General features: G+C 41.1%; 3 protein-coding genes and 1 long non-coding RNA gene across 4 annotated transcripts; 1 reads left to right on the top strand and 3 right to left on the bottom strand.

Moving 5' to 3' along the window:
- Nucleotides 1-2,301: 2,301 nt before the first annotated feature.
- On the bottom strand, nt 2,302-10,724 carry LOC138633712 (interferon-induced protein 44-like). The gene is made up of 8 exons (XM_069720097.1): nt 10,691-10,724; nt 10,258-10,284; nt 10,113-10,146; nt 9,075-9,276; nt 7,333-7,485; nt 6,855-7,023; nt 4,508-4,608; nt 2,302-4,417 (listed from the first exon to the last, which is right to left on the bottom strand). The coding sequence occupies exons 1-8, from the start codon at nt 10,722-10,724 to the stop codon at nt 4,256-4,258; spliced, it is 882 nt and encodes a 293-aa protein (XP_069576198.1). The 3' UTR covers nt 2,302-4,255.
- Nucleotides 10,725-15,076: 4,352 nt separating this feature from the next.
- Nucleotides 15,077-18,578, top strand: LOC138633713 (uncharacterized). Its single transcript, XR_011311906.1, has 5 exons — nt 15,077-15,575; nt 15,761-15,811; nt 16,299-16,328; nt 16,420-16,608; nt 18,375-18,578. It is a non-coding gene; the product is annotated as an uncharacterized lncRNA (long non-coding RNA).
- Nucleotides 18,579-39,405: 20,827 nt separating this feature from the next.
- Nucleotides 39,406-62,184, bottom strand: sucla2 (succinate-CoA ligase ADP-forming subunit beta). The gene is made up of 11 exons (XM_069720101.1): nt 62,094-62,184; nt 59,400-59,595; nt 57,972-58,071; nt 56,493-56,655; nt 52,638-52,766; nt 49,910-50,048; nt 47,978-48,139; nt 46,763-46,905; nt 45,753-45,873; nt 42,234-42,322; nt 39,406-41,344 (listed from the first exon to the last, which is right to left on the bottom strand). Exons 1-11 carry the CDS (start codon nt 62,175-62,177, stop codon nt 41,270-41,272), a joined length of 1,401 nt encoding a protein of 466 aa, XP_069576202.1. The 5' UTR covers nt 62,178-62,184; the 3' UTR covers nt 39,406-41,269.
- A 2,162-nt stretch (nt 62,185-64,346) lies between these two features.
- On the bottom strand, nt 64,347-70,697 carry med4 (mediator complex subunit 4). The gene is made up of 7 exons (XM_069720102.1): nt 70,594-70,697; nt 69,346-69,412; nt 68,556-68,726; nt 66,923-66,980; nt 66,737-66,823; nt 66,525-66,656; nt 64,347-64,584 (listed from the first exon to the last, which is right to left on the bottom strand). The coding sequence occupies exons 1-7, from the start codon at nt 70,665-70,667 to the stop codon at nt 64,412-64,414; spliced, it is 762 nt and encodes a 253-aa protein (XP_069576203.1). The 5' UTR covers nt 70,668-70,697; the 3' UTR covers nt 64,347-64,411.
- Between the last annotated feature and the right edge of the window lie 1,392 nt (nt 70,698-72,089).

Raw genomic sequence — 72,089 nt, 5'->3', positions numbered from 1 at the left:
GGAAGAGGAAACAGGCAGAGGTGAGATGTTGCCATATTTAAACTAACTTTTATCTTCAGCTTGGCAATATATATTAGTGATGGTGAGATGAAGCCTCATGAGGCATCGAACCACTTCAGCCAATTGGTTCGAGAAAGGGTTCATTTCTCGAAGCTTCATGTGAACACGGAACCACCTACTGGCCAAGTGTATAATGACAGGCAGCTGGATCTGAACCACATCATGTGATGCATTGAATGTTTGTATCTGTTATGGCTGTTGGGAATGACTATGAATTACAAAAATGTATGACCAAATAATTTCTTTACATAAATTATCACATATGTGCATAATAAAATATCTTTTGAATGTATTCTGTGTGTGTACATTTTCCCAAAATGGTAGTATCATATGATATGGCAGGTTGTGTAATCATGTTTTTCTGTCACTTTAGGAAAATGTCATGAACTTAAGCAGGCAGAGGACAGTGGAAGTGCTTGTGTAACTAGGAAGAGGGGACTGAATATGCTTGTGTAACTTGGACAATGATGTACAGGACAGGGGACATTTTATTCATTTTTATTCAGAAATAACAGTTTCTCAACAGTTTTTGGTTTTGTGGATGTCCACATGTCCGAAGTAAGGCTAACAGCAGCCACCTTTTCCACTTTAGCCTTCTCCTTCTCCTTAGCTGACTCATACTTGGCCTCCACCAGGGCCTTCAGAGCCTCAAGGAAAACATATATAGTGCTGAACTGTGAGACACAATAAAGTACTCATTTGTTTCATGCATGCACCCATACATACCTGCCCTGTAGGGAGGACATAATTAGGATCCAGTTTGGACACAAATGCCCTGAATCCAACATCATCCACAATACTGAAGGGCTGTGTGTCCTTCACTATCATGGAGACAAGGGCTTCATCCAGCTCTGGTTTTCTGGTGGCTGGTTAAAAGAGAATAAACACAGTGTCTGTTACCTGTCTTTATTTACACAATAAACAAAAGTGAACAGGGAAAAATTGTGATGGTGCATTTGTAATATTGTAATGACTTCCCTTGGCTGGGTGAAGCTCCAGTTTCCTCCTTATTGTCATGCAAGGCACGGTAACGCCTCAGCATGGATGAGGTGTTGTTATTGTACCCCAACTCCTTGGAGCACAATAAACACCTCACCTTTGAATTAAATAAGAAACTGTGAAAAATACAGTTCTTGATAAGCAAACCTAATGTGTCTGAAATAGAGTTAGATTTACCTTATTAGGAGTTATTAAATCAAAGTGTTCCCACAGGGGAAATCCTCCTCTTCCTGGCTGGCTCCATCTTATCACCTCCTTCTCTCCTCACTCTCCTAAATCTCCAAACTATCTCTCTCTCTCTAACTCTCTCTCTCTCTCTCTCTCTCTCTCTCTAAACTCTCCAAACTATCCAAACTCTCAACTGACCTCAACTCTCCACCAACAACCCACATTTTGAATGGAGCCTGAGAGGTTTATATTGCCGTCAAACCTCCCGGCAAAATCTGAACCACTTCCCGAAGCAGTCACGTGGTACAGCCGGCAGCGAGGCTTCGGACGTCATCATTTTTGGCTCCTCCCCTAAATGAAGCAAGCCTCGACACGCACTTCGAGGAAACGCCCCCTCCGTTACTGGACACACGCTTCGAAGCGTCGGCACATCTCGTAACATCACTAATATATATACTCTGTTGTTCTGCCACATAACTAATTAGACATTATCACAATCTATCTGTTCAATCAGTCACTAACTGCACTTGTCCATCTGTTTGTTCCCAGGGAGACCAAAAGGAACAACCTAGTGTCTCAGCCGTGCACGTCTCCCAGCATCCACAGTCGAACAATAAATACATTTCATAAAATTGTGTTCTCTCTTTGGCAGCTTTATCACACCACATCTCATAAATACTGTCTGCAGCACAGTTAACAGCGTTGCGTCGTTACATGAACTCGGCACTAAATCAGATAAAAAGTCAGAGAATTCTGTTAGAAAGTCTGAATAAGGACCAGGTGGGCGATAAACAACAACAAATAGAATTGTTTTTTAGGTTTTCCAGTTTGGGCGTGAGAGACTTAGTCATAACTCATTTGAAAGTCTGACTCTAAGTTTAGGTCTCGGGTTAATTGATAAGCTTGAGTGGAAGATTGCTGCCACTCTTCCTCCTCCTCCTCCTCCTCCTGAATCTCTAGGAATATGATATGATATGACTGGGAGGAGTTGTTTCATTAATACTAACATATTCTTCCTGTTGCAGCCAGGTCTCTCTGAGACAGAATAAATCAAGTTGATTGTTGGTTGTCAAATCATTTATTAACATAGATTCATATGACAGATCTGATATTTAATAGTGCACATTTAATTGTCATATTTGTTTGATCCATTAAATTAGTGGGATCAATTTGTAGTGATAGATCTTTTGTTGAATTGTGTGTATTTGTTAAATGTAGCTGGTCGGGTAACAGACACGACCTCTATGGGATGTTGAAAGTTTTGGGTGAACATGTCACCCAGTCTGTTACAATACATTTATATTCAGTTCATCAACCACACATGACAACAGAGGAGCCCAAACTTTTTACACCATGTACTATTTTACACTGCGGACACGAACAATTTTCATTTACAGAAAAACATCCCTGATTTAACCAATAACATAAGACCCCTGTTTCAAAATGAAGAATACATTTCAATCTCTTGATAGAAGAGGTGCTCCTCGGTGGCTCGACTGTCGACCCTCCTCTGCATGGAAAGGTTTGCCTGATCTGGTCAGGTTAAGTACTGTCAACAGTCTCTCGGCTGTTTTTGAACTTTGTAGCATTCATCATTTAATTTATTCTGTTTATCTTGAAATTATCCAGTGAGTCTGAGCACGACTGCCAGAATAGCGTTATGTCGGATGTGATGTGTAGGTCGGCACAGCAATACTTTATTTGTAAAAGATTCAACTTTGTTGTAACCTACCGGGTTCTTAGAGTATCGGGACTAAACGACAGAAATGTGCGAAGCGGAGAAAGAGAAGCAGACGAGACGAAGGGAAAGTGGGTGGAGATAGAGATGTAGCGCTAGTTGTAAGTTCTAGAAAATGTGTTTTATTGTTGTTAGTTGTTCAAGTTCGAACCGGAGTATTTTGTGGCTGTGTACGGTCCGATAATATAAGAAAGTGAGCCGTGTTGGGAGCCATGTGGGTCGGTAAAACTCTGAAGTTGCGCTGAGGCCATTGCTGCGTCTGGACTTTTCTGCTAACAAGATAGCGGTTTCCCTCGCTGGGAGAAGAGAGCTGGAGTACGTGGAGGAAAACCGAGTTTCTGAGTGAGGATGGTCGATAAACGTGTAATGACACGGACCTTTGGGGGGGCAACTTAGGAAACTCTGGTGTTTGTGAATTTCTGGCCTGTGTGTGTCGAGTGCTGCCACAAGCTGCTGCAGTAGATGTGTTCAGGACGGCTCTGCAGGCCGAGGGACGGAGACACAGGACGGATCTCCTCTCATCGCAGCCGACCGCTGGACACAAGGTTTGTAAAGATTGTTATCTACCGCTCTGAGTAACCGAGGAACAGTGAGTACCGACCACAACTTTTCTTTGAGGATTTCAATGAGCTCCGACAAGCAGGCCAACGTTATGGTACCGTCACACTGACTATCAAATCCAGGGTATTGTTATTGTGTTCTTTTATTATCTGTGGGTTACTATTTTGTTTTGTAACAAATGTTGACTGTTTCATTCAATGTGTGGTTTAACTATTCATGTGTTAAAGAAATGTTCTTTCAATTTAGGAAGTAAGGGCTAAAAGTGGGCTACATATGAATGCATGGGAGTTTAAACTCACAGTGACAGTATAGCTGTATCTTAAGCCAACCAGGCCTCTCTGCACCTTAGTCAGAGTCCAACTCTTAAATTGGGCTGTTGTAGACACATTCCTCAAATCTATATTTTCATAGACCCTCTCCAATTCACCTCCCATGCAACAGGGGTATGGTATGAAGAGGCTGAATTATAATTTGAATTGAGAAGGTGGGCTACATATATAATAATAGTCCAGAATAAAATGTTAATTTCGTGACAGTGAAAATGTGGAACTTTTAAAGCTCTTGCATACCAGTTTAGGGATCACTACGTTATGACAATGAACAAATCAACAAAAATGAACACCACCGTAAGGACTGTTTTATCTGATGATGATTATGTTTCAATAAACTGAACAAAGATATTTGTTAGACCATTGTAAAAAATGGATCTCAGCTGCATGTTCTGTAGGTTTACAGTTTGTCAATGAAGTCGTCTCCAAAGTCAATGATCATCCTCAGTGCGCTCAGGATCAGAGTGTTAACATCCTCTTTAAGGGCAATTTCTTTACTGTAGTTCTTCACAGGAAAGATGCCGTTCAATGGAATCCCCAGTCTTGAACTCAATTCTGACATCTACATTTTAAAGAAACAATAATTCAGTATAAGTTCAGAATTGACCTCTGAGGTTTTTGAGCTCAAATTCCAAAGAAAGCTGAAACTCACCTTTTTCTTCACATATTTGCTCTTGTAGACGTTCTTCAGATCATTTTCAGTTTCACTGCAGGCCTCATCAACTTTGGTGACAATAGCCAGTTGGGGAATATCTGCCAATACACAGATTTAGGTTGTATTATTTGTGTGTTAAGTTTAGTTGACATTTATCGAGCAGATCAGTTGGATATAAAAATTAAAACCAGCAACTTAACACGTGGGGTATTCCTGGAAAACACATGATCAACAGCAATAAGAAATGCACGATCAAGAGTGTGAATCATAAACATGAGGTATGCAGGGACAAACACTATTATTGACAATGATGAAGGCACATAAATACAGATGTTCACAAAGCCCAAAATCAGAGTAGCTCTAGATCAGCATCTGCAACACGTCGCTTGCGAGTTATCAGTATCTCGTTTCCCATTCCTGAGTGTCTCGCTAAAGGTTTGAACAACATGCTGTGTTTCCCAAACATAGACTTACTTAGGCGGGCCGTCAAGGTGTACTTACGGCCGCCAAGTATATTTAGCAATTTATTTCAGCATTATGTATTTATTAACCTGTCAGAAAAAGATGTTATCAACGCGATCAATTCACGGGAGGACAATCTCCCCTCACTCTCCTTCACCAGGGTCTGATCTGCTCCTTGTCAGTGCAGCAGAGGTTGAGCTCTGCCCTGAGTGAGACACACAGAGATCAGAGGACAGAAACTAACATGAATACTAGGGATGAGACGAGTACTCGGCTAAAACGAGTATCCGGCACGGATAACCTACTTTTGAGGAATACGAGTACGAGTATCATCAGAGCAGTTGGTGTCAATATCCGTGCTGGCTCAAGCTTCGAACAAACACTAGCTGTGTGCACACACCGAGGCCAGATACACACCGAGCCCCGCCTCCTCCTATTGCTGCAGCTCTGCTGAGACTCTGTCAGCCTGTTCAGTCATTAGAGGAAATAACAACCCGCCACTCTTCTGGTTCATTTCTGGCATCAGCTCATTTCAATCAGGTTTGTATAAAATATCTTCAGCCGAATTACTCAGAGAACTTTTCCTCGACTCCAGGAGTTGCAAGTCACAGCTCGTGACTCTGCTTCTGCCGGTTATGTTTACTTCCATCGGCTCGCTCCTTCCTTGTTAAGATATCTTCACTCAGCTGACTGCTTTCAGTGAGAATATAGTGTGAGGCTGAATGCATGTTTTGATGTGGACTGTCTGCATAAATCAGCCAGCTTCCCACCGTTAGTTTATTTAATAAAATAATAAAAGCAGGCGATCTACACCCTCACCCTCCCTCCCCCCCTACACACACACAAACACACATTACAACAAGTACATCATTTTTTTTATTTTCTGTTTTATATGAATAGCCTGACATTTTTCTCACTATAGTTCAACAATAACAAAAACATTGCTCTGAAGATCAATTCTGGGTCTGTTCTGGAAATAGTTTTCTAATAAAAAATAAATTGAGCAATTGTTGATCAACCCATATCAATTTCAAGTTAAATGAACAACTTCAGGTTAGTTCCTATCGATATCCAGTCTAAGCCCTGCCCACTTCCGGTTCAAGCCCCGCCCCGTCCGAGTACAGATACAGATGCAGATCATTTAGTTGGTTTAACAGATACAGATAATGCTGTACTCGCTCAACCCTATTAAATACTATATTTTTGTCTGAACCGCAACAGCGATCAAAGAAGCTGTTGTGATACAAAATGTGTGTTAAGTGTCAATTTGTTATTGTTTCCATAAAAGAAGCTTATTCAGCAGGTTTATGTGAATAAATGTTCCTAAACATGAGTAGCTCTCAGAGACTTTAATTTTCTCAAAGTAGCTCTTAGAATAAAAAAGGTTGGAGACCCCTGCTGTATATTATGACAGCGTTACCTTATTGCTGGGGTCTGTGTCCAACAATTTCTCTATTTAAAAAAAAAGAGATTCCAGCTTTCACACCCACTGTTGGGGAGATTACAGAATTATTTCAGTATAACGTGGCCACTAAGTCAGAGGCTACAACTTTAGACACATTTTTTTCACCTACATTGTAAAAGTAAAGTCATAAAAGTCCATTTAAAATGTAGGATTTTCCTGAATTGTATTATAAAAGACCTGGTTCAGTGACTCAATGTCTTCTAGGGACCCACTTCCCCCCCCCCACCCCACACACACACACACACACACACACACACACACACACACACACACACACACACACACACACACACACACACACACACACACACACACACACACACACACACACACACACACACACACACACACACACACACACACACACACACACACACACACACACCTCACCACCATAACAAAAAGTTCTGCTCTTACCCAAGTCACTGGCAGCCTCCCTGATGTCCCTCATCTTCTGTAAAACTGAGTCCTTAATTTCTGATGCGTTACCAGAGCAGACACAAACCAGAACGTGAACTCTGTCATCTGGAGAAGGTGACGGGTTGTAGCCAGCATCACCAGCAGACAATGAAGACAGAGGATTGAACTGCAAAAGATTGGAAATACAAATAAATGATGACTTATGAGCCTAAACAGAGTGTATGTAGTTATATTGTTCTTTTGTAAACAAAACTAATTGGAGGTGAGAGGCGTACACAAATCTCTTATTTTTTTAACAAAACATAACCCATTACAAAAAGCTGATTATAAATGAACTCCACTACCAGTAAAATCATGGATTTAATCAAAAACAATAAAAATGTTGAGTAATAGTTATTTAGTTACAGCTTACCTCTGAAAGGACTCGCACAAAAACAGACTAACTTAATGACATGAACAAAGTAAACAGTTGTACCTTATAATTATCCATCACGTGTCCCTTCATGGCCAGTTTGATGTCGTCCACCTTGACTCCTCTTCCAGTTCCATCCTCCACACCCATGATGTCATTGAAGACCAGAGGGTAAAAGTTCCCTCGGCTTTCTTTCTGGAATTTATGGGTTTTATACTGAAAGAAATGGATAAAAATGTTCATACAGCATTTTTCTAAGTAACTTATTATTAGAAGTAAACACATTTCATTTAATTTTGCTCAGAATCTATTTTTTTAGAAATGATAAAATGTCCCTAAACTACATGTTGACCTCAGTTGTTCTTGTACTGAGCCATGATCCCTTCAGTCATCTGGACAAACTCAAAGCATCGGTCGCCATGTTTAGCTCAAATGTGAAAACTCCTCAAATTTGCATCAATGATTAATATTATGATGAAACAAACTGAGACTTTGTTTCACGTCAACAAATATTATACTCAATCATTTATTTATTGAGGAAAATGCTCCAATATTACATATCTGTGAGTGGTAAAAGCATGTGAACCTGTTCATTTGAAGCTGAGTGTTTTCAGACTGTGGGATCAGCGGGGCACCCTGTTTTATTTAAACAACATGAATCTATCAAGGTCTGATCTTCGTTTGTGGAAGTGTATTGTGGCACAAACAGGAGATTTCTGACCAGCTCAAAAAAAGACTTGTTGACGCTCATTAGGCTGGAAAAGATTACAAAACCATCTCCAACAAGGACTCCACCAATCTACAGTCAGATGGGTTCTGTCCAAATGGAGGATAATCAAGAACTTTGTGACCCTGGTCGACCCACAAATGTCACTGTGTGTAATAGTCCGAGATGCTCACAATGCACCTACACTAAAGGCCTGCAGTTTGCTAAAGATGCAGAGGGCTGTTGGAAAAATGTTTTGTTGACAGATGAAAAATCAAAACTAGAAAATTTCTGGTTTAAAGGAGAATTATGTTTAAACAAAGGAAAACACTGCATTCCAGCACAAGAACCTCAACCCATCTGTCAAACATGGTGGTGGTAGTATCATGGTTTAGCCATGTCTGTCTGTCTGTCTGTCTGTCTGTCTGTCTGTCTGTCTGTCTGTCTGTCTGTCTGTCTGTCTGTCTGTCTGCATGTTGGCCAGGTCAGCTTGCCATGACTGATGGAACAATGAATCCTGGATTGCATCAACAAATTGGAAAGGAAAATGTCAGGACATCTGTTGACGAACTAAATCTCAAGAGAAAGTAGAAATATACTGTTGACTATTCTAAAGGCGGTACAATCTTTCCAGCACCATTGTGTAACCCAGTTGAACAGCCCCACAATTTACAGTCTCCAAAATGACCATGAAAATAAATCAACAAGTCTCTCAATCAGACTGACTAACAACTGAACATTATAATCTATTGCTGGGCTGTTGTATTATATTTATGTTCTCATCTCTCAGCAGGTTTAATGCCGTGTTCACATTGTGTTTTATGTTCACATTGAAAAGGGTGAAGTGAACCACAACGTGGACTTGAAACAAATCAAACTGAGACCATCTTCTGACATGCTCTCAGTTTGGTTCATTTTGCAGGGGTCGGAGTTTGTTTGGAGTGTTCACATATGTGCAAGAAAGGCTGACTAATCCCTTTGAGTTCATTTTCAGAGTGGAAAGTGTGAAAATAATATATATTTAATAATAAATATTAGTGCCAAGAAACCTGAAACTGTCAAACACCAAATCACTGCGAACAAAGGAGACTTTACGTACCATCTTGGTGTGACTTTGGTTGGAGATGGTTGCACTGGCTTCAGCTGGCACGGTCATTCTCCCTTTCAAGATACTGCTGACAGAATTGATGAAGCTTGACTTTCCTGCACCAACTGGCCCATAGAGCAGAACTCGGACATGTTTGACATCTTCATTTTGAGGTTGATAATCCTTCACGTACTGCAGATCTCTCCCATTGTCTCTGTTTAAGACAATGGTTTATAGGTTTAAAGGTGATGAACAGTCGGCAGCCATTATAGAAGCTCTGTGTGGCTGCTTTTATACACAGCTGTGCTGCCAACTAAATAGTTTTGGTATAGTAGCACACTGTGCACAGGGATATGCTAACATTTGATCATTATTATTGGCAACATTTGCTGACAACACTAACTTCAGAAAACCACCAAAGTTACTACAATTCATGTAGTAAATCATGAATTGAGGAAATGCATTGCTTCTTGTGGCTGTGGCTCAGATTAACAGTTTAACAGAAAGGATAGTAGGAGGCATGAATGTCCTCTCTCCTTAAAAGAGTGCCTTCTCTGTTGCAGCTCTTAAGCTTTAGAACAACTTCCCATCATATCAGGTCATCTACCTCCATAGCAGTGTTCAAAATCCATTTAAATAACTATATGTTTTCACTAGCTTTTGATAAACCACTATTTAAGTTTTTATTTACTGCTCCCACATATTTGTGATCTTTGTGTTGGCTTAATCCTGGTTTTGATCTTAATTGTTGTTCATGATCAGGTCTTATTGACTGTTTCAATTAAATTTCTACAACTTTGGGATTAATAAAGTCAAAGTCTAAAAAGTCTAAGTCTTTAATTCTTTTCTTTAATGTGCAGAAATGTAATACACTTTTGTTGTGTTTTAAAAGTGCCATTTAAATAAATTTGACTTGACCTGACTTTCAACCAATAATCCTGTTATGTCCTTCTGCAATGACACGTGAATTACAAAAAGACTGATTCATCAGACCAACTTTTAAAAAGATTGTCAATGTCAACTGTAACCACACAGACACTGTTTACTCACGTCCAAGATACTTCTCTCCATGGCTGTTTAAAAGCTGACAAGAAAATCATATAACAAGGCATTTTAGTATCAAACAACTGTTGTTGAAAGATTGAATTAATGTGCATGTGTCCACCTGTGAACAATAAAACATGTTTGAACTTACTTGGGGAGGGTGGTGGGGTCGGAGTTTCTAGAAAGTAAAAAAAGATGCAACACTGAGTCAGTAAACTGTTTGTAAATAATTAAAAGATATAATGTTCATGTACTGAGTGGGAGGAGGTGATGGGGTCGGAGGTGGTGGGGGCACATATGCTACAAAGTAAAACATATGAATCAGAAATAGTTTATATTTCACAGGTAACATAAAAGTGTTGATGATGAAAAAAAAGTTGAATGTAGTAATATTAGGACACGTGAATTATGTAATATTAGACAAAAGAATTATATTTAAAAAGTACACAAAATACAACTGCATGCAACATGCATATTTCAGTGGTTTCTGGAAAACATCATACATACTGCATTATCTAATCGAGAAAATATATTATGAAGTTGGAGTTTGATCTGTGTTATGCGGGTGGTTTCATGTTACTTACTTGGAGGTGATGGTTTACTTTCATCCGATCCCATGTCTAGAACAGGATGTAAATTATATTATAAATACCATGAAATTCATAAATATTAAAGTGTATTTGGTGGAGTGAAAAAATTATTCATACAGGAAAGGAAAATGACAAAAACAGTGAAAGGGCAGTAAAAATCCCACTCCTGCAATGAAAAAAAATACTATCTCATATGTATATATACTTTTGTGTAGATCCACTTGATGTAAATTTCTTACTCTGACAAACTGTGCGAAGGTTCCAGTGACTGCTTGTATGTATTGTGTGTGTGGATCCACAGCATGCCTGCTGACTACATGCACATGTGCCATGAAAACAAAATACAATGAGCAAATTTGACAATTCTTTGGAGACTTTGTAAAAAAGATTTTAGAGAGGGGTTTACAATTTCAAAGATGACAATTACTTATATAATGTATTATAATGCACTGAGCAGAGTATCGCAGCATGTTACAGATATCTGTCACCCAACGGTCTAAAATAACCACATTCATGGTGTTTTTGTTGTCTAGTAAAACTGACTGCTTCTTGCCACAGAACACGTACCACAGGTGGTTGAAATGAAAGTGTGATGAAGTTGAGTGTTTAAGTGCAGTCCAAGTTGCTCTTGGTGCAGAGAGCTTCCTTGCATTCAGAAGATGACCTTCCTATTGTGCAGGCATGCAACGTGTCTATGTAGCAGATCAACACCAATGGACACAATCAGACATGGAAAACATGAATTGGCTTCAATCACGATAATCTCCAGAGCTTTGTGATTCCCACGTCACAACTACTGAAAGTTAAACTCACATTGAAACCAATAAACATCAATTAAAGAAATCTGTCAAATCTATTATCAGTGATGCTGAGAACAAAACATTTAGGAAATACATGTAAAACCTCATTTAAAACGTAAAATGTCGTAGTTTTCAGTTTCATTATTTTGAAATATATTACATTTAATTGTACTTCAATCACTAAAGCTCTTTTCTAAAGTGATAATGCAGATGTGAAGGACATCTCACCTGGCCTGTGATGCTGCTGCTGATGCTGCTGCTGTGGACTGCCGAGGATAGAAGGCTGAAAGAGAGCAAACCCCTCTTTTATAGAGCAACCCTCCACTTTCACTTTCTTCTTCATATTGTGAGAAACCATGTGATTTTTTAGAAATCCAGCATCCATCTAAACAGTCTGTCAGTGGGTGTGTCATAATGTACAGTTATGGCGCTGATAAGAAAAGTAATCAAATTTCATGAATTGCATTAGGTTGATAAAGCAAATTAAATACATTATTTGTAAAATTTTCAACAGAGTAACTAGTATTCTGTAACTTATTACAATCCAAAAGTAATTTTCCCGACACTGAAAATAAATTATTCAAACCAATGTAATTTATCCATTTATAATAGAATCTGACAGTTTGAGTTTCAGACCTGGTTAAGTCATTATGGCCAGACTGATTAGAGAAGGAATGGATGCTGGATTTCTAAAGAGTCACATGGTTTCTCACAATATGAAAAGAAAGTGAAAGTGGCTTGTTGCCCTATAAAAAGGGTTCCTTGCTCTCTTTCAGCAGCATCACTTGATCTTCCTCTCTGCAGCAGCAGCAGCACAGTAAAGGTAGGAACCCAGATTATAAAAAGTCAAATGCTATTATAGTGCAGGTTTAAACTGAAAAGGAATCTCTGTTTACATTGTATAGCTTATATTTATGTATTAATGTTCTTTGTATTTTTATTCGATCAATTTTTTTTTTTTATCAAAATCTGTTCTGTTGTATGTGAGCATGCATTTATTAACAACAGAGCAGATACAGTTTGTTGGATGGAGGCAGGCTTTGCTTTCCTTGTTCCACAATGAAGCACATTTTTACTGACTTTCATTTTTATTTAACAAATACTTTTTTTCTCCGCTGCCTCTTATTGTTCTGTCTTCTTCTTGTTCTTCAGATTAAATCATGTCAAATCCATCTGAGGGTAAGTGGCATTCAATACAGACAACCACTGAAAGAATGTTGTTGTTCTTGATATAATTATACTTCTACTGTACATGAATGTTAACTACATTATAGGGATGGGAATTTCAAGCAAAACTACTATTCGAATATTCACCCCAAATATTTCACACATTAAATTTCTACGCAGTACTAACATAGTTAAAGAAAAATTTGTTAATGTGGAGTCATGGACACCTCACTACTGTAGGACATGTGAATTATCTTCTTACTTGGACAGAAAGACGTTTTAACGTTTAGCTTTGTTGGAATTTATAATAATAAAATACAAGAATGGAGGACTAAATACATTTCTCCTCCCTATCTTCATACAAACATTACAAAGGTCCTCCACACAAAAATTCTGCTCGGGAAACTGTTGTAAAAGTGTGAAGTAGAACTTTTAAACTACGTCAAATTAATTATTAACCTCCCCTTTGATCCATCACGGGTCAAAATAAAGTCATATTTGAACTCAAATCTCTTCCTGTGCCTGTCTAACACCACACAAATGTCCTCAGGTTTCAACACTTCCTCTGGACCATCATCAACACCCACACAGGTTAGTTAATCTGCTGTGATACACCTACAACAGTGCTGCAACTGCACTGAATTAAAAGATAAAGTGCAAAATATGAGACCTTTTAGATCAGATTAAAATATAAAAAAGTGCTCTGAAATATAAATATTGAGAGTACAACACAGACAATTACAGTGGTCAACACACTGTAACTTAAGAAAGCATGTGCAACTAGACAAAACACAAGCAATAGAAGCAAACACCGTCTGTAGCACAACACATGTACAACATTTAGGAATTTAGAAAAGCTGCAAGTGAGAGAAACACAACCAAATACAAGCTGCAAATTACAAAGAACACAAAGGTAAAGAATTGTGGAACAGTATATTTCTACTTGAATTGGTTTCCAGTAATGTACAAAAGATGTCTGAATAGCAGAGTCTGAATGTTAAACACACATCTTCTCATAATTTCCCTAAACCACTGATGTGTGTTCAACTTCATGAGTCACAAGCTGCAGCCTTCACAGTTCTTATAGTTGCTACTTACTGATCATGCAACTGTACTTTACACCCTCAAGAATATGTGTCCTACATACAGTATATGTACATGAACTCACTGTCAAACTAAAGTCAGAAAGATTTTATGATGCAGAAAATGTTCTTGGTCCATATTTTGGTCTTGTTTTAATTTTCAGAGCCAGGAGACAGAAAATGTCCTCAATGAACTGAGGAACGGTATGTACCAACTTATTACTAGTTGTTTCTAATTTGACGTGTTAATAATACAACCTCGTTTCCTAAAAAGTTGGGACGCTGTGTAAAATCTAAATAAAACAGAATGCAATGATTTACAAATCACATAAACACATATTTAACTGCAACTAGAACATAACATCAAATGCTGAAAGTGAATAATTCGGTTGTTTTATGAAAAATATAAAGTTATTTCTAATTTGATGCCAGGAACATGTCTCAAAAAGGTTGGGACAGTTGTCTTCACCACTGTTTTGCGTCACTTGCGAACTGAGGAGACATGTAAGGTGAAATGTTGTCCTATTTTTGACTGAGATTTCAGCAGTTTTACAGTTCGGGGTCTCATTGGTTTTAATTTTCATTTCACGATACGTAACATTTTTTAAATTGTTGACAGGTCCAGACTGAAGGCAGGTGTTTAGAACCCATACTCTTCTACTAGAGAGCCATATAGTTGAAATAGGTGAAAAATGCGGTTTGGAATAGTTTGCTGAATTAAGCAAGGCTTTCCCTAAAAGGGAAACATAAATATTGTTCAGCATTAATATCTACCTTCCCAGATGTGCAAGCTCTCCATGCTAGCTTTTTAATTGAGGGCTGACAACAAGCTGGGTGGTCCCTCTCCTCTTTAACACGGAGGATGTAGCGTCCATGATTTCCAAAAAGAATCTCAAATTTGAATTTACCAGACCACAGGACGGTTTTCCACTTCGCCTCGGTCCATCTAAATGAGCTCGGGCCCAAAGAGGGTAGATGGTTTTCATGGTGGAGTTTTAACCTGCATTTGTGGATGCAGCGATGAACCGTGTTCACAGACAATGATTTTCAGAAGTGTTTCTTAGCCCAGACTATGATTTCCACTAAAGAATTGTGTAATTTTTTTAATGCAGTGCTGCCTGAGGGCCCGAACATCACGGCCATTCAGTTTGGGTTTTCAGCCTTGTCCCTTGTGTTCAGAGATTTCTCCAGATTCTCTGAATGTTTTAATTATATTATGTTCCGTCGATGATGAAATCCCCAAATTATTTTAAATGAAATGAATCTTAAATTGTTGCACTCTTTTCCCACACAGTCTTTCACTGTCATGAATCTTTACTGCTAACTGTCACGCTTTCTTTTACTTCCTCACACCTTGTTTTGGTTTGTGTTTGAGTGTTCTTGCCGCTAGACTTTATTCAGAAATGCACATGAACCATGTCATGCCAGCCATTATTTTCTGTTACATCAGAATCAGGTTGTTTTTTAGAGAAGGACACAGCAGCCGTCACACAGTGAGAATTAGCTTCTAAATTATTGGCACTATGAAGATTACCGCTGGCTGTCTTTGGTCATCAAAGCTCCAAATTGTCCATCAGTGAACCAGCGATCAATGTCCCCTTTGGTCTATTTTGGACTGGATTCAAGTTTTGGTCCAAACATCTCATTGTGTGTCTTGCATGATTGTCAACTTTTGTACAAGAGAGTTGAACATCGCACAATGTAAAGCGTTGTTAACACTAGTATGTTCTTTCTCTGCAGCTGCTGAAACTTTCCAGAAGTACCTTCCTCTAATAACACACAACAACGAGATCAAAGAATTCTTCAATAATTTCATGGAAGAATATAAAGGTTTGTTGTACAGTGAAGAAATGACTTGTGGTTTTCAAAAGCCGTTAGTTAAGGCAATTCAAGCTGTATTTTAGTTCATTCTTCTGTATATATATATATATATATATATATATATATATATATATATATATATATATATGAGAGAGTACCATATACTTATCTACTTATAACCCTTCTGCTCTCAGTGGTTCAAAACGAGATGGGCTCAGCAGAAAAGAGGAGCAGAGGAGAGACAGGTGAAGTGACGATAATGTTATTACTCAAATGGATCACAACTACATTCTTTACATTACTGCAATAAAAGTGCAAAACAAGCAAGTAAGATTCAATTATTGAAATACAGGCATCAACTCAAAACGTCTGAAAATGTCAGTTTATTGTTTAAACACACCCAAATAGAAACTGGTGACTGGCGAGGGTGCTAAAGCTAGAAGCTCTTGTGCTCATCACGCTGATACAGCGACAAACACAGGAGGACAGGCTTTACTTTATTTTATGGTCAGAGAGGAAATGCTGCTGACTCTACAAGACAAGGTATTGGTAAAGTTAGGTGCAAATGTAAACACAAATCTACACTTTAACTCAACACAATCTTGTATATTACATGTGTGTGTGTGTGTGTGTGTGTGTGTGTGTGTGTGTGTGTGTGTGTGTGTGTGTGTGTAGTTTCTGGCAACAGATGTTGAATCCTTCTTTAAGTTTCTGTTCTATTGCTACTCATAGGAAGCTACAAGCAGTCGTCCAAGCATGGAGGTGAGTGTCTCAGCTGAAATTAACTTGCAATGATTCCATCTTTGTATTCCGTTAATTCTTTTTCCACTTTATTTTGTTTGCCGGGGCAAAGTTCAGATCCACACAGTCACCACAGGAGAAACCTTTGGGGCTGATGAAGCTCTGCTGTCCCAAGTGAAAAACTGTAAGCAGCTGCTGGTGGAGAACACAGACCAGCGTGGATGCCGAGTCATCATTCTTTTCTGTCCAATCACCAGCCGTGTTGGGTCAGACGTGGACTCAGCCATGAGTAGGATGTCAGGTAATACAAAGAGGCAACAAGAGACTGGAAAAGTTGTACAACGCAACAAAAAAAAAAGCACCTGGTGGAACATCTCAACTAATTAGGTTAATGAATTAATAATAACATTCAGTTTAAAAGGAGCATTCAGAGAGAAAGAGTTTCAGCAGTGAAGATGGTTTATATATATATATATATAAGCATGATCCAGAAACACTGACGCCTTCTCTGGACCGGAACTCATTTAAGATGGACTGAGGCGAAGTGGAAAACTGTCCTGTGGTCTGAGGAATCAAAATTTGAGATTATTTCTGGTAATCATGGAAACTGCATCCTAAAGAGCAGAAGCACCATCCAGCTTGTTATCAGTGCACAGTTCAAAAGACAACATCTATGATGATCCAGCCTGCACATCTGGCAAGGCACAAATACTGCTGAATGACAGATACAGGTTTTGGAGCAACATATGCTGCCAGTCAGCCTTTTTGTTTTTAGGGAAGATCTTTCTTTTTTCAGCAAAACGATGCCCAACCACATTCTGCACGTATTACAACAGCATGGCTTCCTAGTAGAAGAGTCCGGGTGCTAAACTGAACTGCCTGCAGTCCAGACCTCCATCAAATTCAAAAGGAGAAATTATTTTCCAAAAAACAATACAAAATATCTCAGACATGCATCTTCGCCATCACTGTGGGTTCTATTGGCACGAACGAACCACGAAGAGTCAAAGTCCAGTTTCGACGAGTTTATCACCAAGAAAAATAACTCGGATGATTGTGTGCTCGCCTGCCCAGCCTCCGAGCACACGTCCAACGTCCAACGTCCTTTCTACAGCCAACCTGCGGCCCAGTGTCCTCCAGGAGTCCTTTTCACTCTGGTGTCCTCCCAGGTGCTTCTATGTGGAGAGAGATGATCAGTGATTCCCTGCAGCTGTGTTCATTAAGCCTCTTCCAGGCACCGTTCCCTGAGCCACTCCCCCAATCAGTCCTTCCTGCAGCTGAGCCAAACCACGCCCCACTACCACAATCTCAGTTTCAACATTTGATTTGTCTCTGATCTTTGTTCAATGAAATATGGAATTACATGATTTGCAAATCAGCACATTCTGTTTTTATTTACATTTTAAAAAGCATTGCACGTTTTTTTAGGTCGTTTCCAGAGTATGTCCACATTAAACCAGATTAATTTGTAATCAGGCATTTAAAATACTGCAGTTGCTGTTGTTATCTGATTTGTGTTCATATTGATTTCTTGAAATAATAATGTTATCAGCTGAGGGTTACAATATGCTAATTCCTCTTCCTCTAATGTTGGACTGAGGGTCGACTTGATGCTACAGTGATTCACTGTTGCCTGTTGACATGCTGGGTGGTATGACAAGACGGGACAGGATGGCTATCTGGTTAGCATGCTAATTTCAGCAGACATCTGCGTAACACAAATCCTAGACATCTTTAACGTAACGTCAAAACTGCTATTTGTTCAGATTCTATAGATCATTGTCTTTAATTTCTGAACTTCTAAAACTAAAAACCTAACTTTCTGCACCTTTAAGGGGTTTCATGTTGTTCTGGTGTTGATGTTGTTTTTAGTTTTTTGTCCATGTATAAGCAGGTCATTTTAACATAAAAACTGCATTTTAAAATTCAGACAGCTTGATGACATTGTAGTAGTTAAACTGCGTTTCATAGAATAAAAAAAGTTCAAGTTTAGGATGATCACCTGTTCATCTTGTCAGGAAGTCCATCTCCATGTCTCATTCCTCTCATTTCTTCTGGTGTCAGCAGGTCCTAAAAAGATCATTCTGGTTCTGATGCATCACACACGGAACCACGACTATTCAACCTCTGGGATAAAGTGGTCTGACAAGTTTCTGAATGTTGTCTTGGATGTTGACGTTCTCTTCCACGAAACTGTGCCAGGACTATTGACATGTCCAAAAAACATGGAGGCAGTCCATCTAATACAAAACATGTTACTACAATACAGTCAGACACGGTTTCCATCCTGGTCACCATCCTGGTTTCCATCCTGGTTTCCATCCATGTCTTCCTCCAAGTGATGTTGACAATGACACAAGTGGTCTCTGGCTGTGAGGGGCGTCATTAAAGATGAAATGATAGAAACAAAAGAAAAGTATATACAAACAATCTAAACAGTCTGAATAATAACCATATTCATGTATATAATGTGTAGTTGAATGTCACCACAACACACCTGAATTAAAATGTGTTATTATAACACAGAACTTGACTTGAAATAAAAGTCTCATTGGGATTAATAATGAAATATATTATGAAATAAAAATAAAACTTCTAATTGCTGTAAAGTGTTCTTATTAATATGTATGATGAAATAACATTTCAAAATAACAACATGAGTCTTCAGTCTTATTTTCCTTTGTCCCCATCAAACCCATCAAATTTACACAAATAATAAATGGATTACAGTAAAATGCTGCGTGGTGCGGTTGTTTGGACATTTAGAGTGTTTGAGGTCTTTGTTAACAACTATAACTCCTGCTTGATAACACTGTATAACAGTTGTACGTATGGACACATGGACCTACAGTAAAAGTAAGACAACCACAGAATAATCTACTCTATTAAGGAAGTATGTGCTCAATTACAATAAAACAATAACAATAAAAACAGGATCAGCTTCATGCTGAAAGTAGCTGGCCAATAAAAATGTGAATTTGAAAACAGCCAAGGTGAGAGTATCAGTTAAACTAATTTGATGAGACGGGTAATGTGAAGGTGAAGAGCTGAAGGTGAACCGTAAATTCAATGAAAACGCAAGATCAAAATCAGAAAATCAAAAACTGTCTTTACTGAGAATCCATTAAAGGTATGAAAGAAAATGAATAATAAAGTACCGAGGGTGGGTTTAAGTTTGAATAAAGTTTTGGCAGTTTTCTTTCTTTTATTAAGTGATGATTGTACCATTAGATTGTATGTAAGTATGGATCCAATAGTGGACCGACAAAAACGTGTCGATCGGTTAGGCCTATAGTTATAGAAGTTATAGCTTGCTGATCTCTGTTCATAGCAGCAAGGAAACATCCAGAGCAAAACCATGAATCAAAACCATTTGGAACATGTTTGGTGCAGTTTGTGTTGTTGTTAGCCACACTGAAGATCCGTTTTGAATTTTCTGAATAAGGTCAGTACGCCTGGTTCGTTTGCTACATAAAATAGGCTCATGTTTGACATGTAATAAGAAGCTTTTTAAGCTTGTCACATACAGGTATTCAAGCTACTTTAGTTTGGATCACCTCATTGGACATCTAACAAGTGATTGCAGTCACCTGAACACCCTTCAGGCAGGAAACAGAGTTCACCCCACCCCAACCTTTATTTTAGTTTATTTTTTACACGTCAGATTTGTTGAGGCAATTACGTGTTTTAATCTGCTAAATTAGTGGTAACTACAGCTGTTGAGGAACATGTTGCAGTCTGTGACGTAGAGAGAAAATGTGAAGAAAAGTCTGGGTAGGAGAAACTTGTCAGTTGTGTTGCGCTGCAGACCTGAGTCAAACTCCAGATTTCTCATTTATAAAGTTGTGCATCAGATCTAAACAGGTTTACATCCACATAAAAATAGCAAAGTGTACACGTGCACATCTTCACACAAATGTCCCTTAAAAAAAATCAACTTAAGTGTGCACTTTCGAGAGCATCATACCCCATCCACTACCTTACCACCATCAATCCAACATTGTTGATGCATATCTTTCACAAATATCAATGTATCTGCTGTTTTTATGGAGAAATGTATCAATGCTTAAGATTAAAGGTGTCACAATACAGTAGTACCAATGATAACCGTTATACTAAAGAAAGAAAATATTGACATCATGTTAATAAAGACACATAGGTTAATAGCATAAATATTCTAGTAGCTAGAAAAGAAGAGAAAAGCCGACATGGCGAGTGCATGTTAGGCTGAAGCAACACAATATAGTTGGACAACTTCATGGCATGTGACTTTATTTTGAGTGTAATTTGCCAAAATGAAAGGAGACCAAAAACACAAACTAATGTAAAAAGGAGCTTGTCAGCTCCCAAACACAAACTCCACCCTCGTTTGGATAGTCTGAGACTTACACCACCAAGCTACACCACACAAACCCCCCAGCAGCCATGTTTTTTCTCCTAACACCAACCATGTTTTTTTTGTCACTAACACCAACCATGTGCTTTTTTAGTGATTCCAGCCACATGTTTTATCTATAAGTTTCATTTTGTTGTAAATCACATGGCTCTTGGAGTAGGTTTAATTTCCGTCCACTACAGGGAAAACGTGTAACTGTCACGCATAGACAGTCCAAAGCGTGTCTATTTCACGTTTTGTCGTCGTGGAGCGGCGTGTCTATTCCACGTTTTGCTGTGACACCGGGTTGTTTTTTCTCACCGCCAAGTGTCAAAGACAAGCTTTCATTTAGTGGACGGGCTTGTGTACTTCACACGTCCCTCACTGCTGTGATACTGGGCTGCAGAGCTAAGACACATTTAGTGACTGTAAGGGCATGTGTTTATATTGTAAGTCGAGAACTGCAAATACCTCCATCGGCATCTGAAACACAGACTGCCTGAAAAAACACAAACATGTACTCAAGAATCAGGTGTTTATTATTGTTTTTTTTATTTCAAACAGGTCTGTGACAAATCCCCTGTTATATTCATTCCCCTGCGTGTCAGGGCTCTACAGAAATGACTTTCTGGTGAGTCATTGAACTGAGCTGGGGGTGTAATAACTTCTGAAAGAAGAGCTGCTGGGTGCCGCTGAGCTCATTTTAACTCTAACCCAAATGGCAAAAATGTAAAATGGCCGTGTGCTGCGCTGCCCTGCATGCTGAACAGCTGTGACAGAGAGCCAGCGAGGAGGGAAGCAATTGCGACCACTAACTCACAAACTTCACAGCCATGTGCATGATAGGTACTGATATAGAAAGACTATTTCTGGAACCCCTGGCCTGAGGCACGCCTTAGAAAAGATTTCTTTTCTTTCTCTATTTTTCCTCCTAAAAGTCACCGGTAGGAATAACAGAGATGTTGAAATATGGACTCCCTCAACTTTTCTGCTGTTGTTTAAACCCACCACATCATTATGACAAATGACCCCGAGAGCAGACATGGAACTGTGGAGTGAAAGAAGATTTATTCAACAGTTGAATCGGTCATTATGTTGTAGATGCAGAGTTGATTTGAGTCCAGGAGTTCGGATGCAGAGTAAAAGTGAGTCGGAGAGTGGGCCGGCTGGCTGGATTTACTATGGTTAGTATGCGGCGGTGCAAGTAAGTGTGTATGAGTGTAGGTGTGTGTGTGTGAATGTGTGTGTCTGTATATTGGCTAATACAGAGTCCAGGGGTGAAAGCTGTGAGTGTGGGGAGGCAGACAGCTCGGGGCCCAACTCCAAATTCAACCCTGAATCCTAAACAATCACTGATTTAACTGAGGTCACTGCTGTAGTGTTTTAGTGTTTGAGTTAATGAGGGCTGAAATGGTATTAAAGGCAAAACAGGACACTCCATCACAACATCACATGCTGCTCACATCGCTATTGGAAACAAAAGAAAACACCACACCTCCAAATATGTGTGTGTTCAATGTTTATATGTATTAGCAAATTACCAAAACTCAGTAAAGCCATTGAGTAAACCCAATGGAGATGTTTGATATAGAATTCAAACAACTTTACAAACATGCATTAATAACCACAGCAGCAGCAGGTTCTGTCACTTCCAGATAACATCATCAATGCTTGGTTTGTTAGCATTTTGTGCACGGCGGGACAACCACGTTTAATGCATCACCAATTTTACAATGAACTGTGGGTAACACCATCCAACCACTGCTGCTGAGTGAGAAGCTGCGGGTGGTGGGGGTGGACACGTCCACCGTCTCCTGGATCAATGACTACCTGACAGGCAGACCACAGTTTGTCCGTCTGGGCAGTGTGCTGTCTGATACGGTGGTCAGTGGTACTGGAGCTCCTCAGGGAACTGTTCTGTCTCCTTCCTGTTCACCTTATACACAACTGACTTCCAGTACAACTCAGAGTCAAGACATCTGCAGAAGTTCTGTGATGACTCTGCAGTGGTCGGGTGTATAAGGGATGGACGGGAGGAGGAGTACAGGGCAGTAGTGGAGGACTTTGTGGAGTGGGCAGGAAGAAATCAGCTGCTCCTGAACGTGGCCAAGACCAGAGAGATGGTGGTCGACTTCAGGAGGAAGACGATGGCTCCACAACCGCTGAGAGTTCCGGGAGAGGAGGTGGACATGGTGGAGGAGTACAAGTACCTGGTGTCTCCATGACAACAGACTGAACTGGAAGACCAACATCAACGCTGTCTACAAGAAGGGGATGAGTCGACTCTTTTTCTTGAGGAAACTTCGATCCTTCAATGTGTGCAGCATGATGCTGGAGATGTTCTACCAGTCTGTTGTGGCCAGTGCTTTGTACTTCACTGTGGTCTGCTGGGGGAGCAGCATTGGAGCCGGAGACACCAACAGACTTAACAAGCTGGTTAAGAAGGCCGGCTCCATCATCGGCTACAAACTAGATAGTCTGGAAAAGGTGGTGGAGAGGAGGACGCTGATCAAACTATTGTCCATCTTGGATAATCCTGTCCACCCTCTCAACCACCTGCTGCAGGGACAGCGGAGCACTTTCTCTAAAAGATTCCTCCAGCTCCGCTGTCACAAGGACAGATACAGGAGATCATTCCTGCCCACTGCCATAAGACTTTACAATAACTCACCTCTGGCAAAATCCATCACAGTACAAAAACACTGTTGACTGTGTTTCTTGGTTGCTTGTATATTGTATGTATATTATATATATAGATATATACTGTACCGTATGTATATATATATATATATATATGTTGACTGTGTTTATTGGTTTGTTGTATATAATATATATAGATATTTAATGTACTGTATATATACTGTATGTACTGTGCATTTTATATTTATATTTTTTATTTTATTGCTTTTCTATTATATTATTCTATTCTATTATTATTTTATTCTATTGTTTCTATTATTGCTCCTGTATGTATGCTGCTGTGGCGAAAAAAATTTCCCCTCGGGGATTAATAAAGTATATACCTACCTACCTACCTAATTCCTGAAGTCAAACTCTGCAGAAATGCAGATTTACAGAAAGGGTACTTTAAACCCTCACGGACTTACCGGGAATGTGACTCTAAGTCTGTGAAGGTGGACACTGGGATTGGGTCCACGTTGAGCTAAAGAGGGGGAGTGTGTGTGTGTGTGTGTGTGTGTGTGTGTGTGTGTGTGTGTGTGTGTGTGTGTGTGTGTGTGTGTGTGTGTGTGTGTGTGTGTGTGTGTGTGTGTGTGTGTGTGTGTGTGTGTGTGTGTGTGTGTGTGTGTGTGTGAGTGTGAGTGTGTGTAGGTTGAGCAGCAAGCTAGAGCTCCAGAGCAGAAGAGGGAGATGAGTGCACGGGCAGTGTGCAGCCACGTGACAGAGGAAGAAGCCGAAGAGCAGGTGAGTTTGTGGGTTTGAGGTGCAGAGTGCGGCTGAAGTGCCGGTCAGGACGAGAGCCGAGTCAAGCGCTGATGAAGTGGAGCAACTGAAGAGTTTCCCTGGAGGTTAGAAACAGTGGAGGTCAAAGGCTGAAAGCCGTAGACAACCACCGCTCCTGTGGGCTCAGGTTTGATGGAGCAGGGGTTCAGGACTCGCTGACGAGGAACGGGGAACAGGTGGCTGACAGGGGACTGGCACGACGGACACCAACTGGAAACGAGCCGAGAACACGGGGATCAAAATTGACATTGATATGATTTGGCAGGAATCAGAACGTCCAACTTCAGGAGTTCCGGGCCTTAGTACCACTGATGGAACGACCTGATGGAGATGAAGCAGGAGACCGGGGTCGATATGCTGTTAGCACGTGATTAGTGGAACGATGTTCAGCTGCACCGGCCGCCTGGAAGATTGAGCCAAGGAGGAGCCTGCAAGAGGGCACGGCACACTCACGGCCCACAACAACAACAACAGACCCACAGAGCACAGACACGGCGAGGAGACAAAACACAAATGGGGAAAGGAACTGGAAAAACAGCAAGAAAAACAGGAATCCTCACACATGTGTACAAGCCTCCCCAACAGGTCACAGGAGAAGAAAACATGTTGATGTCCAAATCTGTTCCTTAATAAAAAGAATAGTTCTGGTTTATTTCAACCTTGCTTACTTCCTATTAATATTTCCTCAGAGCCCCAAAATTAAAGACCCATCAGTTTATAAAATTCAGATTATAACATACTTGCCAAAATATTAGCTATCAGATAAAAAAACCATCATCTCAACCATCATTGTCTCTCTCAAGCTCATGGTTTACCGGACAGGGACATTATCTTTCAGTGAGATACACAGGCAACAACATGTGTAGCACAAGAGGATTTTTACTTTGGATTTCAACAAAGCATTTGACTGGCTAGATAGTTTCTTATAAGCAACATGGGAAAAATTTGGTTTTGGAAACAAATTCATCCGATGGATCAAACTGCTTTATAATATTTCAATAATTCAGGTGAAATGCAACAGCTCACTTAACGATCTCATCACTGTCAGCAGGTCCTTTAAGCAATGTTGCTTAATTAGCCCCCGCCGCCGTGATTCAGAACAACCGGAGCATCAGAGTCGTCGGAGCACCTAATGGTAGAGCTTTAAAGATGTTTTAATACACTGACAACACCAATCGGTGCGCTGAGTATCTACACTATGCTAAAGGATGTGGAGTTGTACTGCAGTGTGTGTCCTGAAGGACTGGAGGGTCAGGTGTTGCTCAGCCCCCACCTGAACTCGGACACCCCCCAAGACTCACCTCAAATCAACACACAGAGACGTGTAAAGCAAAATAAGGATGGACAGGGACGTGGCTTCGAGTCAAAACATACAAATAGTTTATTTAAAAAGCCGTTAATATTAAAAACAGCATCAACAATCAGATAAGATACAAATCAAATTAAAACTGCAAGCAGTGATGTACAGGCCCTCGCACTCCAGCACGCCGCCTCCCCGAAGCCGCCTCCCCGACGTGCATGGCGCAAGGGACCTCATATCCCCACTTAAAGTTGCTATTTTTTAGTGATGTTACGAGGTGTGCCGACGCTTCGAAGCGTGTGTCCAGTAACGGAGGGGGCGTTTCCTCGAAGTGCGTGTCGAGGCTTGCTTCATTTAGGGGAGGAGCCAAAAATGATGACGTCCGAAGCCTCGCTGCCGGCTGTACCACGTGACTGCTTCGGGAAGTGGTTCAGATTTTGCCGGGAGGTTTGACAGCAATATAAACCTCTCAGGCTCCATTCAAAATGTGGGTTGTTGGTGGAGAGTTGAGGTCAGTTGAGAGTTTGGATAGTTTGGAGAGTTTAGAGAGAGAGAGAGAGAGAGAGAGAGAGAGAGAGAGAGAGAGAGAGAGAGAGAGAGAGAGAGAGAGAGAGTTAGAGAGAGAGAGATAGTTTGGAGATTTAGGAGAGTGAGGAGAGAAGGAGGTGATAAGATGGAGCCAGCTGGGAAGAGGAGGATTTCCCCTGTATGGGAACACTTTGATTTGATAACTCCTAATAAGCTAAATCTAACTCTATTTCAGACACATTAGGTTTGCTTATCAAGAACTGTATTTTTCACAGTTTCTTATTTAATTCAAAGGTGAGGTGTTTATTGTGCTCCAAGGAGTTGGGGTACAATAACAACACCTGATCCATGCTGAGGCGTTACCGTGCCTTGCATGAGAATAAGGAGGAAACTGGAGCTTCACCCAGCCAAGGTAAGTCATTACAATATTACAAATGCACCATCACAATTTTTCCCTGTTCACTTTTGTTTATTGTGCAAATAAAGACAGGTAACAGACTCTGTGTTTATTCTCTTTGAACCAGCCACCAGAAAACCAGAGCTGGATGAAGCCCTCGTCTCCATGATAGTGAAGGACACACAGCCCTTCAGTATTGTGGATGATGTTGGATTCAGGGCATTTGTGTCCAAACTGGATCCTAATTATGTTCTCCCTACAAGGCAGGTATGTATGGGTGCATGCATGAAACAAATGAGTACTTTATTGTGTCTCACAGTTCAGCACTATATATTTTTTCCTTTAGGCTCTGAAGGCCATGGTGGAGGCCAAGTATGAGTCAGCTAAGGAGAAGGAGAAGGCTAAAGTGGAAAGGTGGCTGCTGTTAGCCTTACTTCTGACATGTGGACATCCACAAAACCAAAAACTGTTGAGAAACTCTTATTTCTGAATAAAAATGAATAAAATGTCCCCTGTCCTGTACATCATTGTCCAAGTTCCACAAGCATATTCAGTCCCCTCTTCCTAGTTCCACAAGCACTTCCACTGTCCTCTGCCTGCTTAAGCCCATGACATTTTCCTAAAGTGACAGAAAAACATGATTACACAACCTGCCATATCATATGATACTACCATTTTGGGAAAATTTACACACAGAATACATTCAAAAAATATTTTATTATGCACATATGTGATAATTTATGTACAGAAATTATTTGGTCATACATTTTTGTAATTCATAGTCATTCCCAACAGCCATAACAGACACAAACATTCAATGCATCACATTATGTGGTTCAGATCCAGCTGCCTGTCATTATACACTTGGCCAGTAGGTGGTTTCGTGTGCACATGAAGCTTCGAGAAATGAACCCTTTCTGGAACCAATTGGCTGAAGTGGTTCGATGCCTCATGAGGCTTCATCTCACCATCACTACTATTTTTGTCTCGTCTCCTGTCTCCAGCAGGAGGCGCTGGCGAGCCGTTTGGCCACGCCCACTCGCAAAACACATCAGATGTATCGTCTCACCACGCCAGAAGTATGTCACACGTTTCATGAGGTTTCAAGCGTCCATTGACCTCAAACATCAACTTCCTGTGTTACGGCAAGATTCTTTGAGGGAAGCTGAGAGAAGGAGGAGGTGAAAGAGGAAGGTTTGTTTCACACACACACATTTCCTTTTTAACAGCATCGTGTCAGTGTGATCAGTGTGTGTAGCAGCAGCACCTCCTCCTCATCATCATCATCATCATCATCATCATCACCACCACCTGCAGCATCTCCGGCCGCCTTGCAACACCGAGTTTTATTTTAAATATTCTGACTAACACTTCTGATGTTTTTACTTTCATCTCCAAGTATTTGTTTCTCTCTGTGACTGTTTTTTTTAAAATTATTATTATAAATGTTTGGATTCTCCGGTTTTCAGCAGTAGTTTGTGTTTTTCAGTCGTAGACGGAGTCTGTGGAAACTCGTCCGATTCATCAGATAAGATAAGGTGCATTCCTTTAAACACGTTCCCTTCGATCTATTTTTAAATCTCAAAATGTTTTACTTCATTACTTAAACATCACTCGCGACTCCACTAGAATTAGAAATTTTTCTCTGGGAGACATATGTGTATCCACTTTCATGAGTTTTTGAATATGATAAAGCCTCCAAAAAGGAAAATCACTTTATGTAAGAATAACAAGAAAAGGAAGAATTAAAACTGTAAGCAGTGATGTACGGGCCCTCGCACTCCGGCGCACCGCCTCCTCCCCAAAGCCGTCTCCCCGACATGCAGCGCGCGAGGGACCGCGTATCCCCGCTTAAAGTTGCTATTTTTGTCTCGTTTCCTGTCTCCAGCAGGGGGCGCTGGCGAGCCGTTTGGCCACGCCGACTCACAAAAGACATCAAATGTATCGTCTCACCACACCGGATGTATGTCACACGTTTCGTGAGGTTTCAAGCATCCTTTGACCTTAAACATTGTTTGGCCGCGCCAACTCGCGACTCCACTAGAATTAGAAATTTTTCGCTGGGAGACAAATGTGTATCCACTTTCATGAGTTTTTGAATATGATAAAGCCTCCAAAAAGAAAAATCACTTTACACAAGGAGAAGAAGAAAAAGGAAGAACAGTTTTATGAAATACAACAAGGCTTTCGCACCGATTCTCGGTGCTCGGGCCCGAATAATTACTGAGCCTGGAACCGACCAGAGCTGCACCAATAAAACAGGAGTGCATCTGAACAAGATGCACAATGTTTATCGCTTGAAGGAGTTAATGTCTGTCTGTTTGTGTGTGGGGCGGCGGGGGGGGGGGTGTTCTGTGTAGGTGAATGGTGCATGAAGAGTCTTTGAACTTTTATATCAAAGTCAAGCTCACGTTTGATCTCAGTACAAAAAAGCACACATGTGAGATGATGCCAAGAGAACCACTTGATCTCTGGACTCATGTTTACATGTGATCACATACATTTACATATGAATATAGAAGCACATGAAGATGCACACACACAGAAATCAAAGTAAAGTAACCTGAAAAAAGTATTTACCATCATAATTTTGTAACAATAACTGCATTTTTTTGCCAAATTGAAGCAGAAACCAGATGACACTATTAATCACCTATTAAGTTATAAAGGAAAACCTAATTAAAAGCAGTTGCTGTCATGAGGTGTTGTTTACCAGGATCCAAATGCAGGCTCACAGACTTAAGTATCGGTTCCAAAATAGTCTTTATTGCAATAAACAAAAAACAAACAAACAAACAAAAGGGTGGCACCTATCGTGTCCACTTGCTTCCAGTTGGGAGGGCAACTCGACCGATAGATCCGGGGAGACACGGCTGGCAGGACAGCCGGCAGACCAGCGGACAGGACCGCTGGAAGAAACAGAGTCAATAATTCTCCGAGACGGGAGGGCAACTCCACCGACTGGTGACTCTGACAGGAGCTCCGCAGGAGGAACAGAAGCCGGAGGAAGCCGGAACAGGACGGATGGAGAACAGACAGAGGACAGACTGGTGACTGAGGGGACACAAGAGGAGAGGTGATCGGGGGGGCAAAACAGGAAAACCGGACTCCTGACAGTTGCTTATTTTTACATCCAGCAGTTTACAGAAGAACATGAAGATTTATTTTGGTAGTCATGACAATATCTTTATTTATAAAGCACTTATCAACAGAAAGTTACAAAGTGCTTCACATGGCAAGCAAGGTTCAAATAAAACACAACATAAAAACACATTAATCATGGAGATAAGACAATAGAAAATATATATATACAACAATAACAAGTTGATTTAGATGAGAACAGTAAAGGCAGTAAAGTAAGTTTTCAGAAGCCAATGACTCAGCCTGTCATGCTTCCTCAACCAGGTTGGTGAACGGTGTCAGGGCTCCACAGAGAGTCAGGATCAGGTAGAAGTCCCCTTCCCAAAGGTCTCAACTGGGTCAATTATTAGTACCGTTTGTCTCCACGTGATGATTCCCAGCTGCAGAAGTCCTGCAGTCACTCTCTTTTAGTTCTATTTTTGGTCTCCAACATCTCCTGAAAGAAATATCTGTCATTTTAACTACAAAATATTCCACTATGAGGATGGATCAATAAATTCCAGGACTACTTCTGTTGCATGCAAACAGTGCACAGCACGGTGACATACACAAAGAAGGCAAAAGTTACAACCTCTGTGAGTAAGTATGTCAAGTTTTATGGCTTCATCGACATCAACACCTACGTTGCAAAATTTGAAGTGACCACTGGTTCAGCACATCCATGGCCTCTCCATCCACCTGAAACTAGACAAGAGAACACACTTGAAATTTTCTGTCAAATTTTGGGAAACAGAGAGAGGTTGCAGAAAGCCAGATCTGGTTCGTGTAGGTGGATGTCAAAGAAAACCCACCTGGTTGCTCCTGACCTTCTTTGGTCTTCTTTGTTCTTGACAGCAACGTCCCGCCCCTCTTGAGAGGTGAATGTCACTCACAACACCTCTCCAGGCTCATTGCTTAATTGTCGTACATTTTCTGAAGCATTTCAAGGGTCTCTGTCGACTATTTCCTGACTTGTAACTCAGGTGCTGATGTTGATCAAGCAACTAAACTTGGAATTAGTACTCATTATTTTCAAAAAAGGTTATACCTTCCCAATGCTTTGCACACTTCTCAGCGTGGCGAACTGTTCACATGCAACAGGGGAAGTCTTTTCGATTCTCCCTCGTAGTGCAGGGAACAAACATAGGATGTGGAATTAAAGCCATTTATGCTTCATTGTAATTCAGCTGTGGGCTGCAACGCGTTGATGCTGTAGTGTATATGTTGTCCTGTTTTTGAACGTGAACACTATTTGTACAAACTAATTCATAGGTAATCCATGTACAACACTGCCTGTCAGCCATACGTCATGTTCAAGCAGCAACCATCAGTGATGTCACCGTTGGTTTGTGAACGCTGTGATGAAGCCTCAAGTTCAGATTTCAGCCCTTAGTGACCATATTTGGACAAGCTGGAGGGGAGCAAGCGGGGGATCTGACTCCATCTGATTTGAAACCCGACGATACTACGTCCCGCCCACCGACAGCCGTAACCTGACTGCACCACAGGCCTGTCAATCAAACAGACACGCCCCCCCAAAACACAGCATTTTGAAGCTTATTTTCTAATTAATGAAGGGATTTATTTTCAGATGGACTGTCATAAAACTAATACGGAGTGACTTTAGCTAGCAAAACCAAAATAAGTCGTGGAGAAATGTTATTGACTTTGAATTTAATGAGAAATTGAATGGAAGTCTACGTCCACTTTTATACACAGTCTGTGGTTATGTTATGTAGTCATTGTCTAAAGAGGACTTCAAACTTTTTTCTTCTGCACTCAGTCTTGAAACTTGGAGAAAGATTCTCATTTCCAACACAGAAAGGATGTTTACTTTTCTGAATGGATTAAATTGACCAACAACCTGCCGCCACCTCCGCCCACCCTGCTCACTGAGGCTGACCGGCCTTATCATCAGCTAAGGAAATGAACTGGCAGCTGCGGCAGCACAGCTCCTGTAAACTCTGAACCTTATCAGAGTGAGTCAGCTGTGCGCAAACAGACTGTCCGTATTCACACTGCAGGACCTCCATCACTGTCTGCTGTCAGGTGGAGATACTGAGGAGGAGGAGGGGAGTGAGTCTGGACAACAGAGATGAAGCAGAGATGGAACAAAACTCTTTATAGTGTTATTGGGAGCTAATAAAACTGTCAATTTGGTGTGAGGCTCATTATTTTCAGGCCAAATCAGTTCAGATGTTGAAATTAGAACTGGCTCACATCAGAAGTTTGCTGCTGACGAAGAACACTGTTCAAATTAGTTCACAGGCTTATCTGAAGAAGACATATACACCCTCCTTACTTAGATTTAGTTTACACCTATGCAGAAGATATGGGATTATATACACAAACAACAACAAGAAAATGTGAAAGGAAGTTTGTTTGGGGTACTTTCCAAGACATAGCTTACTCCTGCAACTTGAGCTGCATATTTTACAGCTGTCATTAGAGCTGGCGTCGGGTTTGGCCGAATGGACTGAAAAGTAACCCGTTTCTCATAAAAGGAACTTCACTCTAATTTAAAGAGGTTTTTTTTTAAAGGCTGCAAAGAGAAAAATCATCTTTTCTGGTGTTTTTTTCTTTTTGTGTGTGTCATTCCCTGTGTCTGGTTTGGTGAGCCGTGTGCTTGTGTTTTGGTTTGTGTGTTGTGGGTCTGGGCTCTGCTCTTCCCTTCTCCAGGCTCCTCCCTGATCCACTCCTCCGGGCAGCTGATCCACAGGGTCTCTGCATCCCACTAATCATCTCCTGGCAGCACATGAACCTGGTCTTCTACTTTATCTCATTCCGTCAGTTACCTTGGTACAACGACTTAAGATAGACGTGTATTTGCTTTGAAGTGGTTGCCCGTCCTGCGTCTGTTTGGAGTGTCGGTTGTGCACGTCCTCAGCCCTTAGACCGCTTCTCTTGTAGGTTTTGTTTGCACTTCCTCCGTCAAGTCTGATCTCTGGTTCTCTCTGCTCCGATGTAGTCGGTGTTTGTGCCAGCCAGCCAGCCAGCCGGCCGTCATATTTCCTGAATGTAACCTGGTCTTGACTCTGATGATTCACCGGGTCCTATCCTGCGTTGATCTTTGGAGTCAGCGGAAGTCAGTATCTCGGCAAAGCTTCGGTTTCCAGACCACCAGCTCACTCACCTTTCTCTCCAGCTCGGACACGTCATCAATAACCCACATTCACTCTGATTCCCTCAAGTTAGAAACTTGCCCGAATCTCCCACGCTCACCTTTGGATTCAAACGGTCTCCAGAGAACATCAAACCTGCTTTTAAACTACAACACATTGTTACAGATGAAATGAGTGCTTTCCAGCCTTTTTTGTCTTCTGATACAAACAGCACTGTGTAGTCACACTTTCATATGTTTGTAAGGTTTTTTCTTTACAGTTCAAGCAAATGCCGAGTTTTCCCTCTAAACTTATCTCATTTCAGGAAATGTCCAAATGATCCATCATCTCGGAAAAAATCAAAGGTTCGAGGAAAAAGTCCCAAAAACTCATGAATCTGCTGTTATAAAACTGGACATAAAGTCGTTCAAACCAGCTCCAACTACAGCAGCTCCAACAGTAACATGCTGCCAACACACTGATCCTTCACTATTAATAATCTAATGATGTATATATCAGTGAGAGGGAGCAAACCAGGACTTTTAATTTAATATTTGAACTACACTCTGCTGCTTCTGCACTTTTACCGTTCATTCAGGACTTTTACTTGTCACGCAGTTTAACTTTGCTGTATTGGTAGTAAAGTACAGGACCTGATTTCCTCCACCACTGGTGCCTAATTATTAGCATACAGTTAAATTCAAGGAGAATGTGCTAATGTTGGGGCCGAAGAGGAGGCGGGACTTGGATACCATGTCTGTCGGCCACGGTCACTACTGCACACACACGTCTGCAATATTTTCGCCTGTCTTTATACACACTCTATGATTACAAATAAATTCCTGTATTGGTTAGTGTGTATACTTTAAATAAAAATCGCCAAACTCTTGTCTCATGTGGATCTCTGTGACAACACAGGACTGAGACATGTTAATAAAAACAGTATCTCTGTACACACCGGTTTTCCTGAGTCGACTAGAAGAATGTTTTTACATTTTAACTTCAGTAAGACGAGCAGCTGTAAACCCCTCTGGAGTCTGTCTGCTCATCAGAGAACTCAGCCTGTTTTATTTACAACAACATAGTTTTATTTATTTATCATGGAGATATAAGCTGAGCTCGGGGATTTACAGGCAGACCTAGACTTTCAATAAAAAGGACAAAAATAAGTGAAAAGACTAAGAAGCAATGCCGTCCTGCTGTATAAAATCTTTACATTTTTCCATTCAATTTCATTTACATACCACCAAATTACAACACAAGTCATCTCAGGGCGCTTTGCATCATAAGATCACGACCTCAGAGAAACAGTGGGAAGGAAAAACTCCCTTTTAACAGATCAAACTTAGAGGTGGGCGGCCATCTGCCTCAACCAGCTGGTGAAGGGGGAGCAGAGAGAGAAAAGAACAGCATAGACAGACTAACAAACACTAAACACTGAGCAGATTGGTGGGACCAGTTTTGAAACATGCAGCTGCGGAGCCAGAGATAATCAGAAAGGTACAGGGAGAGAGAAAACACATAGTTAATGGCATACAATAGTTGCATATAAATTCACGGAGAGAGAAAGAGAAACTAGAAGAGCGGTGCATCATGGGAGGTCCTCCAGCAGCTGAGGCCTACAGCAGTATAACTAAAGGATGGTTCAGTGTCACCTGAGACGGCCCGAGAGTTTTTAATCCTCATCTTAGAAGTAGAGAGGAGCTGCTTCTACGGAGGGAAAAAAAAATGTTTTCCACATTGGAGACGTGATCACATGTATGATACATGTTTACACATGTTGCAACATATGATGACACAGGACATACATTATATGTGGAGAAGTTTTCACAGGGGAATCTACATTGGCTTCACACATCACACCAATAAAATGTTCCAAAACCACATGTTTCACATGTGCAAAATACACGTCTTACATGTTCACAATCACGTGTGTCATATGGTCACGTCATCATAAGTTGTTTTTTCTTAAGGGGCCTAAAAGCTGAAAGCTCCGCCTTCCATTCTACTTTTGGAAACTGTAGGAATCACAGGTAAGCCTGAACTTTAAAAATGAAGTGCTCGACTGAGATAGCAGGTTACTATGAAGTCTTTAAGATATGAGGGAGCCTCATCACGAAGGACTTTTTATGTAAGGATGAGGATTTTAAATTCCAGTCTTGATTTTAAAAGGACCTGGCGAAAATAGAAATATGATCTCTCTTCTTGTCAGTATTCTCGGTGCAGCGTTTTGGATCACTTGGAGAGTTTTCAGAGTTACCGACACATTTCAGTAATCAGGAATCAAAATGATCCAGACCAGAAGTAACAGATGCATGGACTGTTTTCTTATTATCATTTTTTAACAGGCCAGAACTGTTAAATAAAAATAATTTCAGGGATTATAACTTGAAGGTTTTGTAATTGTTCTTAAACTTTTAGTTCATGACAGCTTTTTAAAATTGCCTTTTTAAAATTGACAAAATGAGACATGACACCTGAGCACAAAGATACATCCTAGCACAGTTAAGGATAGATTAAAAAAGATGTCTCCCTGTTCTTCCCAAGTTACTGCAACAAAGCGAGTACCAACCAGCCAGCGGCATTATATCAGGTTGTGAGCGAGAGCAGAGTCATCATCAGCTGCTGCTGCTGAGAGAAGAAGTGGGAGTCTGAATGTGATCCATGTTGACACTTTAAAAAAGGTTTCAAATGTCAGTGGCAGAGGAAACACGTGTTAACTAGTGACATCACCATGTAAAACTACTGTATTACATTTTCAGTGTCGTGTTAATCAGTGACTGAATAAGTCACAGCATCATTTTACTAAGTCCCACTTCTATGAAAAACAGACACCCAGACGAGAAGTATTTTGACAGTTGGAGATAAAGTCCTATTAAAACAGTTTCGATGTTGAAAAGGAATCAGACAGAATGGAGTCAATGACATCTTTATACACTTTGTATATTTTCAGTGACGCTCTCCAAACAGTGACGGCAGACAGCTTTGACCTTTTGTTGGGACTCTATGTCTTTAGTCTGGCAAAATCAATCGCTGCTATTGAACTGCTGAAGAACAATCAAGGATATTAACTATTGGTTTTGGTCGTATGTTTTGAATTGTTGACCAGCTGAATGATAAAATTTCATCCACTGATTTTTGGTGCATTTGACTGAATATGAGCACACAGATTCCTCGTGTATACCGCTGCATTCATTCTGTCAGAAAGGAAGTCATTAATAATTGCCAGAGTGCTGGTTGGTTCCCACCTGGTTTGGCTCTTGTCAGACTATTGAACAGGTGGTTGTCATCACGCGTGTCCCAATATATGGACTAGAAGTAGCCTACTAAACCTACTGGTTGGTACTGGTGGGAGGTATATGACAGTGGGACAGTATCAGCGACAGGCGTACTGGACCTTGATCGTCACGGTAACCATAATATTTGGTTATGTTTAGACACACACAGGTTATGTGTATCATTAGGTAGGTAGGCTAAATTATGTACTTTAAATACAGTCTGTGAATACTTTTTTTTTTTCCACACAGCACTCTTCCTGTGTTTGATCCGTCCAATAATTGTTTGTACATCATTACCAGACTTTCTTCAGCTCCTGCCATAATCACAACAGCCACCAGAGGGCGCAGGGCGCTTTTTAGCCCACCAGCAGGTGCAGTTTGTCCAGTAGGTTCAGTAAGACCCTTCCAGCCTGTATTTCCATGTTTGAGACAGATGTGTGATGATATTGTATCATCAGTCAGATCAGGTGAAGCTACAAGGCAAAAACACAATCTGCAAAGAAACCGGAGACTCCAGCTGTCCATTAAATTTAGAAGAGTCAGAATTTGTCCCTCTGAAAATAAGTGGAGAGAATGAAACATTAGTTTTCAGCCATTAATGTACCTGTAGTCTGATTTTAACTTGACTGAAGTTTGACCTGCGAGACCGTGAGGTTATTTAATGTCCAGATAGTTAGCGAAAGTTAGAACTGAAAACATTGACTATTCATTTTCTTGTTTTCTATTTAAACAGTGAAACAATAGAAGCAGCAGATCAGGAGGGATGCTGCGTGGTTTATAAGACAGAGTACAGTGTCAGGATGTTCTGCTGTTGTTGGCACGTGAGCTATGTAGCCTCCTCAATATTTATGTTCCTATTTACAACTTTTCTTGCTACTTTCTATACCGACCTGCCTTCCCTCCCCATCAGCCTCAGCATGTGCCAGCTGTTCACAAATATGCATTCAAAAATAAAGACTGTGTCATCAAGTTTCAGATCTTAATTCCAAATTCATCGTTGCAGCCTTGAAAAAGCAGCGCCTGACTTCCTCCTGTTGTCCTGTTGAACCGGCTTTAGCTGCAACCCTTGTTAAACCAAAAAAAAAAGAAAAGGTTCATTTGGCAGAACATTCTCTGCCTCAGTGGCCTTTTCACCTCTGAAGAAACATGGCAGCCAATGATGTAATGAGATGTCTGGCGTAGAAATAAAACCATCTCTTCCAGCCGTGGGATCAAACGTCGAGCTTCGTACCGCAGCGGTGGAACTCGTGGAACGAAGAGCAAACACTTCAAAGCTGTGTGTGCGTGCGTGTTATTGGCAAGACTTAATACGACTGAAGATCTGAACCCAGCAGGGAGTCCTCTGATGACTTAACCCAGCTTTTCATCTTTTCTGCTGTGACACCACCATCCAGTGCTTAAAGACCACATCAAGATTCAGCAGTGCTCCAACCTCCAACTGCAGCTGCCTACACTGGAAGTGGAAGTGTGTGTTGTTGTGTGGACTTCTGCTCGTGATCACAAGAAGTGTCACGATTTTGAGTTTTGTTTGTGTCCTATATTCACTCTCTTTTTGCTCCTTTTTGGTCTCCACCAACTCCTGAGGAAAATCCGACTCTTTATCTGCCAACTGCTTCTCTATGGCTGATTTCAGACTTCAGGGAAATCAGATCAGATGTTTAGGACAGACTGTCCACATTGTTATTTGCAAGTGAGCGGATCAGATTTGGTGTATCCAGACATCACCAACCTATCTGTATGGGTTGCTGCGGTAACGACGCATGCGAAGCTACACTGGGGGCCGCGGCTTTCCAACGCAGAAGCAAAGTGCCAGCAGACTATTTGTCATCCAGCTCCGCTGTCACAAGGACAGATTCAGGAGATCATTCCTGCCCACTGCAATCGGACATCAGGACAATAAGCTCGCCTTTGGCCAAATCTGCTCTCCATCATGGACAACAGAATGAATAGACTGACTTTACAGGCATCACCACAACATTACCATGTTCAATCAGCTTCGTTGCACTACTGCTGACTGCTATATTATTTTATAATATTATTTTATTTGACCTCCCTAAATAAAGGAGAATGAAATAATAATGCAATCATAAAATGTTAAACAGAGATGGACGAAAACTCCTCCGTTGCCTTTTTTTAAATTTTATTTTGTATTTCCTGGAGCAGAGCTTGAATCATCATGTTGATTTTTATAAACAGAGTCAACAGCGTTTTAACCTGCTGCCAGTAAACACCCACTCCAGTAATCAACCAGCCATTACAGCCGGCTTGAGTGACTCCAACACACCCTGTAATCAGAGCGAGCAGAGGCACCGCACGGATGGAAATATGTTAACAACACTTTATCAAAACAACTAAATAACGTCTGTACCCTGCTGTAAGCTCGGTGGGGGTATAATTGTTATAAAACAGCAGCAAACAACGATCCTTATGACAGTATAAAGCCTCATTCATACAGGAGTCAACATTACAGAGGAGGCAGTGGATACAATTTCAACACGTTGTTTTGGATAAGATTTTAACCTTCGCAAAATTACAGGAAATAGTCTGTAATAGAAATGAACGTTCACGTCAGCTGTTATGTTGGTTAATGCCTGTTCGTCTTTTTCTAGGACTCTGAAAGATTGTATGACGTGCATCATTCAAATCAAATGACAAGGATCCAGACAGGGAACATAAATGTAATGGGTCGACTCAAAAATGATTAAGTTATATTTTTTATTCAATGAGCTGCAAAACTACTGAGAGCAAGAATGATAATAATAAACATTAATAAAGCATAACGCCTCAAACAGAAAACTCTCGCAGCACGATCCATCGCATTCAAGTCTCAGTTTAGAAATGTGATGGCTCCCAACAGCCTGCAATGGTACAGTGAATATATTTAAAGTCCTATATCAAAATTTAGATTTTCTTTTTTTTTTCATTACATACCAGATCTAGGTGTTAAATAAATACAGTGAACGTGTCAAAACGCTCAGTCTACAGAGAAATGCATCCAGCCTGTATTCAGCAATTGTGCTTTTTGGACTAACGCAAGTTTGTGATGTCACAAACTCTCGCACATGTGATATGTCCACCCGCCAACTGCCCAATCTTTTCTGTGGAAGAAAACATCGAAAAGTCATTCTGTCACAGAGAAAGCAAGCTAAAGCATCGAAAAGAGGCTGTGATTGGCCGGTTCTTGAGTGGCTCAGTGAGGAATCAGCCAATCAGAAAAGGTGGTCACTGATATCAATATCTTGAGGACACAGACACAATAACAGCCTGTTCTTGGTAGAGCTCCAGATGTAAGGCTATCGTGAACGTTTTTGGTATTTGAAACCACACAAAAAATAATCTTCTTATTGATATTGCGACTGTAAATAAAACACTGGAAAAATATGGGACTTTTATTTATGACAGGCAAGTAAATGTAAGTGAAGCCTTTTTTTAGGGAATTAAACCCAGTGTTTTTTTGATGAGCTGTGGTCTCAGTATTTATGCTACACCTCGTCCTCGTGCCCACTCCTCGTCCGAGACAAAAACAAACCACAGAAATGTTGCTGTTCTCTGTATTTATTTTTTTCTTCCTTTGTTGTACTCTTTGCAAGGAGCATAAATATTTTACAGAGCGAGAACATCAGTTTGGTTATTTACAAGATAAAATAAATGTCGTACAACTCACAAATGTCGGCTTGTGTTCGGAGTGCTGGAGAGGAAGGAGGGAAGGGGGGGACAACTGCAGCCATTTTACCGTTGAGCTGACAGGACGCACCCACCACGACTCTGATGATACATACAGTATAGAAACACACCAAAAAAAAGAGCTAGAACTAAATGGTTTCTGTAATGTGGCACGATGGCAGATTGAACAGAAGAGCAGCCGCAGCAGACGTTTGCCAACTTGCAAACGTCAGCAGCCAAACTTTCCATAAAGATGATATAACCAAATAAATAGGCAGGTTTCAGTGTCTCGAGCAGCCAACAGTCCATTTCTTGTAACGTTCAACATCCAAGGGAAGAAAAAAAAATCACTGCAGTAGTTCATTTAAACATTTCTACAATCTGAACAGGCTGGAAAAACTGATTATTAGTGAGAAAACAGAGCTGTGAGCAACAGCCTGCACTTCAGACTTCCTGGAAGATCCCTTTAGTTAACATTAAAAAGAACGCGTCAGACTTCTTTGAACTTCAGGATGACAGTAGGCGCCTTTCCCTCCAACTCTTTTATGTGGTTTTAATTTGTTTTAAAAACAAAAAAAAACACAGCGGTGAAAAGAAAATATCAAAATGAGGTTTTCTACAAAACGTGGCATACTGATAAAAATCTACAACTGCAACTGAGCATTATTTTGTATTTAGTGATTAATCTTTCAATCATTTGTTTGAATAATCATTCGGTGTATAAAACATAAATGTCCGTCAGTTTCTTTCCGCCCAAGGTGACTTCGTTGACGCTTTATATTTCAAAGATCTTCAATGTACTGTAATGAAAGACAAGTTCAGACACTCAACAATGTACCTGAACACGGTCCATGTTGACTGCCGTGTTTCTCCAGCTTTGGAGAAAGTCCATATCTGCCATATGAAGAGTAATAAATTGGCTGATAAACACTTCTGCCTATAGGAGGTACAGAAATAACACTCAGGCCTGCAGGAGGGAAAATAAACGCAACATTTTCTGAGGTTATTTCCGTGTCTGAACACCACTATTAAATCAAAGCTGCGGAGCTGTTTACTGAAGTAGATGCTGCAGCTCAGTCGCGTTTTACAGCGTGTTGTTTATGTGTTTTCACTGAAAAACTTCAAAGAAAGAAGGAACGAGTTCATCGTCATTCTGTTCAAAAACAACCCACTGAAAAGGCACTAAAGCAAAACTATGTGAGTTTATGAAACTCGCGGGATTACTGTCCTTCTCTGCAGCCAGGATTCTGCTTCACTATTGTTCAACCGGAAACACAAAAGGATGTGAATGAAAACGGCCTCTTCTGCCAACTGAATCTGAAATCAAACAGAAAAATGATTTAGCTGATTGTTTGTCGTTTCTTTAAGTAGGTTCGAAGGAAGAGTTCCCAACAAGTCCTGAAAGTGAACAGACCGGCTCGCCGAGAGTCTTCCTCTCAGAGTGTAACAGAGCGAAGGATTTAAAAGGTGGAGGATTGTGCGTATCGACTCAAGTGCAACACAAGTGTGTAGGTTTGAGACTTGGAGGGAGGGAGAGGCTACAGAAAAGAAAAAACAACAACTGGGCTGCTGTCTCTGATTGAAACCTGTTCAGATGTGCCATCGCACCACACCGCCAGAAATCAGATGAGAAGAGATAACTAAACGTGTCTTCTCGAGAGGCTCGTCTTGCTTGTCTGTCTGGGGAGTGGAGTGGTGTGTCGGGGGGTTTGGGGGGAGGGGGGGGGTCTGCAGTTACTTAGATGGGCAGCTGGAAGGTGATGTCCACTTGAGCTTCCTTTGCCAGAGAGACGATTTCAGAAAGCTTTACAACCTGTGAACAAAGTTAGAATCAAGTCACGTTGAAGCTTCAACATTGAAGCTGGAAGACCTGAATTTAAAAACCTTGTTCTCATTCGTTCAAACACAATATAGGCTGCAACAACATGAGGCAGATTTTACTCTGGTCATTCAGTGAACTGTACACTGATGAGAGAAGCAGTTTTAATTGTTTCATCTGAACCCGATTCTCTGACGGCCGTCCCAGAACGGTACATTATACAGGTAGATCCGACCCAGAGATCTGATTGGTCAACTAAACATTTGGAACGTGCTCAAATCACCATGATGGCACATCTCTAGAAATATCAGTCCAACATCTCCATGGCAACGCTGGAACTAAAAATGTTTCCGAAAGGCAAAACTTCAATAAACTCAGATTAAAGCAGAATATTTCTTTAGATAGAAATGTTGTGAATTTTGGAAATGACTGAATCCATCTTTTTTTTTTTTTTATTTTTTTATGAATTTTGATGTGCGTGTACAACCGTCCGGAGAACCGTGAGCTTGTTGGGTTTGGATCATATCAGCTATGCCGGTGAGTCGGTCACACGGCGCTACTATCTTAACAATACATGCGTCATGGAGTTCTTTTTTTAGCAGATATCTTAGTTACAACGATACTGAGCTCCGAAATCAGTTGTGTGTTTCTATGTGAGGTATTTATTCAATTTGAGAAATCCCTCGATCTCTAGAAGGTATTAAAACCGACTAGAATTCCTCTGTTGCTAGGTGGTTGCTAAGGGTTAAGTGTGTGTGTGCGTGTTTGTGTGTGTGTGTGTGTGTGTGTGTGTGTGTGTGTGTGTGTGTGTGTGTGTGTGTGTGTGTGTGTGTGTGTGTGTGTGTGTGTGCGTGCGTGCGTGCGTGCGTGTGTGTGTGTGTACCATTTTAGCAGCTTCGTCCAGGTCGTCACAGGCCAGGATTTTCAGAGGACTAGCAGCGATCAGAGCTTTGGCGTCGTCCACTCTTGTTCCTAAAAACAAGCAAACGAGAACGCAGATTTGATGAAATTAGATATTTTGAAAACAGCGTGACATCGAAACAGAATTAAGGAACAAAGCAGACACGCCGGTGTGAAGTCCTTATACTGTAGGTGTGCTTCAATGTCCTGCACTGGTTCCTGCATAGAGGATTGTGGGTGCTTTAAGGACACCAAGGCTACACCTGAAGCAACCTTGAGAAATTGTCTGAATGACAGACTCTGTCCTTGACGTTGGAACTGTCCTTCATCAAGATTTGAATGCAGCATACAAGAAATGCAGCCTTCCATAGATGCCCGTCTGAGACTCAGAAACAGCCACTGGTGGTATCACAGCCAATCCATGATGCACTTTTGTTTTTAAAACTTCAGTTTTCTCTTCATACTCAAGAAAAACAAAAGACCGAGACATTTGGACAGCTCCTACCACAAGTGAAAATGCATTCAGTGGTGACTGAAGGCGTTTTTTTTTAACATGAACATTATCTGGACAAAGTTCACACATGTAGCACACAGCAGAAGAATGTCCATGTCAGATATAGCTGGTATATAAAAATGGGGAATGCGGACGTGGCTTAAAGTGTAATACCACTGGTGCCCACTAAGGGCTGCATCTCCTTCCCCCCCCCCAAAAAAAAATCTCTGGCTGCAATAGGCATACATTCAAAGAGTGGCAACATCTCGAATGAAATACTAATTCAATCATTATGGTAACAATAGCTAATTTGTCTTTTGGAAAATGATTCCATCATTGATATCCCCTGATTTGATTGACAGCCCTGTGGTGCAGTCAGGTTTCTGGTATGTGGGCGGGGTATAGTGTTCCTACCCCTCGCTTCTCCTCAGCTCGTCCAAATATGGTCGCTTCTGGCTAAAATGCCAGACCCCACGCTTCAAAAAGAGCCATTTACAAACCAATGGGTGTGTTGCCACCTAGTGTCAGATGTTTTTTTACCGAATGGAACTGCTCTGTTTGGTTACGGTGAGGGTTGGCGCCTGGGCAGAGTGCAGGAGGCATCATAAAAATATCATCACTGCCCACATTCAGCTGCTCTGTTAACTCTGGGCTCAAACGTTGACCCATTACACTGACTTCATACCAAGTAGTGAAGTCTGTTTCGTGTTCAGTCTGACTGATTAAAACATTTGTATTCTCACATACACCTCAGGTAATCTCTCGACAACTGCAGTTTGCAGTTAAAATCGTGGCATCGCAGCAGAAACCTCAGCAGGGGCAGTCTGAGGTGACATCGTCTTGGATTCCAAAACAGGAAACGGGAGCAGAAAATGTCGCCCTGAGGAAAACTGAGAAATGTCAACTCTGTTTAGGCTCCAAATGCGTGCAAATTTCACTGCCTCACACCGTTGAATGGATAAAGATGAGATAATGAAATTGGCAGGGGAATTTCCGTCAGCTAGGGATTCAGCTCTCTGGAACGCCTTTCTGTACACCAGTTGGCCTCCCTTGATAAAATAGAGTTTACATGCACACATTCATACATCACAATAATCCACAGCTCATTTAAGGTTCAGTGTTTTCTGCATGTTTCCAGGAGCCACACTTTGAAGTAGAAGTATCAAACGAGAGAGACGTGACTCTCCACTCAGCCCTGCCAGCCTGTTAGCACGTCTGACTGGAGGTGCACAGGCTGTTTGTTTGTTTGTTTGTTTGTTTGTTTTACTGGAGTGGAGTGGAAAGGCTGATGGCTGTGTTTGTACAGATACATAAAAGGTTTGGGTCTGAATACGAAGCTTTCTTATCTAAATTCATTTTAGGTGGTTTGTTCATTGGTGTATTGAACAAACCTTTGTTACAAACGTTTTTATTTTCCTCATGATCAGTTCAGGATGGTTTCTGTGGGTGATTCGCTTCGAAACATTCCTTGAAAGAGATTCATTTGTCCAAAACCGAACATCTCTACAGACAAATAATGTTCCTGGGCTTATTGTGACCGTTAGCAGTGCAGCAGAAACCATCGTGAGGGATAACATTAGGCACAATTATGAAAAAAATGAATACAAAATAAATATAAAGTCTAATTTAAGCTCGTTTCCAAAGCACAAATTTGGAATAATATGTTACTGTATATAAATTATACATACTATCCTACCATTCATTTTCTTATACTTGTGAGAGTCAGGTCACAGTTAGCCCAGATATTCTACTGACAGCAAGTTTTCCAGCTCCATCAGAGGGATTCCGAAGTGTTCCCAGGCCAGATGAGATATACAACCTCTCTTTGTCGTTCTGGGTCCGCCCAGCGGTCTTCTGCTAGTTGGAAGTACCCAGAAAACCTCCAGTGGAAGCATAGAGAAGAACTCTGTGTGTTTCCAAAATATACAGTAATCTCTACTTCTGCAGCTTTGGTAAATCTCACATTAGAACACCTTATTTGTCTCTTTTCAAACTCCTGTCACATGTCTGAGTTGTGCTGCAGTAACAGAGGTGGGACTCGAGGCTTTTCTGTGCCCAGTCATCAAGCGAGGGTCTACTGCATGTGAGGCGTTCAGGGAACATCTGTAAATAGTAGCTACAGAAATTAAACTCAGGATACACTCTCCCCCTATAAATGCACAAGCCTCTGCATGAACATCTGTCACACAGCAAGTAAATACTCAATGTGTGTGAAACATTTATGGATTGTTATTGTGTTTGGCTCAAAAACACCAAAGAGTCAAACAGAGCAGACAGGAATAGGGCGGCACGGTGGTGCAGTGGTTAGCACTGTCACCTCACAGCCAAAAAGGTTCCGGGTTCAAATCCGGTCCTGGGCCTTTCTGTGCGGAGTTTGTATGTTCTCCCTGTGCTTGCGTGGGTTCTCTCCGGGTTCTCCGGCTTCCTCCCATCATCCAAAAACATGCACCTCAGGTCAGGTTACCTGGCGCTGCGCTAGTGGCAGCCTGCTGCAGCATCTCCCCCCTGAGAGCCCCCCTGCTGTAGTGAAGACATTTCCCCTCGGGGATTAATAAAGTGTATAAAATCAAAAAAAAATCAAATCAAATAGGACAGAGGATGTGAATAACAGTCATAATGACAGACACGCTGCAAGAGACGGGCGTCCAGTTTACTTTTCAGGCACATGGAGATGTGAAAACCATAAAACGTGCCTTTAGAGCGAGCCCAAACCCCCTAAAGAGGAAACTCATTTTTCCTGCATGTATTCGTGACCTCAGGAATCAGGACGACAGCTATAGTTGAGGATTAAAACATAACCAGCCGGAAGCTTCGCCTTCAGGCTGAGCTCCCTCTTCCCCCATACCAGTCTGCTAACACACGCAAATTACTGCTGACGCTGCACCGATCCACCGGTCAGTCTCACACTAGAGTTACTCAACGAGAGTCAAAATAAACGTCAAATCATGTAACTCAACATTTGACTTTTGTGTGTATTGTATAGGTGTCACATGGTTGTGTGTGTCGTACCTTGTAACCGCACTACGATGGGGATCTTGAGGTTCAGGTCTCTCACAGCCATGATGATGCCCTGGGCGATGACGTCACACCTCATGATGCCTCCGAAGATGTTGACCAGGATGGCCTGAACCTGAGAAACACCACAACACGCAACATTAAAAAATAAACAATACCAAAAAAAACACTAAACACAGACACAGTATTTGACTGAGCTCATCAAACGGTTTCAGTCATTGCTGATTAACATCAACTAATATGAGGCGATGCTATATTAAAAAAAATTGATGACAACAAATGCCAACATTCAAGAGAGACGTTTTGAGAATTTTTGCTTTATGAAACAAGAAAAGGAAACAAAAAACACAAAACTTGCCTTTCCACAACACAGACATCGAGACATTGAGCTCAGCCAAGAAACGGCCCAGTTGGTGGGTTTTGTTGTCTTTAAACTGACCTGGGCTCTCTGTGCTAAACTAAGCTAACCACCTGCTGCTTCATATTGAGGACACAGAGGGTGGAATTGAATTACAGAATTTAAGTATATTTTGGTCTGCTATCAATAACAAAGGGAAGTCTGATTCAGCTAAATAGTGAAAAGAAGTTCCTCATAATTTCCCAGAAAGCAAACTGGCACCTTCAGTTTGCTACTTCAGACCTTTCAACAATATAAAACCCCAAAATAATTAGTGCAGTATCATATAAGAATAATAAAAGCAGCTAATGCTCAACTTAAAGAGGTTGGAACGAGCATATGTTTGGAACTTCAGCTGGAAAAGAACAAAAACAACTTGTGAAATGTGGCCAATGAATTCTGTTTGCAGCTCTGAATATAGCACTTAGAAAAACATGATTATTTTTATTATAATAAACACAATACGAAATAATTCTGTGTCTCAGAAAAGGTGTGGCTGAAGCTATTTATCTAAACATCTAACTTTCTGCAGGAAAGCATATAATTATTGTTTTCTATAGCATCAAACTGCAACAGTCTGCAGAGGCAGCAGCAGGTACGTTCTTACCTTCCTGTCCGAGGTGATGAGTTTGAAGGCCTCGGTCACCTGATGAGCTGTGGCTCCTCCTCCAACGTCCAGGAAGTTGGCCGGCGTGCCGCCGTGGAGCTTGATGATGTCCATGGTGGCCATGGCCAGACCTGCTCCGTTTACTGGAAAGGGCGAAGCCCATTGGTCAGTTCAGACAGCCGCTTTAAAAAGATTTAAGTACAGTATGTTCTTCTTTTTAATCCCTGTATAAATTACTGAACTTGAAAAAACACTGAGTGGCACACGAGCTGGCATTAAAGTGAAAACATGGTGGGTCGGAATAAAATGTGTTTAATTATGTTTATAGTTAGCAGAACTCTACAGTAACCTTTTACCCAATGAGTACATGTGCTGCTAAATACAAATGCTTTAGGAGCAATTGTTTATTAACAAAAAAGTTATTACCTGCCTATTTATAAGGCGTGCGTGTTTGTGCGAATATGTAAAACCTTGTGGTGGACTATGGAAGTGGAGGAGTCTTAAAATACTGACAGTGAAATGGATTTGGTTTTGAAAATTTGACACGGGATCATCTTATAAAACATGGAAATTATAATTGTCTATCTATCATATATTCACATTAAACAGTGAAGCACTGAAACAACTTTTTAAAACTGTTTTTTTTTATTATTAATATTGACTCTGAATAGATGGAGTGGTTTCTACAGTGCAGGTTTTTTTTCTCACTACGTGACCACGTCTATACGACCGGACCGTGTACGAAACACCAGAGGGTTTGTAATTTGAAACAAGGGCTTTTAGTTTGAAAAAGATAATGAGCATTCAGTCAGCCAAAAAGCTTTTCGTTGGCAAACCACTGGGAGGCTTTTATTGTGAAGCAGCTACTGGAAATGCGAAATGTTCAGTTGCACATAAAAACGTGTAGTTTTAAAGTGGACTGGTGGTCAGTGTATCTGCAACCAGCAGTACGTGGCTGTAGGTGTGAGGTTATGGGATCACGTTTAAGACTCTCAGTTGTCTGGAATTCAGCCAATTCATCACATTTGTAACAGAAGATCATTGCCGGTTTTAGTCTTTACTCACCCACCGTGCTCCTAAACTATTTCTTCAGCTCTCTCATATCTCGTTTTAGGTGCAAATGGAAGTGAAATAGTCGTACTGTGGAGCCCTGTCATCATATTAAATATACTTGCACTACTGAAGTGCTTTAAGTGACATGTAGCGAGCACTGACCCAGACAGCCGATGGATCCATCCAGGCCGATGTAGTTGAGGTCAGCCTTGGCTGCCTGCCGGTCCCGGGGGTCCTCCTGAGTCCAGTCCTGCAGGTCGAACACCTTCTTCTGGCGGTACGCTGCGTTGGAGTCAAAGTTGATCTTGGCGTCCATGCACATCACTGTTGATAAGCAGACACAGCAGAAGAAGAAGTCAAGATTTCCATTTCATTCTTTTAACAGCAGAGAAGGTAAGAATAACTCAAATGACGAGGGATTTAAAAGTCCCTTTTTGAAATGCCTTTAGGAGGCCGTTTTAGACGGATTTCACCTTGTCAAGGATATAAAGATACTAAAACAGGTGGCACACTGCTGAGTTTAAAGTCACAGGGAAGCAGACGTTTCACGTGCCACAACATCAAATGTGGGCCGGGTTTTATTACAAGAGGGATATAAATTAAATGTCGTGATTGAATCGTTTTAACAGTGGGCGTGGCTTAACGTGGAGCAAAGGAGCTGGAGAGGGAAGTGTGTCTGTTAGACTGCAGTGGAGCAGGTCTGTGTGCCAAGACCACCAGAAGCAAGAACAGTTTCTACCCGCAGGCCGTCACTCTGCCAAACACTTCACATGTTCTACATCACTGGACCCTTTGCACTACACCCAACAGCATCATTTGCACTTGGTGCAAGTGCACCATTGTTTTAGGTGTATATATTCATTCATTCCTAAAGTGTAAATATGTCTATTTATTTTTTTTATTTTTTATTTTATACACTTTATTAATCCCCGAGGGGAAATGTCTTCACTACAGCAGGGGGGCTCTCAGGGGGGAGATGCTGCAGCAGGCTGCCACTAGCGCGACGCCAGGTAACCTGACCTGAGGTGCATGTTTTTGGATGATGGGAGGAAGCCGGAGAACCCGGAGAGAACCCACGCAAGCACAGGGAGAACATGCAAACTCCGCACAGAAAGGCCCAGGACCGGATTCGAACCCGGAACCTTTTTGCTGTGAGGCGACAGTGCTAACCACTGCACCACCGTGCCGCCCTATGTTTTATATGTCTATTGATGTCTGTCTGTTTCTGAGTTTTTTTTTGGACTGGAGTCAAATTCCTTGTATGTGTCAACATACAGGGCCAATAAAGTGATTCTGATTCTGATACAGGAATAAATCAGACACATTCCCTATTTTCAGACTTACCCAATGAAGTCTCACTTCCTAGACGATACTGTTCTGCTAGTTACCCATCAGCAGTTAATATGTTGGGCAAAAAAAGAGCCTACACAGGGTTTTTGCTATGATTATACACGATATTTGTGATCACGGATCTTTTCCCTTTATATTTCTGCACGCAGTTTTGTGTGAAAAACAGGCATCGATTATATTGTAAACACCGTTTTCTGTTCTCCCTCTCAGGCTGCACCACTGATGGATTTCAAAATCGGTTTTGTTGTTGAAATCTGAAAGAGACTGAGAACATGCACCGTTATCCACGTTTTTATACAACATTACATCCCCCCTCTTTGTCTACCATGGCCGGCTTTTTACTCCAACTAAAACTGTGGCTTTTAAAACGACTGTGAACACACGTTGCTATTTCTGGCAGAATCATACAGGGAGGGAGGGAAGCAGGGATGGGAGGAGGTAGGGAGGGGGGAAGGAGGGGGGAGGGAGGGGATGGATATACTTTATTGATCACACAAGGGGATATTTTTCCATTACAGCAGCATGTAAAGATGCAGCAAAAGCAATCAAAATTAAAGAATAAAAATAGAGGTAGTGAAAGTATAAGGTAAAGAAATGTAAAAAATGCACAGTATATACAAATAACAGAATAAAATTAAACAACAGTGTTAATGGTGAAGGGAATGCATTATATCACTTAGCGTGCCCCTACAATAGAAGTGCAGACGTGTTTGCGTGTCCGTGTGCGTGTGCGTGTGCGTGTACCGATGCCAGAGGCGTCCTCCACCATGGGGTTGATCTCGAGCATGGAGGCGTCGTACTTCATGAACACGTTGTACAGTTTGATCATGTTCTCCGCCGCCTCGTTCACCAGCGCCGGCGGGAAGCCCATCTTCTTAGCAACCTGCAGCAGCACGACATATTTCAGCGCACAAACGACACACTTTCCCAAGATCACAAGTGCGGACGGGCAGAAAGGCTCCGTGGACAAAAATACTTCACACTTTGTTGAAACTCTATTCATAACAATGATGAAAAAACATATGTTAACAGCCATGATCAATATGAACAGCATATCAAATGACTCTTTTAGTGAACATTGATGTTTGTAGTGATGAATTATCGCCCGAGTCTTTCACTGTACTGAGATATTTAGCTTATTTAAGCTCATTGTTTTGGTTTTTAGCTTTCAACTTTCCCGTTTTGATTCACTCTCATTATTCTAATCACACAGTTTTCAGGCACAGCAGGCAACTGTTCAGATCTAAAATCTCACTAAATCTGATGCCATCATCTTCCTGACTGCGGTTGGGAAATGACTGCTAAATACATACCATCAATAAAACACAGGATAAAACATATTTGCAGTGCAGTTACCCAGTTGTCTTCGATTTCTAAAAATGTCCACTTCCAATAACTTTATAATAAAACATCTATCAACATCAAGAAGCAGCATTGTGTGGTTTTGCTCATGTGGTCCTAAGAATAAATGCAGAAGCAACATCGATGGACCTTTGTCTACTTGGAGAGCTCTGTCGCACCTCTTCTCAAATATATTGAGTCTCTGCTTTCACTGTGACAACCAACATCTCCAATATTCACAACAGAGGAGACTGTTTCTGCAAATGTTACATGAATTGGGGTTCTGTTTGTGTACATTTACTAAAACATGTCGGTTTCAGTCTGAAGATAAATCATGTCCAGACAGAGAAACAAAGTGGACTTTGTGAAAAACACAAGTCAGGACCTGCTGCGCAGCAGAAAGTGAACCCACACGATGCTCTGAAATCTACGGGGGTGAACAGCAGCTGCGCTCACAGGTCAACAAATTCAACGTTTCCAGACAGAAATTGTTTGGATTTCAGAGTGACTGACCGCTGGACTACAAGTCACAGATGTTACGTACAAGAACTCCAGGATTTAAACTTTTCTCTTCACACGAGCTACATCACACAGGTCACGATAATACCAGTGTCATTTTTGATACGATAAAAATAAAAAATAAAAATGTATATCGTGATAAAGGCAATATTGCGACATGCTGATGTAATGACGTCCTACGCTTGCGCAGCGGAACCGTACGGCATTCGTTTGTAGTTTATTCAGCAACAACATGGCTGAAAGACATTCTGCAGGTTTTCAGCTCAGTGAGTTTGATTGACAGTCGCATTCTGACCTCGGTTTCTTCAAACAGGGTGGCTCCACATACCCAAGTGATATAATGCACCTTGCACATTTCTTTAACCATCCTTTGCTGAGGCCAAATCTGTCCTTCATCATTAACAGTGACGTTTAATTAAATTTTATTTGTATATACTGTACATTTTTACATTTTTTTATTTCTACTTTTACGATCTCTTTAAACTTTTGCTGTATCTTTACATGCTGCTGTAATGGACACATTTCGAAAAAGTATGTATATTTTTGATTTGATTTTTATTTTATACACTTTATTAATCCCCGAGGGGAAATGTCTTCACTACAGCAGGGGGGCTCTCAGGGGGGAGCTGCTGCAGCAGGCTGCCACTAGCGCGGCGCCAGGTAACCTGACCTGAGGTGCATGTTTTTGGATGATGGGAGGAAGCCGGAGAACCCGGAGAGAACCCACGCAAGCACAGGGAGAACATGCAAACTCCACACAGAAAGGCCCAGGACCGGATTCAAACCCAGAACCTTTTTGCTGTGAGGTGACAGTGCTAACCACTGCACCACCGTGCCGCCCTAATCAGTCCTAAACTCCGTTGATTCTGCCGACACTGACGAGGAAGTAATTAGAAGCTCTGCAGCCGATCACCCAGCGCCGTTCACAGAATCTCAATCTCACCGAGATCATTTTTGTTTAGTTTTTCTGAATAGTCGAAGATATAATTATGTTTATGCTAATACAAATATTTGTTATGTATTTTGTTGACATTGTATATTCAAAAAATGAATATGTATTTTTCAGTATTTTGTCAGATGTATATCATTTTAGGGCCATATTGCCCACCACCCCTACCGCACACTTATCTGGACTCAACCCTAAAGGTGGATCCTATTTCTACAAAATTTAAATGTGCCACTTCCTACTTCATTTGGTCTGTTGATGGCTTTCACAAGCTGATGTTTAGAAATCAATCAAACTTTTTCTCCAGTCTAATACTGAATAAAGTCTGCAGAGAGGATTTCAACAGGCTTCTCCAACCTGAGACTTGATTTGTAAAGCGGCGACTGGACCTGCATCTTTTTTAGAAAATATTTTTTCTTCTGAGAAAATAAAAAACATCCCCTTGTGATTCAGACATCGTACCACTCAATGCAGTAGAAACACACACACACACACACACACACACACACACACACACACACACACACACACACACACACACACACACACACACACACACACAGAGAGAGACTCTCTCTCTCCTCTTCGATTTGTCCTACAGCTCAGCCCAGAGTTGGAACATGTCCCTTCTGTTGTGTGACTTCTCACATCTACTATTGATTGTACCTTGACAGCCTGCTCCATCTTAATTCCCTCCACGATGTCGATGGGCTCCTTCACAATCGCGTCTGGATTTTCCGCCGCAACATCTTCGATGTTCACGCCCCCCTGCGAGCTGCCAATCAGCACGGGGCCCTGTGGGACACAAACGGGAGTTAAAAACTCAGTTAGTGCAGCATTTCATAATCTGGGAAACTTACGATCCACTTAGACAGGATTTATTTCTCTATGGGCGGAGGCTTATTCTAATAAGTGCTCTGGTCGGGGATTTTAGGAAGTCATATTTCACGATAACTATTAGAGCTGATATCCACTCCCATTTTTCAGCAAACTGGCTCCTCCTCCGGTAATTTAAATTACATCTGAGGCCACATTTTGAACTTTTGACTTTCTTTCCTTCTACATTTTATCGACTGAGTAAAATTCTTTTTTTGGTTGAAAATGGAAAATAAAATGTTTCATCACCATTGCCCCTCACGAAAAAATGCAAAAGATCTCAACATTCCTCTCGGGACTCTTCTCTCAACTAACCCGTTGAGAATTTTTGTCTCTTAAGAAATTATGAATTTAAAAAAATGTCTCGTACACTCCCAGAGCCAGAGCTGGCCTCTCCAAATGTTGTATTGTATCTGACCAACAGTCCAAAACCCAAAAAGATTTAGTTTACAGTGACATAAAACTGCAAATTCTCGTTACAGAACATGAATCAAGGGCGGCACGGTGGTGCAGTGGTTAGCACTGTCACCTCACAGCAAAAAAGGTTCTGGGTTCAAATCCGGTCCTGGGCCTTTCTGTGCGGAGTTTGCATGTTCTCCCTGTGCTTGCGTGGGTTCTCTCCGGGTTCTCCGGCTTCCTCCCATCATCCAAAAACATGCACCTCAGGTCAGGTTTAGTGGCAGCCTGCTGCAGCAGCTCCCCCTGAGAGCCCCCCTGCTGTAGTGAAGACATTTCCCTTCGGGGATTAATAAAGCGTATAAAAAAATTTTTTTTAAATCTTGCGATTGTCTGCATTAATTATTGAATTAATGCAGATTCAAGAAAACTCCACAATATTTACAGAAGCTTGCAATTTTTTTAAATGCCTGCCATTTTTACCACAAACAAATCTCGTCAGCAGAACCTGCGCTGAAACTATGACAGCATAAAGTACGTCTTTTCAAGCAAAACTCTTTATTAATAAAAATAACTCCTCATTTACAAATCAGAAAGGATCTGCTCCTGTTTTCTTATCACCAAATAAAACTGTGTCCACCGGAGGAAACTGGAACCAGCAGGAAAAATGGAAGTGACAGGGTTTGCAGAAATGTGGTCTTCACATTACAATTTTAAAAATGCTTATTATCAAAAGAAGTGATTACATATTACTGAATGTTAAAACAATTTTGTACACACATCAAGTTATAAGAGACTGCAGTTTGTTTTTGTGACTGCAGTCGGCCAGTGTTGAATGAACACGAATTAAACAGCATCTAAAGCTCTTATTTTGACAGCTGATGTAGTCGTTGTTTCTATATTAGTCACAGACTGTCTGTTCTGTAAAGCTGTGGCACTTTTATGATTGTTTTTGTAACTTTGAGCACCATGGTTCTTCAAGTTCAATAAATAAATAAAAAAAGATTAGAATAAAAATATTTCTGTGATGTGCAGCATGATTATCATCAAAGGAAGTGATTACATATTTATTCATTTATTACTGCTTAAGAAAAACAACATATTTTTCTTTCTTCTTGACTTGCAATTTTATATAATTCCTGCAAATTTACACAAAAAACTAACTTAAAATTCTGCAAATTACATTGCAATTTTTGAGAAAAACCACCGGAAAAATTTAGCATTTTTGATGGCAATAATCACAAAATGAGAAATCCTGGAGGGACTGAAAGCAGTTAACTACCTTTGTGGAATTTAACAACTGGCAATAAACTATTGACTTCAGCACTGAAGTACATCGATTGCAAAGCACCTGCTCTGCTTTTTACAAACCTCCCACAAGTCTTCATGTCTGAGGATCCTCAGGAGGCCTTTCAGATCACAAACCCCCTTTAAAGAAAGGTTTGGCTTCAAACACTCCCACCTGAGAACAGCTTCTTCTGTCTCTGCTCCGCAGTGGGCGAGATGATTAACACTGAGGAGCCACATCTCTGCCAGGTATCATTACCCCCTACTCTGTGTAGCAATGGCAGGTATAATGTATGATAATTACCTTTTTATATAGAGTGTACAGTATTGAGCACAGGTTTTAGGCACTTTACATGTTTCGGTTTTTATCTCTTGCGCAGGTGCCTTCAGGGAGGCGTGCGATCTGCCACAAATTCATTCTGCAGACTGTGAACGAGTGCAAATATCCAGCCTAAGTCGTACGCAGCTATCTTCAGTCCGGAGACGGACAGAAACCACAGAACAACTGTGGCCGCTTCTCAAAGATGCCGGAACAACCCGCCTGCCGAGTGCCATGAAAAACTGTGTGCAAGTGAACCCGAGGACAACGGAGCCGATCCCCACATCAAATATTGATTTAGTTTGTTCTGTTTTTCAGCTCTTTGTATAAAGTTCATTGGTAAATAAAAATTTTAAAAAACATACGTGGCTATTAGTGCCTAAACCTTGTGCGTTGTTCTGTAACTTTCTGTGGTAACCTCTCCTCTATAAAGTTATCAGGGAAACTAAACTGGTTCTTTTTCTTGTCAAAGAAGATTTTTGGAGTAGATGTGTGGTTTCTGAAAGGAACTGTGGCAGCAGAGAGACCCAGCGGTTCGATGGAAAATCTAGTAACATGAAGCTCAGCGTGTGATTCTAAGTGGAGCATTATGAAAAACATGTTGAAAAGAGTTTGTAGCTAGACAGCTCCCTGTCCAAAATAGTTTGACTATGAAATACAGACCGCTGGAGACAGAAGGCTCAACGTTTTCTATCACACGAGGTCCTTGTCCTCAGAAAGCTCTGCTGTTACAGCTTAAAAACTCCCTCACATCTTTTTTTTTTTTTTTTTTAACTCTTAAATCTTGGAAGTAAAGAACAAAGCTGGTACTTAATCTTGGATGTTTCTTACACAAACCTTGGAAGAACTGGTTTTTAGGTGTTATGCACCTGATAAATGGAATGAACTGCAAACCTCCCACAATCTGGAGACCTGAAGATTTTAAAACTGTATTATTGATTAATATTATAGGATGTTTTTTTATTGGTTCTTGTAATTGTTGTTTTTGAGAGGTTGTGTTAACTGCATTTGCTGATTGTTTTGTTTTTATAAATAATAGCTTTCCTGTTTTCAAGTCTCTTGAAAAGGAAATCTCAGTCAGACTATCTAATTAAAATATAGATTTAATATCTCGTAAATTTACATCATGATGCCCATACTGTGTTCAACTGATCCAATCGAGGACAATCGAGCGAGACTCATTGGATCTTGAGGGAATTAAACATCTGGACACTAACTGAACCAGTTAACCAGTGATCACTGACTTCAGACCAGTGTAAAATATCATCTTTACCTGTAACACTGCTGCCATCTAGTGGTGTCATTCAGCTCAGACCAGCATAAATCTGGATGAGGACTTTTCATGTGACTCGAGATGAGCCATGATGCATTCAAGTACTGAGTCTTTACTACTTTAGTACTTAGTCTTTATTATTATTTATGTCTCACTTCTACAACAAAAGGCTTCCACTGACGAGCACTCGCACTCAACAGTGAGCGTCAGAGCGTTTCCAGAAAATAAATCAACAACTGGTGGAACAGGAGTCGTCTTATAATCAGGCCAGCGGGACAGCACATTCGTCACCTGACTAAATTGTCTAAACGCGCCCCGACTCCCCCACGTGGTACACTTGCAAATGTTTTGTGTCTGCGTGCTCCCTCACCTGAAAGGACCTCTCCATGGTGATGGCGAAGTAGTACTCTCTGCGCGGGTACCTGCGCTCGCAGATGAACACCTGGTTGCAGATACGACCCGACTCCCCAGTCTGCTTGGTGTACAGCTTTCGACCAATCATCTGGGAGGAAATGTCTCGGGCTTCCTCTGGCCTACAGGCGAAGAAGGAGGGAGGAACTTATGCAGGGTCACTGCAGAGCTAAATTTAAGACCTTTTTACAACTTAATACAATACAGAAGTTTATTGAATAAGTGTCAGTGGAAATTAGGCCTTTTATTTTCAGTACTGATTAATCAACACGTATCTTGGCTTGTCTTTTTTGTTGTTTTTTTTGTTTATGAAACATCAGGAAAATCCCTGATAATTTCCACCAGTTCAAGGTGATGTTTTAAAATGTCTTGCTTTGTTTACCAAATCCAAAAAATATAAATTTTGCTACCATAATTGAAAAAGAAAGCATCAAATCACCACATTTGAGAAGCATGATTTCTATATTTCTGGCTCAAGAAAATGTCTAAAACATTTATTAACAGTTCCGTCTCTACAAGGTTCACCCAGGTAAAGACTTTTAAACACCATGTAAGTGATTTATACCGTTTCACCATCATACAGGCCACAGTAAGAGATATATCTATAAAAACTAATAAGGACGATACTTGTAAAAATTTTCTAAGCGCATGAATTTACTGACATTTATATAGAATGACTGTCAGTCCTTCCCAGCAACAAACATCATGCATCAAAAAGTAGATGGAGCATTTACCAGTTACAAAATAAGCAATTAATTTAAGGCCAATATATGGGTTTTACATAAGAAGGAAAACACAGACAATTGTAAATAAAAATGTAACATATTTCAAACAAAGATATTGTTAAGATTTTTCCAATCCAGTATTTAAATTCTATCTAAATGTTTTCAGTACTTTCTGCCAGCATGTAACAATAACTCAGAATAATTAATTGACACGACCTGGATAAGCAGCAGAAAATAATCCCAATAGATTAAAAGTGATTAATGTGTTGAAGTTGATGAAATCTTCCTTTGCTCTTTATGAGCAGATGTCTCTTGAAAACACACAAAAACATTTTAAAAACAAGAGCAACAGAATTCGCAAAATTATCGAAGGGCCTGAAGTTCATTTTCATCTCTTCCTCCATATTCTTGCAGCTTCTCTGCAGCTTGTTCCTGCGACGCTGGTGACGTTCTGCCAAGTGGGTGGCATTTTACAATTTTAGACAGCCAGCATTCAGCTGCTTCATTAGTTAAAACTAATTAGTTTAAACTAATAAAACACTTCACTGCTGCCACCAGCAGCTACACAAATACAGAATGACATTTTTTCAACGATTGTTTGCACTGTAAACACAAACACCAGCTGCCCGTACATGAGAAACTGTTTGCCGTGGTATTAATGTACGCACGCTAAAATCAGGATGGGTCGCGCCAACGGAGGCTGGATTACTTACGAGTAGACGATCTTCACGCCGCCCTTCAGGCCGCCCTCAAACGTCCCCTTCCCTCTGCCTCCAGCCAGCACCTGAGCTTTCACCACCAGGTCCTTCGAACCTAACGCGCACGCACACACACGCACACACGCACGCACACACACACACACACACACACACACACACACACACACACACACACACACGAGCGTCAGTCCATCAATACAACACTGTGATACTAACTGTGATAGTGACCAATCAGAGGAGACGATGGAGATGGCTGATGTTGATCATGCCGAGCCATTATTGTTTTTACAAATTTACTAATATTAAAATCAATCAGACAGAAAATTAACTCTCTGATTGTGATAATCTTTATTATTCAAGTCATTTTTTAAGGAAAACTGTCAAACAACTGGTTCTGTGTGAATGTTTGACCGCACAAGTTTGAAACTTGCAGAAAACTTGCAGAAAATGGCCTCATCTGAGATGAGGCCATTTTCTGCTCGTCTCCGTACATTTAATCAACAGTCCACTTGCTTCCCTACACTGGTTATATATTAGTGTTGTATGATATTGGAGAATTAGTAAAGCATTAAAATGAACAATAAAATAAGAGCATGTGTTGGTTTCAATAGTTGGTGCAACTTGTTACTGTCCTGGAATAGTGCAAGTTGAGTGTCAACTGATACCAAGGAAGCAGGAGGAGGCTATGTTTAGACAGTATGTGAGTGAGTGTTTATACTCCCCCCTCCACACACACACACACACACACACACACACACACACACACACACACACACACACACACACACACACACACTGCCCTTGAAGACGACTGGTGTGGTGAACCTCGTTACTTTTACTAAAATGTGACATTGCATCTTTCGTTCATGAACAATTCACAATTGAGGTTTTTTTCTCTGTACATAAATTTAAGACAAAAAATTTATTACAAAAATAGCATTCTATAATAAGTAACATGCCGTTCTACAGTTGTACACAGTGTGTAAAACCAACCAAATAAAAGTACTATTATCTTTTAACATATTGTAAACATCGATGAGAAAAACATCTGGAGCAACCAGAACTGACAAGCAGCACTTACAGGGTGTCAGTGCATGATTTGTTAAGAGAGAGAAGAAAAAAGAAAAAAAGAAAAAAGGCTCTAAATTAATCTAAACACTGTCCATGAACTGAACATGACATCCAACAAACCAGCTTGTATTTACAACAAGCACAGAAAAGCAGAAGTCCTCACAGTGGAGAAGCTATAATTGGAAAGACTTTGCTTGGACAACAGCATTCATGTTTAATTGGCTGTCAAACTTAAATGAATTTCAAAATTACTCCACTAACTCTTTCAAACACCACATTGTACATCTATCTGAACCTGCTTGTTTCCACTCCGTGTAAATAAGCAGCTCCACACAGCTCAGCGATGCTCACCGATCTGCTTGGCCACAGCGTAGGCCTCGTCCGAGGAGCCGGCCACCATCCCGGCCGGCACGGAGATGCCGGCCTCTTTGAGCAGGTCGATGCTCATGTACTCATGTAGGGAGAGGTTCCTCTGCTGCTGCTGCAGGTGGGGGGGCTGCAGCTGGGGCACATGGCCGCCGAACAGACCCGAAGACCCGCAGAGAACCTGGAGGGAACAGGAGCAGAGAAGGCCACTCAACTTCAAGCCATGTAATAACCATGCTGCAGTAGAGCCGATAAAAAAAAATTAAAAAAATTAAATGATGAGAACCCTAAATCCACTCCTGGTCGCAGCACCGTGACATGCATGGAGCAAGGAGAAGCTGTAACCCCGGTGAGTAGCTATTCCAAGTCATGCTGCCTGAATTACATGCAATTGTGTGAGTCTTTAGGATTTTACCATAAACCTGAAACTTGACCAGAGATCACACATCAAATGAGGAATTTTATGATGTCCAACCACATGAATATTGAAGACCACCCATCCTGATGACGCCCCTTTTTTTTTGTGTATCTTGGACATTGACATTCTGCCTCTTTTGAAACACAAAACGCCACTGAAAACACCTCGCCTGGCTCAGTGCGTCATGGCCATAGATGTTCAAGGGTCGCCGTCAGTGATCTCCCACGTTTGGTGCTAATTTTGGTCAATTAATGTAACTTGGAATACTTACTCACATCTTGTTGAAACATTCACACACACCAAAAAAACTGATTTCCTTGAGTTCCACATCATCCACCAAATATATATAAACCACAGCTAAAGAACTGAGAACAACAGGTGGAGGTTCCTCACACTAAACACAGTTTAAAAAAAAAAAAAAAAAAAGAAAGACCTCTTTTATCCCAGAAACAAAACAATCCTGACAGAGTTTCTGCTCACAGAGGAGAAGTGTTGCTTTCAGCAGGTTAACAGAGGCAACAACAGGAATTTAATTCAGGATGTGAAACCAAGTGTTTCTCTATTTGAGTCCGCTGTCCATCAGATTTCCTCAACAGACTCGTATTGCAATCTGGGAAAATCCACAGACAGCGGTGAGGGTGATCTCCGACCTCGTGGTCATGAAGATGGTGTGGTAACAATTAAATCTGAAACAATGAATTGATCAGAATCAAAATAATCAGAAACAAGGTCGTGTAGAATTTGATGAAATCTTAGTTTTCAGAATTTTTGGGCAAATCATAGTCCAAATAATCAAAACAAATAATCAATGAAAATAATGATTTTTTTTTTTTTTAAATCAGTATTTGCACAACAAAATGTGACATCCAAAGGACATGTCTTCCAAGGTGGTGTCAGATTCAAAAAGACACGTATGGCTCCCATTTTTAGCTCGAACACACATCTGTTTTCTCACGTTCAGACGTCGTTATCTGCACTAAACTGGATAAAGAGCACTGGGGCACCTTGGGATCGGTCACCTACATCGGTGGTATGTTTTCCACTTCAAAAGTATCGATACCTGAACGAGTAACAATACCTTGAAATGGATCCCAGTTCCTGGTCAATATTTTGTACTATAGTAATCTTAAAAACGTATATTTTAACCAACAAAAAAAAATCCCATTACACACTTTGGTATGAATCTTCAATTTTCATGCAATTTGGAGGGGTGGGGGGGGGGGGGACAGCTGAGACTCCTATCGAAGCTTTGTGCTGCTGGAAACAGCTCCTGTTGGTAAATCTTTAAAGGACTTCCAACTTCTTCATCCTCTGTGGCAAAGCTACAACTTTGTCTTAAAGAAATAGTTATTCAAGGATGAGTTCATGAAGCCGAGGAGACTTGATGTTCCTCCTCACTCACCCTGCAGGACCAGAGGTACCCTCAGCTCTCTTTATCCGTGGAGCAGGTGATTGGAGAAACAAGCTCAGGTGTCTGATGATGATTTGTCTTACGTGAAAGCTGCATTTCAACATGTAGCTGGCTTCATACAGTCTCAGTCCTTAAATCAATTTATAGCACAATATAATGTTTAATGTTGAGATAAAGGGGGGGGGGTCGGGGGGGAATAAGAGCAACTGTAAATGGACCAACTGGATTGATAACCATTCAAATAAACATGACACAAGTTTTCTGTTTGACAACACAATGAATGTGTTTTCTGGTTGTTTCGCGCCGTGTCCCCCCAGTGTCCCCCCGCAGTGTCCCCCCAGTGTCCCGACAGCCTGTCCCCCCGCCGTGTCCCCCCCAGTGTCCCGACAGCCTGTCCCCCCGTGTCAGCTGCTGTCTGTGGTCACTGGGACAGCTGCGGACTTGTCCAACAGCTTCAGCTGGACTCAGCGGGACAGATGTGATGGCGGCGGAGGTCACCGAGCTTCACTGCGCACATCCCTTCACAAAACACTGAAAACGACGTGAAACAGACCGACCGGACCGGACCGACCGTGCTGGTCCGGTCGGTCCGGTCCGGTCTGTCCGGTCCGGTCCGGTCTGTCCCGTGTATGTGCGCGGATGTTTGTGATCGGTGACAGCCACGCTAACGCTAGCTCGGCGCTAGTTAGCATGCTAGCCAAAACAACGGAAACTCAATGGAGATGTGCTAAAGTCAAACTTGACCCTGTCAGCTTCAGAGGAACTACAGTCGTGAGGGAAGACGTGGAGCCATAATGGACACTGAGTCCAACAGTCGGAGTCCTTTGCTTTAACGTGACCACACACTGACCTTGGAAGCGGAGCCGATTGTGTTTCTGGCCCCTGAATTTCTCAGGCTAGCTGTTAAACGGCCGCAGATCAGGGACGTCGCCATGTCTCCCTCTACAGCGGAGTCGGAATGAGCGCGCATGCGCAGAGAGCCTCAAAGGCTGATCCCCCGGTGCTGCCTTCAGTGGCTGTCGGATATTATAAAATGGTTGTAAAATGACCGCTCAAAGGGGCCCGCTGCACACGGTTGAGAAATGTTTCGGTTATGTGAAGTTCACCGAGAAAAAACTTTAAAAACCCTTACCGGATGGTTAGTTTAAACCTAAACAACCATCCGTGGCAAAGGAATAACTTAAAATATCTGTAACATACCTGATACGCATGTCTTTCTGTCTTCATAACATTGCAGCAACTCAAATTATCTGTACATTTTTTTTAAATAACAAAACAAAAATAAGACCTTCCGTTAAACTGTTTATTTTTCACCGGAATACACAATAACGTTTTATGACAATCATCCTTTACAAGAGCTTGTGAAGGCAGCACTACCACGGCCTTGACAGAGTAAACAGTGCCTATTGTGACCTTTCACCTAAATTAATACAATTATAAGTTCATAAAAACCTGTGAACTGGAGTCACATTTGTAGATTCAGAAAGAAAACGACACCCCAATTGAACGTTTTTAAAGGCTTTTGAACAACATTTAGGCATTTCTTTTTTTTTACTGCACACTATAGTGGAGCAAAAAAATCAATGTAAGGAGGGTGAGAGAGAATTACAGATACTTTAATAAAAATCTTGTAGGCACTTGTCCTTGTAATGGGTTCTGAAAGCAGGCCAAGATGTCTGAACCTGTCTGAGCTTGGTGAATAGCTGAAACAAGTTGGTGGGGAGGTTTTAAGAATCCTGTCTGAGCCACACTTTGTTTTTTGTTGAGCATGAAAGCTACTTTTTCATTTTACCAAGTCAATGAGTCTAAAATACAGGTCCATCTGGCAAAATAACTGGATATGAATAAGTATATTTTCAAAGGTTTCTTATTTTAATTGATGTTATACTTCCGTTTTCAGTTATACTGTATTGATACGCCACATTTACATTCATTTTCAAATTAAGATTTTACATTTAAAACATATAACCTTACCAAATTTAATTAAACTCAGCTATAAACTATTTCACAGCATGCACAACTGTTCAAATTTAGTTCCACCTGCTTACATAAATGCATCTAATGAAAATCCAATAATATACCATATGTACTTAAACTATTTTTTTTTTTTTTTTTTTTACTATTAAACATTGAATACAACCCTTTTAGTAATAATAGTGTATTTTTATACTGAGGTACTGGTACTTTGACCAACACCTGTAGTTGTCCATGTCAAAAGCAAACAACACAACCAGAGACAAACATAATTGCTATTCAAAACATATTTATTTACAAGACTGAGAATGTACAAGTTTATTTACACAGCATTTATCAATATTGTCGTGGAAGCACTCACACTATCACACAAACATCCCCGCAAAGACGGACAAAAATGAGACATAAAGCCGCACACAGCTTCAAACAGGTGTCATCGAAGAGCAGAACAAGTCTGCTCTCACTCGGGGGAGATTTTCTGAAGGCCGATATTCTTTTGCCTTCATGTATAAAATAATAATTTGTGGTTCTATGGTGCAACTTCAAAATGACTCAAAGTTGTCACTGCAAATAACTCTATGACATTAAGCCCCGTAAAATCACAAACTGTTCTGTCTTTGAACAGTCTTGTCTTTGAACAAGCAAGACATAACATGAGCTTGTGATGTGCTGATAGTTGGACTGTGTTGCATCAGGCTCGCTGTTTGTAGCACTCAAGGATCAAACATTCCTAACATTTGCTGGTTCCAGCTTCACAAATGTAAAAAGAATTCCACATTTTCACATCCCGACGGTGTCGTCAACTGAGCTTCATCTTCAGGAAACGGACGGCCACTTGTCACGTTCTAATATTTGAGTGCGAGTACAGGGACTTGAGTGTTCTGGTTATGATCAGGTTTTTGAAGCATCGGTCCTGAATTTTAGGATCCTGGATCAGTCCTAATTCTAGTTTAGGAAAACCTGAGGATGCCAGCAGGAGGTGTGTGAAAGACATTAGGACACTGTTGCATGTATATGTCGCATCAAAGGCACATCATGCAAAAAACTACAGAACGGTCCTTTAAATTAGTCTTACATTAGGCTTTCAATGAGGAAAAATGAAAGTATGTCTATACCACACACACACACACACACACACACACACACACACACACACACACACACACACACACACACACACACACACACACACTCTTAGTCGGAGTCGCTGCTGCTGCTGGACGAATCGGTCGACATGGCCTCCACGTCGTCCTCGTTCTCCTTGTTGTGACCTGGGGGCTCCAGGCCGAAGTCGTTGCCGTGGTGAGGAGGCAGCATCCCCACGGAGACGTCCGAGGAATGCCAGGGGTAGTGAGGCGTCAGGACGTCTGAGGAGACAGGAGAGAAGGTGATCATTATCGGTGTACAGGGGAGGCAATTTGATTCTTTTTGGGGGAATTTGGGAAACAGACAAGCAAAAACAGATGAAAGGAGAGAAACATCATCACAGAGTTTTACCTTCCACATAAAATGATCTCATTCTGTGTGAAAACTTGTTCTGCAGTTCAGTAGATGTTAAAAATCAGGCTTCAGACTCAGGCAAAAAAAAAAAAGTGTCCTCCAGAGTTACATTACTATAGTACAGGGGTGTCAAACTCATTTTAGTTAAGGGGCCACATACTGCCCACTTTGATCTCAAGCGGGCCAGACCAGTAGAATCATAGCATAATAACGCAGACATAACGACAATATTTCTCTCTGTTTAAATCATTGGTGAAGGTTTTTGGATGATAAACCCTATTTTAAGGTCTTTCTACAATACACTAGAAACATAAAGACCAAAAACTCAGACATCAGCCCACTGTTTATCTGCCCCGGCTCTCCTCTACAGATTCCCTCGCTTTGTGACGCATTTGACGTCAAACGCGTCACAAAGCGAGCAGCGAGCGCTGCTGCCTGTGGCACCGAGCGCTTCTTCCTCCGGAGCAGACGTCGCATTTACGCTGTTTTTGAAGCAATTACTGGATTGATTTAAAAAATTACAAAACATTAGTACTCATAAACCTCCATATTCTCATAGAAATGCAATTTATGTCTTTCTGTAATTTTCACACTTAGCAAAGTCATCCAGCGGTCCGAGCTTGACCCCCTGGCGGGCCGGATCTGGCCCGCGGGCCGTATGTTTGACACCCCTGTCATAGTACAATATTCACTCTGAGTTTCTACACACAATGCTTCTGTGTTGAGTTGCAATGGAGGAGTAGTGACACAAAGAGGGAATTCTACACGAGAAAAACCTGCACATTTGAAATTTAGCTGCTTAAACCAAGTGAAGTCTCCAATCAGCAGGAATCTAGATTTGCATCCAACGAGGATTTTGTACCCCGTGTGAGGACGGGATCTCTTTGACCAGAGCCACAATAAATGGTAAATTATCTGCACCGATGTTCTGCCTTTAAACCTTAGAGGTTTACGGAGTGCTTTATAACTTTGCCTCTGATTCACAAACTCACTCACTAATAGCGACCGAGTTGCCATACCTTGGCCGTGTCTTGCCCGAGGACACTTCAGCATGTGGACACAGGGAGGCGAGGTTTGAACCGCCAACCTTGTGCGGCCATCTGACCCCAATAAATCAGCAAAAATCTAGAAATCTTTTTCTCTCCACACACGCGCACTAAAACAGCATTTTTCTCCCCTCAGAATGGCCTCCACAGTACGCCGTTTGGACATCTAAAAACATGTTGCAGTGTGAGCAATAAAAACTTGAGCTTTACAGAAAATCTGTCATATCGCTGACAAAAAAAGATGGCGGCAGGAGTGCAGCATTATATTGTTATCTTGAACTAAACCCAGAAGAGTGAGGAGAGGAACCACAGCAGCAGCCGACTCTACTTGTTGGTAACTCTCGAAGCAGTTTAACTTCATTGTCTGCCGTCTGATTGAACACGTCTGATTTCCTCCTCTCAGATGACCTTTCCTGATTCTTCTCCCACTGAAATGTTTGTCATCTGCTTCTTGTAAATAAAACAGTTAGAAACGGCAGGAAGCTGCTGCAGAAATGGAAATAGTGCCCTGTTCTTCTTCTGTGGTTTTCGGTGCTGGCTTGCCTGCACGTCCTCCCACAGGCCGAGCGAGGAGGTGAGTTTTGATATTTAGACGTAGATTTAACACGAGTCATGTCCAGTAGAATCAGGAGTGAGCCAGTGTTCATACAGACATCTGATTCAATTCATGTGGAACTTTCCTTTAACATTTATCGATGTCCTCCGATTCATGTCCTTCAAGAAAAAGTTACCCTTCCTTGACCCTTGACCCTTTGACTTACCCGGTAACCTCCCAGCGGCCAGAGCATCGCCTGGCAGATGTCCGTTCACCCCATTGGTCGGCAGGTTGGCCATGTGACCCAGCATCCCGCTGCGCATTTCCAGGTCGGTGGGGTAAGGTCTGCGTGGATCACCTGACATAAAACATGAACCAACCGTTAGTGATGCCAAACATGACGGCCAACAGCCAGCAGGAGGTGCAGTGACTTCATACCTGGCACCCAGTTTAGAGGAGCGCACACGGCGTTACTGGCGCTGATCCTGTGAGCGTACTTGATGATTTCCTCTGAAGAGATGCTTCCTGCAAAACAACAAGTGAACAGCTTGACTTCACGGAAACGACGAGAGACGCACAACCTCAGTGTTCACCAGAAGGTGTCAGACGGGTGTGTTAGCTCACCTTTCCTGGCTTTGTCAATGGATTTGAGTTTCTCTTTCGCCTGGTAAACAGCAGTGGCCTAAAAAAAAAAAAAAAACATATGAGCAGCTGGTTTAGATTAAAAGAACCTGCAGTCATGTGTGGAACTTACTCAGGTTTTAGTGTTTGTCCAGTAATTATGAACACAGGGCATCTGAGGTAGGATAACCTCTCAAATTTGTCTGATCAGTAACATGCTGTTACACTAAAACTTCATCTGAAGAATCAACACCGCTGATCCTCACTGATTCAGTCAGGATAAAAAGTAAGTCAACATTTGTCTCTCTGTAGTCATTTTTATTTCTTCCCAGCGTCTCTTCGTATCTTTTTTGTGTCTCTGTGCTTGTTTAGTAGCTGTTTCGCGTCTCTTTGTAAGCATCCTGATTTTGTTTAGTCATTTTTTTCTCTCTTTATAATCTTTTTTTCTTTCTAGGTTTGATTTGTATCTCTGTAGTTGTTTAGTGTGACTTGTAGCTGTTTTGTGTCTCTTTGTACGCATTCTGTTTCACTATAAAGTCATTTTTATCTGTTATTGATGTTTTTTTTCTCTTTGTAGTGATTATTTTATTCTTTTCTTTGTGTTTTGTGTCTATGTAGTTTGTCTACATTGTTTTTTTCTTTGTGAAAATCCTGTATTCATACATCATTTCACATCATGCGAAAACAGATGTTACTGCAGACGGTTCTTTTAGGCTGGTTTTTGGCACTGACGTTAAATACTCTGTCCAAACAGTATGTTTGAAAGGTTCTGCAGTGATAAGAAGGACGAAATACAGGCACTTCTTTCAATGAAAAAAAACGTATTTTTTTCTGTGACTGTTGTGGTGATGACGGCCAGTGGAGGCGGTGATGATTTTTTAAATCAAAAGTAAATTCTTGCTGCTTTGTTGAACTGTGTTGTCTTACACAATCAAACCTGACTTGCATGTTGCTCACTCCTAATCCTCTGGAATAGAGCTGTTGTATTTTCAACTGCCTCGCGCATTTGATTTTCTGAAGGAAAACTCAATCACTTCTCCGATGTGTCCCTGAATGCACCATAAAATAAACGAACTTTAACAGAAAGGTAATGGCAACTAAATTATCACTGTGATGAAATACTCTTTATCATGAACTTAAGTTTTGAGTCTTAAATGTGCCTACAACTCTGTGCATGCCTCTGGCTGCTTGGCCATTATATCTCATCCAGCCACATCAGTTTCAGGTGCATAAAACCGCCAACAGTCACACCGATAATATGACAACATTGTGAATATCAAGGAAGTCTGACTGTGCAGAGGTAGAATGTCGGTGTAATCCTGCCATTGCTCAACTATTTCAGTCATTTTTCTCCTCTCTCTTTTCGCTTTCAAAAGCTTTTCAGTTGCTTTTGTTTGAATTTTATTTATTTTTCAAATAAATTTGTTCTTTTTGGCCTTCAGACAGCTTCTCCTTCTTTTTGTAAAGAATATTTAAGCCAGAAATACAAAACAAAACCAGAGTGTTTTCCCCCTATAGCAGAGTGAGAATGTGAGAGACTGATATCAAGGAAGTGCAAAATGTAAATTAGTCAGCACAAGTTCCATTTAAGAGGAATTTCATTTGTCAAATCAAACAAGAGGCTAGCCCAACCCACCAGGATGTGTTCAGCCTCCTTGAGCTGTTTCTGCAGCTGCTGGACGTCACTGTCTCTCTTCTCCACCTCCTTCTCCAGCAGCTGCATCTCCTCGTGAACCTTCCCCTGCTCCTGGGCCACCTCCATCAGCTCCTGGAACTCCCTGTCCCTCTGCACCAGCAGCTCCAGGATCTAACAGGAAAACACACACCTCTTAAATATTTTACTTCAATAAACAGGGAAGGACCGAATAACATCGGCCATTACTACCTGTGGAATGTTCCAGTGTCAAACTTTATGTGTGCAGCGCTATTCATAAAGGTTAGCGTCATTCAAAGTGACTCACGGGCGACTGACAAGCTGCTAGAATCATTTAATAAAACTATTTTATACTAACTTATAGAGGTGAGAAATACATTTTTTTTAAAAAATTAAAAAGTCATGACAATATAAACATGGTTAAAAAAAAATTAAAAAAAGAAGCGATTTATAAAATCAACAAGAGCCTGGAACTGCTTCTGTTCAAGTCCTGGTTATGGATGTCACCAATATATTTAAATGAGCTAGTTTATTTCTGTGTGTGGACTGCATGTGTCTGTGTGTGTCTGTGTGTGTGTGTCTGTGTGTGTCTGCGTGTGTGTGTGTCTGTGTGTGTCTGTGTGTGTGTCTGTGTGTGTCTGCGTGTGTGTGTCTGTGTGTGTCTGCGTGTGTGTGTGTCTGTGTGTGTCTGTGTGTGTGTCTGTGTGTGTCTGCGTGTGTGTGTCTGTGTGTGTCTGCGTGTGTGTGTGTCTGTGTGTGTCTGCGTTGTTACCCGAGTGTCCTCTCCAGGCTGAGGTAGTTTCTGATTCCTGGACAGAGCCAGCATCTCTATCAGCTCCCTGAAAGAAAATAAACACAGACAGAAGAGTTCAAATGAGTTCTAATGTTAGTTAAGAAGAAAGTTATTTAGAGCTGCTGATCCACGTGCTACAGTCTGTCTGACATGTTCTGCATTGGTCCGGGATGAATTATGAGAAAATGGACCTCCTCCACATTGGAGCAAGACACCCAAATGGACTGAATGACTCGTAACCTGAGCCTCAACACACACACACACACACACACACACACACACACACACACACACACACACACACACACACACACACACACACACACACACACACGCAGCAGGGCAGAGAGTGAAAACGACTTCAGAAAACCAGTGAAGGAAATTATGGAAAAATGCAACAAGAAAAATGAGAATGCCCCGAAAAACTGATGGAAGGGTCAAAAATGCCCCCAAGTTTATGAACAATGAAGCATGAACAAGTTCAGACCAGAATCCTGATCTTACATGAAGCCATCAGTTTAGTATTAGTTTTATATCCATTATACATATAAGAAGGCAATTAAGAGCGAATTAATGCATAAAGGTTTTTACACATAGAAGGATAAAACAAGCTTTTCTTTGCTTTCCGTTTCCTCCTGTTGACACGAGTTGGTAATGAACTGCATGCATTTTATTCTGAGCTCATTCAAACTAAAGCAGTGTGCACTATTAAGACCAGTTTGTTTTTAAGTGCACCCACAGCTTTGTAAACACCACAGATCAGTCCAGACACTACGGGATATGATGTGACTTTCCTGCACTGGACACAACGCACATCATCAGCTCATGCAACCATATCTGTCGGTCAGCAGACAAACCAGGTGATCACCTCGAGAGGACAACGGTTCACAAGCTCCGTGCTGATCAGACCTGCGACTCGTCGGGACAAAGCCGGTCCTTCCTGAGGACAGAGCGGCACAACACCAGCCGACAGGCCGCCTTCACCACAGGGCTCTGAGAGTTCACGTCCACTACAACGACACGGAGTACTGAGGGCTGTTTTGATCTCATCCTGTCCGGTGTTGTTCTCTAGGAAGACGGACAGCGGTCCGCTTCGTGAGCGGAATGTGCGCTGATGAATAAGACGTACAAACTGCTGCGAGCAGAACCCTCAACAGATTAAACGACAACAGCACAAAGAACACTTTACAGGCAACACGAGAACAACGAAGGGAAGCGGAACTTTACCGGGATAACACCTCCAAATCATCCAACACGGCCAACAGACGCTCTTTAGTTGACTTCTCCGCCGCCGTCGCCATGTTTGATTCCCTCTCGCTGCGTCTGCGCAAGACAGGAAGTGACGCGCGTCCACTTGTTTTTTTTTTTCTTCTTCTTAACTTTATTGTCAAAAGCTAATTTACAAACAAGACAGGGACTAGATGAACAAAGTTATGAATAGACTGAGAACAACAACAGTAGACATGTTACGGTACAATTGCAAACCGTCATTAAGCAATAAAGGTAATACTGAAAGGGAAACACGAACTTTTCAAAACAATGGAACAATACTAAAAAGGCAAACACCAGTGAAGGAAAACAAATAAAGGGCACACAAAAAGGAAGGTCATTAAAATTTAGAATAGCAAGGACAACGTTGGAGAAGTAAAAACAATTTTGCATTTCTATTTTACCTATTAACCTTAACGAGTATTGATTTAACCAGAATAATCACAGGATTGACAGTATCTGAAATGCTTCCATCCAAGTTGACCATAAAATAAATAATGTCATTGTAAGAAAATGAGAGTATGCTATCCTTTTTTAAAGATAACCAGTTATGAATATCAGACCAAAAGTGAGAGAATGAACAGTTAAAAAATAAATGGTAAATGCTTTCATCTTCTGAAGAATAAAAGATGCAGGAATCAGGAGAAATTTGTTTGTTTAACTTTTTTACTGTTACACTTTATAAACAACACATTAACGTCATCAACTTTTAGAGAACGCAGGGCAGTCAAAGTAAATTGCACACTGCTTCATATCATACAAATGAGAGGAATGGGGATGCATTACACATTTGTCATACCCTTCTTCTTCTTCTTCTTCCTCTTCTTCTTCTTCTTCTTCTTCTTCTTCTTCTTCTTCTTCTTCTTCCTCTTCTTCTTCTTCTTCTTCTTCTTCTTCTTCTTCTTCTTCTTCTTCTTCCTCTTCTTCTTCTTCCTCTTCTTCTTCTTCTTCTTCTTCTTCTTCTTCTTCTTCTTCTTCTTCTTCTTCTTCTTCTTCTTCTTCTTCTTCTTCTTCTTCTTCTTCTTCTTCCTCTTCTTATTCTTCAGAAGTAAATATCACATTTAGTTAATAGTTAATTTACAGATGTAAACTGTGCATAAAAAACCCCACTGTTAATCCAGCAGGGCTAGAACAATTTACAACCTCTCATTAAAACACTCATTCCAATGACAGAAGCCACGATTGTGGTTATCGTCAGTGTGTTTTCTTTTTAATTAAAGAAGCCTTATTCACTTACAGAAGTCTTCTGGCTACTGTCAAATACAAAACTGTGCAATAAGAGAGGGGAAAACAACGTTTTAAAATTAAAAGATAAAAAAAGACAACTATAATAAAAATGGTTTACAATATAAAACCATCCATGTACTCATGGTAATCAGTTAAAAAGATTTATGTTAATACATACCAACTTGGACTAACAAATGTAATGTCAACAAATAGCCTACATCAAGTTA

This window comes from Brachyistius frenatus, unplaced genomic scaffold (genome assembly GCF_029030835.1).
Source record: "Brachyistius frenatus isolate BFR_SWC_R1_liver_20210118 unplaced genomic scaffold, ASM2903083v1 Contig_232, whole genome shotgun sequence".
In the NCBI taxonomy this organism is placed as follows: domain Eukaryota; kingdom Metazoa; phylum Chordata; class Actinopteri; family Embiotocidae; genus Brachyistius; species Brachyistius frenatus.
This window is presented reverse-complemented; position numbering and strand designations above follow the sequence as displayed.

Excerpts from the sequence above, each read along its gene's own strand:
- sucla2 (XM_069720101.1), bottom strand. The coding sequence starts at position 62,177 with ATGGCGACGTCCCTGATCTGCGGCCGTTTAACAGCTAGCCTGAGAAAT. Across the intron at positions 56,656-57,971 it reads GGCGTGAAGATCGTCTACTC|GCCAGAGGAAGCCCGAGACA; the intron begins GTAAGTAATCCA and ends CTTCGCCTGTAG. Across the intron at positions 42,323-45,752 it reads CATCGTAGTGCGGTTACAAG|GAACAAGAGTGGACGACGCC; the intron begins GTACGACACACA and ends GCTTGTTTTTAG.
- med4 (XM_069720102.1), bottom strand. The coding sequence starts at position 70,667 with ATGGCGACGGCGGCGGAGAAGTCAACTAAAGAGCGTCTGTTGGCCGTG. Across the intron at positions 66,657-66,736 it reads TCCTCTAAACTGGGTGCCAG|GTGATCCACGCAGACCTTAC; the intron begins GTATGAAGTCAC and ends GTTTTATGTCAG. Across the intron at positions 64,585-66,524 it reads GGCCGCTGGGAGGTTACCGG|ACGTCCTGACGCCTCACTAC; the intron begins GTAAGTCAAAGG and ends CTGTCTCCTCAG.
- LOC138633712 (XM_069720097.1), bottom strand. The coding sequence starts at position 10,724 with ATGGGATCGGATGAAAGTAAACCATCACCTCCAA. Across the intron at positions 10,147-10,257 it reads GACCCCACCACCCTCCCCAA|CTTTTAAACAGCCATGGAGA; the intron begins GTAAGTTCAAAC and ends TTTTCTTGTCAG. Across the intron at positions 4,418-4,507 it reads GCAAATATGTGAAGAAAAAG|ATGTCAGAATTGAGTTCAAG; the intron begins GTGAGTTTCAGC and ends TTTAAAATGTAG.